Here is a 72,089-nt window from a genome sequence, read left to right as displayed (position 1 = left end):
GCTTGGTACCAGCCCTGTTTTCTAAATACCCGGTTCCTCAGTGTAAATGATAATGCTGAGGCACCTCCTGGTGCAGCTTGGCTCCCGGGAGGCTCCAGCGACAACGCTTTTCTTGGCCTGTCGCCCCGGGTCCGGCTTTCTCCCTCCAGATGGCAGGCATCAGAATCCTTCAAGACATGGGATATGGATGCTGACACTCGCGTCAGAGACGGGGCGGGCCCTTGAACCCTTGTGGGGCCACCGCTGTCAGCTTGCAGTCCCACCTGTGGCCTCGGGGCACAACATAGGAGAGGGGGTGCAGGCAGGACCTCGAAGTGACATCACAGCAGGCCTGGGCCTTGACCCCAACTCTTCCACAGCTGTGTTCTGGAAGCTTGTTTCTCCTATAGGAAAGGCGTGCGCTCTGGGGGAGGGGTCCACGGAGCATCCCTCTCAAAGGCAGTAAGGGCAGGGTGGGGGGAGGCAGGGGCAGGGGCTTTCCTCTCCCACCCACAGGAAGAAGCCTCTGCTTGGGCATCTTCAGACTTGCAGGCAGCCTCCCAGCGTGGAAAGAAGGTGAGCTTGGCATCCCTATGCCCTTGGCTTTGAATTCTGCCTTCGATCCGTACCAATGACTTCACTTTGCTGAACCTCTGTCCAAAGCCCACTTTTCTTTATCTGCAAAATGGGAATGATGTTCCGAGAGCAGGGCTTGGGGGAACAGGCAAGAAGGGGACACACTGTCTGCAGGGAATTTAAAAAAATTTTTTAATGTTTATTTATTTTAGAGAGAGAGAGAGAGAGACAGAGCATGAACGGGGGAGGAGCAGAGAGAGAGAGAGGGAGACACAGAATCCCAAGCAGGCTCCAGGTTCTGAACTGTCAGCACAGAGCCCAATGTGGGGCTCACACTCACGAACTTCGAAATCATGACCTGAGCTGAAGTCGGACGCTCAACCGACTGAGCCACCAAGGCGCCCCTGGGAATTTAAACAAACAAACAGAACCGACTCCAACTGGCTTGGCTTTTTATTACCCCAATGCACTGACAATTTCAAACAATGTCAGTTGATAGAATACTCCTCCCTGCAATATTCTTTTGTTGGTTTAAGTTTTTAAACAATTACTGCATTTAATGGAGAGTCTAAGTATCTTTTTCATCTTTAAATTCCCATGTTTTTCTGCTGTATCCTTCAGTATCTCTTGTATTCTGCATCAAGTTTTGCTGTCAACCCCTAACTTGCAATGAGTGGACTCAGAAGCGTCCAATCATTTGGACAGTGAGTTCCCAACAGCATGGAACCGTTCAAGCTAACTTTGAACACCCTCTGGTACTGTATGTTCTCATATTTAAATAGTAGATTTCAAATATAACAACATCGTAGTGATCAGAAAAACAGAGAAACGGAGCTTGAGGTATTTGGTTTAAACGACATCACGCATGGGAAGTACCCAACCAAGGGTAGCACCCGGCGCTTGGCTGTTGCTTAATAAATTTGAGTTACCCTTCATCTGGAAATACGGGCCCTTTGGCTGTAAAAATGGGCACAACAACATGTTACAGGGATTTTGGTTCAAATTCCAGTGTTCCTACCTATTGGCACATCCCATAACACCATGAACTCTAGTTTCCTTTCCTTTCCTTTTCTTTTTTTTAAAAATTTTTTAACGTTTATTTGTTTTTCAAGGAAAGAGAGACAGAGTGTGAGTGGGGGAGGGACAGAGAGAGAGGGAGACATAGAATCCAAAGCAGGCTCCAGGCTCCAAGCTGTCAGCACAGAGCCCGATGCGGGGCTCGAACTCATGAACCACGAGATCGTGACCTGAGCCCAAGTGGGTGGCTTAACCGACTGAGTCACCCGGGAGCCCCTAGTTCCTTTTCTGAAAATTTGAGATTAGAGTATCTACTCCAGCGGTATGCAATGAGCTCACCTCCACAAAGTACCTGGCTGGGCCATGGCTTTCCTCTTCTTGGGGTCTGATCCAATCCCACCCAACCTCTGACCCTGGCTCCACTCCCCCATTTCTAGTCTTTATCCTTTTGGAGTCTCCACCTAGTCTTGGTTCCCCAAGACTGGCTTTTCTGGGGGACATAGAGTTTGGCTCCCTGTAGTAATTTGGGGTCTTGATTGTAAGAAATAGAAGCATACTTGGTTAATCTAAGCAAATGGAGCTTTGGTAGAAGGATATCATGGGGAATATGTGTATTGGGGTATGGAGGAGCTCCTGAAATAGAACAGAACCCCCAGACCAAACCGGGAATGGGTAGAACCAAGAGAACCCAAAGAGACAAGGGGCAGGAAGCACAAAATATAGATACGATCTCACAACTGGAGCAGCCTGGCCAGGAAGACAGCACCACTCCTATTTTGCTGCCTCAGCTGCAACAACCCTGCCCCCCACCCCCTCTTCACATCACTCTGACGTGAGGGTATCAGGCTCAAATCCCTGAAAGCAGCCCTGACTGGCTGACCGTATAGGTCATATTGCCCACTCCCTCATTTACCAGGGGCAGAGAAAGTCAGAATCTAGTCCTCTAGGCTTCCAAAGTGGAGGCTTATTCTGGAATCACAGTCAGAGCTGATTTCCTCCAAAGATCTGAGATGCTTTCAGGGAAGGGGACTAGATACAGGGCAACTGAATATATTGAGAGTCCACTGCACTCACCATTGGTTCTTTTTAGCACCCTGGTAGAGGTCCTAGGCGGGTCCCATCTTGGTACACCCAAGAGATGTTCTCACAGTAACTGATGGATTTGAAAAACTTGACTTCTAGGCTTAGGGCTGAGATGAATAACGTTCTGTCTGAATAACTGGAGGAACTGGAATTTTGTGGCCTCTAGTAAGGGATGGAGGTGAAGAAAGAAAACTTGTATTTAATGAGCTCCTAGTACATGCAAGGGATTGCATGGTATACTTCACAGTCTTTCATCGGTTAAAATTATAGCTAGAGTCCTTGGAGGTATATGCCATCATTCCTGTTTTACATATGGAAGACTGAGGTTCAGGGGACTTAAGTGGAATTACTCATTTCATTTAGGATTCTTGGATGTACCTTCAGAAATTAATCAGGGTTAAGTTAAGCCAAAGGCTTAATTGTAGGAGGATGGAGTAGGGGCTGATTTTGAATTGAAAGGAAGCAGAGGATACAGATTTGGAAAAGACAGGAATCAGCAATTCTCTGGAGATATAGGTAGCAGAAACCAATGGTGACTTTTAGGAAAAATTAGTTCCAGAATTTTCCTAAACCTATGTCATTGTGGTGAAGATATAAATTTGGGGGAGGGAGAGTCTAATGGGTTTAGGTTAGGTGAGTCTCTTGGGTGTGCAACCTGGGCATACAGCCCTGCTCTTAGAAGAGCTCCACAGTTGGTCTAATGCTCTGCTGCTGCCATATTGAAATTCTTCAGATTTTTTTAAAAACACAAATTATATAGCCAGTTCTGCATTAGTCAGGTGAAGTCAAGACTCTCTGATTGGGGCACCTGGGTGGCTCGTTGGCTAAGCGTCTGACTTTGGCTCAGGTCATGATCTTGCCATTCCCAACTTTGAGCCTTGTGTCGAGCTCTGTGCTGACAGCTCAGAGCCTGGAGCCTGCTTCGGATTCTGTGTCTCCTTCTCTCTCTCTCTCTCTGCCCCTCCCCGCTTGTGCTCTGTGTCTCTCTTTCTCTCTCTCTCTCTTTTAATATTAAGTAAATATTTAAAAAAATTGAAACAAGGCTCTCTGACAGTCCTTTCGAGATTGCATACAATGGTGATTAGGTAATTTTCTAAAGCATTATTGGGAAAATGTTAGGCAGGCAGGTGTGCACCCGAAAACAATAGATGTTCACTACTGTCTCTATCTTGTCACCCCAACATCCCCACATACCCTTTTCACCTCACACACAATTCTACCTTGCATCACTTCCACCCAATGTTCAGTGACAGAAAGTACTCATAGGACCCTGACCTAGTTGCAAAGGAGGCTGGAAAATATAGTTCTCAGGATTCAGAAGTGAGATTAAAGCTCATCTAGTCAATCACTGCCATGGCCCATTTGCCCATAATCATAAGCTACCCCGAATTATATACTATGTATTTTATAGCACATATTTTAGAATGATTGTCAATGGATGAGAAAGGAATGCATTATACAATGAAACATATGGAAGAGATGGCAGGTGTGAAAGAAATAGAAATTATGAGATAAACGGAATATACAATGAGAAGCTTCAACACAAATCTAATCTAGTTGGATGCAAATTGTTGAAACAGAGTATGAAAGAGAAGTTAAGGTTCATAGAAGATAGAAATGAAGCTCTAACATAAGTCAAGAGGGAGAGACTGGGGTAAAGGACAGCAAGGTGGTTTTTAAAACAATTAATTGCTCAAAAATTTTTAGAAGTGCAGGAAGACCCATTAAGCACCACACTTAGACAGTTTATAGTGAAACTACAGAATATCAAGGAGAGAGAAAAATCTTAAAGGCTACTAGGGAATAAAACATGGATTACCTTAAACAGAACAACAGTCAGACTGTTATCCAAATTCTCACATACAGCATCATATGCCAGAGTGAAATGGAATACCTTTGAAGTTGAGAGATAATAATTATGAACCTATAATTCTATACCAACCCAAACTATAATTTAAGAGCAAGGATGACAAAGATATTTTTAGAAAAATCGGAGCATAGAATAGAAACTAATACTGCAGATGTTCTCTAACATAATTATTAAATTACTTAAATAAGAAAAAAAAATATTCCAGAAGGAAGGAGTGGGATGCAAGATAAACAATACTAAAATTTAATGGTAAGCACTAGAATGATAGAAGGCATGACTTCTGAGCCAGTAGTGGGAAACAAAAGAAATATAGAAAACTTAATTAATACAACGAAAGAAATGAAAGGAGAAGAAACAAAAAAAGGTGAAAAGGAAGCAAGAATGTAGAAATAAGCCCACATGCATCACTAACTACAATAAATGTAAATAGGTTAAACTCATAATTAAAAGACAGAGATTTCAGATAAGATTAAACATATATAGGTACATGTGATTACAATAGACATACTTAAAAATTTAGAGGATGCTTGAAAATTAAGATGTATAGAGAAGATATACTAGGCATTTACTGACCCAAAGAAAGGTAGTGTAGTGTTCTTACTAACAGACAAAACAGAATTTAGTATGAATAGCATTAGAATATTTAATTTAAAGAGGGTTATTTCATATTGATAATAGAAAACCCACCAATATGACACAACAATAGTTAATTTGTGTGTACCTAACTATACAGCCTCAAAATACAAAAAAGTAACAACTGTCAAAACAAGAGGGTGTAATTGATAAGATTTGTGACAATGATGAAAGGTTTATACCAATCTCTCAGAAATGGATTGATCAGACATACAAGCAATAACTACAGATATACAAAGATAATCTTGATCTGGCAGAAAACATATAGAAGCTTGCTCTTCAGGGAACATACATTATTTTCAAGCACACATTGAATATTTACCAGAAAAAGATAATGTATTAGACCGTTAAGGAAGTCACAACATATTCCAAATAATAGCCATTATTCAAACCACATCCTCTGATCAAAATGAGATAAAATGAAATATCAGCAATAAAAAGAAAATTATTTCCCATGCATTTGGAAATGTTGAATAAAAAATCAAACTTCTACATCGTGTATGAGTTGAACAGAAAAATCATAAGGAAATGATAAAATATGTAGAACTGAATTATAATGAAATCACTACACATAAAATCTTTGGAGATGCAGATAAATTCATATTTAGAGAATAGTCTCATGTGTGTTTATTAGGAAACAAAAAGTCCAAAAATAAGTGAGTTGAGTGTACAGTTTAAGAGACTACAAAAAGAATACACCCCTCTAATAGTCTCCTGTAAGAAGGACCCGATGTAGAAATAGTTGATGCAATTGGGTTCATCATTTGATTAAGCTTAAATCCACTGTGTTCTCCAAATTTATCGGAGTTTGGCATCGACTGAAACTGTAGAATTGAATATGGGTGTGATAAGGATTATTATATCTGTATCTGTCGAATATTCAATGATTGAAATTCTCCAAGGGATATTTTTATTTTGAAATAATTTCAAACTTACAGAAAAGTCACAAGATAGTGCAAAGAGCCATTTGAGAACAAGTTACTGATGCTATGTCCCATTACTGCTGAATATTTTAGTGCATAAAGAAAAAAAAGGATATGATTGTATATTACCACAATACAGCTATCAGAATCAGAAAATTATTACTGATACTGTCCGTCTATAGACCGCATTCAATTTTGGTAATGTCCTGATAATGTCCTACATAGCAAAAGGATGCAGGATCATGTGTTGTATTTGGTTGTCATGTCTCTGTAATGACCTTAAGACTGGAGTAGGTCTGACTCTATCTGATGCTTCCTGGTGATTAGATTTAGGGTATGCATCTTGGTCAGGGATGTCACAGAAGTGCTGGCTCTTTTCATCTGGTTTCACACTGCATCAATCTACTTGGGCTGCCACAACAAAATACCACAGACTGGGTGGCTTAAACAAGAGACATTTATATCTCACAGTTCTGGAATCTGGAAGTCCTAGATAAAAATTCTGGCTAATTTGGTTTCTGGTGAGACCTCTCTTCCTGGCTTGCAGACAGCTGCCTCCTCACTGTGTCTTCACAGGTGGAGAGAGAGAGAGAGAGAATGTGATCTGGTGTCTCTCCTGTTGCTTATAAGGATGCAAATCCTATTAGATTAGGACTTTACCCTTATGACTTCATTTAACTTGTATCACTTTATCATAGGCCCTATCTCCAAATACAATCACATTGGGGGTTAGGGCTCAATTTTGTGTGTTTGTGTGGGGAACACAATTCAATCCATTACATGCAGGTTCAACATTTGTTCCCTAGACTATTGCACTCGCCTCTTACCTGACTTCCCTGACTAAATCTTCCACTTCACAGTCCATGACTCATACTATCAAGTGATATTTAATTTTGATGTGCCCTGTTACTTGTTTTATAAACTTTTATCACTGGTAATTCTGTCAATTTTCTCCACTATAAAGTTCCCCTTCTTCTTTCGTAATTAATACATATTTTGGGGGGCAGTACTTGGAAACTATTTAAATGTCCCACTCTTCATAAAATATTTATTACAGGTTTTATTATCTACTGATGTTTTCTAGTTGACTTAATTATTACAATGACAGGCGCCAAGTGGTGATTTTCTAATTCTATTATTCCTTGTACATTCATTAGTTGACATGCTACTTCAAGAGAGAGCTCTCTTTTATGCTCACTTATTTTTTATTGACAGCAGAATAAACTCTTGGGCTCTATTTTATTCAACGGATATCATCTGTTCATATCATTATCTTATCGGTTCTCAAATGGTTTCTTATTTGGTCTTTCCGCAAAGTAATCAATGGTACTGGACTTGTTCTTTCACCATAAACAATTAGAACATTAGACAAAGCATGTAGAACAACAGTTTCAGATATTTGACAACAAGCAGAGGAGGGCTGTAATCACAAGAAGGAATGGGACAAATAATATGAGGTCTGTCATTACCTTAGTTTTCTTCCTGGAGTAAATTCATGATCCTGATGCAGGAGAGGGGAACTCAAGCCGAGCACAGGAGATTTGGTGATGTAAAGCAACAAAAGTCAGAGTTAATGGAGGACTGAGATGGTCAGAATTTGTGGAGCAGAGTACAAGAGAAAAGATAGCTGCACAAAGAACAATCTCCAGAAATGTTCAGAAGTTTCATAAGTCTTTGATTCAGTGCTGATCTACATATTCACAGGGTGAGACAATGGAGCTGGGCAAAGTTTCCACGGAGACTCTAGTCTCCATGGGAGAAAAAACAATTACTGCAGAGTATTAAGCTAGAACACTACCAGAACTCATACAGAGTTGTGAATCATTCACCTCACAACCAACCAGAGTGGAGGGACTTTGTTCAATACTGGGAGAATTCACTAGCAATTCCAGAATGGCCATGCCTTAAGAATAGAGCTACATGAGCCATAGCACTAAATCAACTCTAGACTGACTCTAACAAGTTTTTCTAACAAGTTTCTAGACGGTAATGCTCATTTGTAAGTGAATTATTTGTCTGCCAGAACAAAACTCAACACTCTTTGATAAAAGAAAGCAAAATCCACCCACACTTCAATGTAACAATCGTGATATGCTGCATCTGGTTTAAAATTACAAGGCAGGTGTAAAAAGCAAGAAAAATGTGGCCCATAACCTGGAGAAAGAAAATTAATAGAGTCAGACTAAAAATTATATAGATAATGGAATTATGAGGCAAGGACTATACAGGAGCTCTTACAAATACGCTCAAGAATTTGAAGGAAGCATCAACATCATGAGAAGAGAAATAGAAATGATAAAAAAAGAAACAAGTGGATATTCTAGAGCTCAAAAGTACAATTTATGTATTAAAAATTACATTAAAAGTATATCAGAAGCTGCAGAAGAAAAGATTGAAGACAGAGTCATATGAACAATCCAAAATGAAGAACAAAAAGTAAAAGGCTGAAACAAATGAACAGTGTCAGTGACCCATGACACAATAGTACACAGTCTAATATCTGTGCAATTGTAGTTCAAGATAGAGAAGAGGGAGGCAATGGGGCAGAAAAAAAATATTTGTAGAAATAAGAATAAAACTTTTCCCAAATTTGGTGAAAAACATGAAACCACATATCAATAAATCTCAGTGAATCCCGAGCAAGATTTAAAAAAAGCATCAAATCATGTTCTAATCAAATTTCTCAAAAAAATCTCAGTGAATCCCAAACAAGATAAAAACAAACAAACAAACAAATCCATCAAGTCATGTTATAATCAAATTTCTTAAAACCAATGACAAGAGAAAAATCCTAAAAGCCTCCATAGATAAAAGACATATAACATATAGGCCAACAGACGTTAACAAAATGGCCTCTAGCTTCTTTCAGAAATAGTATAATCCAGATGATACTATAATTATATGTTTTCTTGTTTTTAAAGTAGGCTCCATGCCCAGTGTGGGGCTTGAACTCACAACCCTGAGGTCAAGAGTTGCATGCTCTACTGACTGAGCCAGCCAGGCACCCCTATAATGACATCTTTAAAGTGTTAAAAGAAAAAACCCCACAAAATCCTGGCCGCCTAGAATTTTATATCCAGCAAAAGTATCCTTCAAAAGTGAAGGTGAAATAAACAGACAAAAGCCAAGAAATATTGTCACCAGGAGATCTGTACTAACTACAATAAATATTAAACCATGCTTTTCAGGCTGAAGCAGGCTCCAGGCTCTGAGCTGTCAGCAGAGAGCCTGACACGGAGCTCAAACTCATGAACTGCGAGATCCTGATCTGAACTGAAGTCGGATACTTAACTGACTGAGCCACCCAGGCATCCTTCTCATTTACATTTTTAAGAAAAGATAATTATTTAAGTAAAAATAACAATATATTGTGGGACTTGTATATAGAAATGAAATGTGTGGCTGCAACAGCAAGAGAGCTGTTGGAGATATATTAGTATCAAACTAGATGTCAAGAAAAGATATATTACCAAAGATAGGAGAGACATTTGTAAATTATAAATGCTGATTTATCAAAAAGATATAACATTTTTGAATGTGAATGGGTCTAGGAGCTCCTGGGTCGCTCAGTTGGTTAAGTGTCAGACTCTTAATTTTGGCTTGGGTTGTGATCTCACGGTTTGTGGGATCAAGCCCTGTCGTTCTCTATGCTGACAGCATGGAGCCTGATTGGGATTCTCTCTCCCTCTTTCTCTGCCCCCTCCCTCAAAATAAATAAACATTAAAAAAAATGTGTGTGGATCTAATGATAGAGCTTCCAAGTACATGAAGGAAAAATGGACAGACTCCAAATGAGAAATAGACATATCTTTAACTTTTGTTGAAGAGTTTCAACACTCTTCTCTCAGTAATTGATAGAATAGAAAATAGATCAGTAAGCAAAAAACAAAGCAAAGCAAAACACAACACAACACACACCCCAAAACCACACACACACAAACAAAAAAAACAAAAAAAGTCAAAAACTTGAACAGCACCATCAACCTACCTGAACTAATTGACACTTACAGACTATTCCACACAACTGGAGAAAAGAAAATATGCTTTTTTTTGTTTGTTTGTTTTAAGTGGATCACTCATCATGATGGCCCATGTGCTGGGCCATAAAATAAGTCTGTATAACTCTAAAGAGTATATTCTCTGGCCACAATGACACTAAATGAGAAAGCAATTATAAAAATAAATCTGGAAAATCTCCAAATATTTGGAAATTAAACAACATACTTTTAAATAATCCATGGGTCAAAGAAGAATCATAAAGGAAATTAGACATGATTTTGCATAGAAATAAAATAAAACCAAACATATTAAAATCTGTGATGTTCATGTTTTTCAGAGGAAAATGTTTATCTTAAATGCATACATTAGAAAATAGGAAAGTTTTTAAATAAGTGATCTAAGGTTCCCTCTTCAATGATTAGGAAAGGAATGGCAATTAAAACCTAAAATAAGTAGAAATGGGGAAATAAAAACATAAGGGCAACAATCAACAAGATAGCAAATGGAAAAACAATGAAGAAATTGATGAAATACAAAGTTTATTCTTCACGGAATTTGATAGTTTGATAAATCTCTGGATTGATTGATCAAGTAAGATTCTATGAATGTTTACTAGTATCAGGAATAAAATAGGGAGTATCATTACAGATTCTTCAGACATTAAAAGTGTACTAAGGAACTCACGAAAATTATTATGTCAGTAATTTCATTAACTTAGATCAAATGGACACAACTTATCAAAATAGACACAAGAGAAAATAGAAAATGTTAATAATCCTATGTCTATTAAAATTGAATTAATAATTAAGACCTTCCCACAGTAGAACTTCATGCCCAGATGGTTTGACTGGTAAATTCTCCCAAACATCTGATGAAGAAATAATAATACCAATATTATATTAAGTTTTTCAGAAAATAGAGGAAAAGTTGACATTTCTTAACTGATGTTGTGATGCCATGATACAAAGACAATATGAAAAAAACACAGACTAGTTTACCTTACCAGTATTGAGGGGGAAAAATCCTTAACAATATATTATCGAGTCAAATCCAGAAATAATCACCAGGTACAGTTAATGTGCAAGTTTGGTTTGGCAATCAAAACACAATCAATGTAAATCACAGTCTTAGCTGTAAAAAGGAGGAAGCTCATATGATTATCTCAATAGATGCACAAAAATAATTTGACAATATTTCCAAGTATAGATTATAAAAACTATCAGAAAACTCAGAACAGAAGGAAACATTCTTATGATAAAAAGCATCTATGAAAAACATTCAGCTTACATCATTTAAAAATTTTTTTTCAACGTTTATTTTTTTATTTTTGGGACAGAGAGAGACAGAGCATGAACGGGGGAGGGGCAGAGAGAGAGGGAGACACAGAATCGGAAACAGGCTCCAGGCTCTGAGCCGTCGGCCCAGAGCCTGATGCGGGGCTTGAACTCACGGACCGCGAGATCGTGACCTGGCTGAAGTCGGACGCTTAACCGACTGCGCCACCCAGGCGCCCCTACATCATTTAATGGTAAAAGACTAAATGCTTTTCCTCTAAGATCGGGAAGAAGCACAGATGCCCATTCTCACAATTTCTTTTCACTGGCTAGAGATACTAGCTAGTGCAATAAAGTAAGAAAGCAAGATAAAAGGCATAAAAATGTCAGAGAAAAAAAATAAACCATCTTTACTTGCAGGTGATATAATTATGGGTGTAGGAAATCCTAACGCATCTGCCAAAAAAAAATGCTACAAGGTGAACAGTTTTGCAAGGTTGCTTGATATAAGGTCAGTATGCAAAAATCTATTGTTTTCTTGTATACTAATAAGAATAATTGTCAACATGAAACAGGAATAATTAACAAAAGTGGTACTGACTGAAAGCTGCAAAACACTACTGAAGGAGACCTAAATATATGGAGAAGTATATTAGATAATGGAGAGATACACTCTAAAACTCAGTGTTGTGGAGATACCTGAAAGGTTTTCTCCCCAACACTTCTGACACTAAATGTGTGGTGGTTCCCCACAGCAGTTCTCCAATTCTCTGACACCAGCCAGGTGTTCAAAGATTCAATTCAGTGATGACACCCAACCCTGGAGTTAGTGCAGACCCCACAGGTTAAAGGTGCTGTCTCATGCTCCCCAGTGAGATGCCAGCCACAAATGGGGTTCCCAGGCTACTTACATTTCTGCTTGGCTGAGTTCCCTTGACTTCTTCCCAGTTGTGATAATTTGCTAGAATGGCCCACAAAACTCTGGGGAGCACTTTACTCATGTTTACTGGTTTATTTTAAAGGATACAACTCAGCAACAGTCAAATGGGAAAGATGCATAGGGTAAAGTATGGGGGAGGAGCTTCCATGCCCTCTCCAGGTGCACTGCCTTCCTAGTGCATTGATATTTTCACCAACCAGAAAACTCCCCAAATCTTATTTAATAGTTTTTAAGGGAACTCAGTCTCCATCCTCTGCCCACCTCCAGAGGTCAGTGGGTGGGGCTGAAAGTTCCAGCCCTGTTATCACTTGGTTTTTCTGATGACCAGTTCCATCCTGAGGCTAGCAAGGGAGCCCACCCCAAGTTCCTCATTGGCATAAACTCAGGTGTGATCAAAAGCAGTTTGTTATAAATACTAAAAGACACTCCCATCACTCAGGAAATTCCAGGGGTTTAGGAGCTCTGTGCCAAATCAGGAACAGAGATCCAATGTACCTCCTATTATACTACAATATCATTTTTACCTCAGTGAATTTATAGATTTAATGTAATTCTAGTAAGTTTATCAGGTTTCCGAAAGAAATTGACAAACTGATTATAAAGTTTATATGGAAATACAAAAGACCTAGTGTAGCCAAAATAACTTTTAAAAAGTAGAGCAAATTTGGACAGCCTAAACTACTTAATTTCAACATTTAATGTTTAGTTATTATTGAGAGACAGAGAAACAGAGAGACAGAGCATGAGCGGGGGGAGAAGCAGAGAGAGAGAGGGAGACACAGAATCTGAAGCGGGCTCCAGGCTCTGAGCTGCCAGCACAGAGCCTGATGTGGGGCTTGAACTCACCAACTATGAGATCATGACCTGAGCCAAAGTCAGACCCTTAACCAACTTAGCCACCCAGGTGCCCCCCTAATTTCAACATTTGTATTATAAAAATATAATATTCAAGTCAGTGTAAGATGAGAAATATAGATTAGAGGAACACAATCATAGATACATGATTAATTGATTTTTAATCAGGGGGCAAAGGTAATTTCATGGGAAGATAATCTGTTCAGCAAACGATCCTAGAACAACAGACTATCCACATGGAAAAAATAAAGCTTGACTCCATCTCACAACATTCACAAGAATGAACCTCAAATAGATCGTGTGCCTTAGCACAAAGTCTGAAATTATAGAACTTCTGAAAAAAACAGGACAATTTATTTCTGACCTTGGAGTTGGCAGTGGGTGCTCAGAACACAAACAGCACAAACGGTAAAATAAAATTTGACAAAATGAACTCCAAGAAAATGAAAACATTCTGATTTTCAAAAGACACCATTAAGAAAATGGAAAGCATGTTGGGGTGCCTGGGTGGCTTAGTCGGTTAAGTGACCAACTTCTGCTCAGGTCATGATCTCACAGCTTGTGAGTTCAAGCCCTGCGTTGGTCTCTTTGCTGATGGCTCAGAGCCTAGAGCCTGCCTCAGATTCTGTGTCTCCCTCTCTCTGCCCCTCCCCCACTCACACTGTATCTCTCTGTCTTAAAAACAAAGAAACATTAAAAATTAAAAAAAAAAAGAAAATGGAAAGCATGCTACTTATGGCAGTCTTTGCAACATGTGTGTTTGGCAAATAACTTGTATCCGGAATGATTCTTACAACTCAGTAAGACAAAGAGTCCAGTACATATATGTAAAACTTTGAACAGGCACTATATAAAAAAGTTCTATGTATGGCTAAAAAGTTCATGAAAAGATGTTCAAAACCATTAGCCAATAGGAAATTAAAATTAAGATCACCATGGGGTTTCTCTATATGCTTACTAGAATGGCTAAATGAAAAAGTCAAACATAACAAATAGTGGAGAAGATGTGGAACAGCTGAGACTCTCATACTTTGCTGGTGGGAATGTGAAATGGTACAATCATTTTGGGAAAACTGCAAAAATGTATTATAAAGTTAAAAAGTACATTATCATATAGCCCAGGAATTTCATTCCTATATATTACCTCAGAGAAATAAATACATATAGCCACACAAAGACTTGCACATGAATATTCAAACGAGCTTTATTCATAATATCTAGAAACTGGAAACAACATAAATGTTCATAAACAGGTAAGTGGATAAACCAGTTATATTTTTCATAAATTAGAAATTACTCATCACTAGAAATGAACAAATTCCTGATATGCACAGCAATATGGATGAATCCCAAACACTTTATGTTAGTCTTATGTTAGAAGGCAGACACCAAAGAACACATACTGTTTGATTCCACTTATAAGAGGTTCTAGAAAAGGCAAAATTAATCTATGGTGACACAAATCAGATCAGTCATTTCCTCTGTGGCGGGATGAATTAAGAAAGGGCTTGACAGAATTTTTGGGGTGGGAATGGTCTGTATCTTGATTAAAATACATGCATATATTTGTCAGAACTCATTGAGCTATAATTAAAATAGGTGCATTTTGTTGGATATAAGTTAAATCAGAATAAAGATGATTTTCAAATTCCTCAAAGTTGGTCAGTGTGTGTTTCTTGCATATTCCCATCTCTGGTTGGTCTCTGTTCTTGCATGTTCCCATCATGCCTTGAACACTTGGTCACTTTCTGGCAGAAGATGTTACACCTACATCTTGTCCTTTCACTGTCCCACCCGTGGAGTCATACACATCTCTAAGGACCTCTTGTTCTTTTGAGTGGAGAATGGTATTTAGAAACCAAGATCTGACACTAAGTGTGCTCATTGCTACTGGGTATCACTGTTTGCCGGTCCACTCAGTGGACAGACTCAAACACATGTTCATGTCTATAGTTACACCTCTCTATAGATACTGGAAACTATGCGTTCAGACCAACACTTCTGGTTCTATCCAATCTGTTTCATGGTAGACCTTCACTCTGGTGGCTTCTCTTTGACAGTCTTGAAGCTGATTACTATAATCAGCTGTTTCACCTCTGTGTGCCGTTGGTTACCAGGTTCCCACTCTGAATATAAATCTGAGTCCTCTTGACTGGATAGTTACTTCAATATACCCTATGTGTGCCTGACAGGTTCCTGGAGATTCACTCTCTGTTATTGATTTTTATGTTGGTTATTGTTCTTTGTTTTCAAGTCATATATCAGATTCTGACTAACTTGAGCAAAAAGAACATTTATTGGAAGACCAAGAGGCTCACAGCATCTAAAGGAGTGCTGAAGAACCAGAATGGGAAACAAGAAGGAAATGGAGAGATTCTAGAGATAGAAGGGGCAGAACCACATAGCCTTCTCATCAGAGCACCACCATAGGGGCGTGCCAGCTGCCACTGTTCTCTACCTTATATTCCTCCACTTGGTAGGTGGCAGGTGAGCTCTGAGTGAGGCTCTGACAGTCTCTCTTGGGTCATGTACCCTTTCTTTGGCTGGATGAGGTCAGGCACCCTGGCTGATCACCTCCCCGACCAAGAGTATGCCATGGAAGTAGGGCATGGCTGATGGTAGGGAGAACTGGGTGTTTGGTGGGCAAAATAACAGATGTCCATGACACAAACCCTTTTATTTCCTGTACCCAGCACCTGGGATGCCCTTCGAATTTCTGGCTTGGCCTGAAGTTTCAGCTCATCTTAAATCCCTCAATTACCCTATGTATCATTGGTCTTCTTCAAGTTTCCTCTTTGTGAACACTCTGTTTACTTCCTATTAGCATTTCCACCTGTCTTGTTGCTTTACCTTTCTTTGCAGAACTCCTGTCCCTGCAAGAGTGCAAATATCAGTGTGTCTGGTGCTCCTGTGTATTCTTAAAACTGAGAGCCATGATTGGCATGTAGTAGATGATCAACAGATAATCTGTTGAATAAACGAACCTTGAATAAGTGAATGGGTGGTTGTCTAGGGTCGCATTGCCTGTGACAGCAAAACTGGGCTTCTTACCCTGGTAGGTCTGACCCCAACATTCATGCTTTTCCAGCTGGATGCTGACTCCCATCTACTGAAGGGACAGACGAAAAAACAAGACAAAACAAAACAAAGCAAAAAAATAAGCCATACGAACAGGACAGACCAAACTCTCCCTCTCAAGAAAATATGCATTTATAACTTAACAGCCATGACTTGGCTGACTCTAGCTGGAAGAGTTAAATAAAAACGGGTAGAGGGGAAGCCAGTTAAACTTGTTTTCCCTTTTTTTTTTTTTTTTGCAAGAGGCCTAAGTTTTGTAGTCTGCAGAGCTATCTGTTGGGCTGGTGAGCCGGGACGACCGTGAAAAGAAACCAGAGAAGCTTGCTCACAAAAGACTGAAATCCTGGTATCTCTTTTGTTTTCACCCAAGTCTGCGGCCACTGACATTCCTCTTTTACACCACGGGTGGATAATAAGCCCCCTTCTCAGGAATCGAAATGCTCTTATACATTTTAATGTGACCTTAGCGAGCGCTTTTCAGAAATCACAGGCCCATCTGACTACACTTGAGGTTGAATTGAGCTAATGGTATTCACCTCATCTTTAGATGCAAAATTGGAAGGATAAAAAGACCTTGCTGTGAAGGGGGGGGTATGAAGGGAGGAGGGGGCGGATGGGTTGGGGGGGTGGGAGGGGGAAGCAGATTAGAGACACCGCTTAAAAATCTCATGATTGCGTGTTGATAACGAAATGTCTCCTCTTTCTAAAATCCCCCATGGGCTCGAGAGATGTCCTTACGCTTTCATTTTTAATGACAGCATCTTTTTATGCTTGGGCTTGGGGAAATTTGAATGTTGCTGCTTATGTGGCCAGGAGATACATTGACCTTTAGTAAATCTTATTTTTAAAAAAATCAGATGGAATAGTTACTGCAATATTCCAGCCCTGTAAGGTGAGAGAGGGAGAGAGAGAGAGAAGAGAAAGAGAGGAGATATAGAGAGAGCACTTTCTTCCCTTGTAATCAGATGTGGATTACATTTATTAAAGATTCTGTGTCTCCTTTTAAATGACTTGCAACTGTCTTTCTGAATTACAAGAAGCTAGTTGGAGACATGGCCCCCTTCTGACTTCATCTTCAGATCACAGAGAAATCTGCTAAAATGGGAGGAAACCTGGTTCTTTTCTCTTGCCCTTTGGCTAAAACGTGGTTCTCGATCACGCGCCCGGCCCTGAGGAGGTAGGAACCGGGGTGAGGCAGCCGAGGGGGTGGGGGAGCAGGGTGTGGTCAGGAAAGAAACTGACCTGCACTCGAATAAAACACACGTCCCCCCAAGACAGGCTCATTTCCAGTTTTGACGTGCCTGCCGTCTGTCAAAGACCCGGTGGGTGCTTCCCGCCACCCGGATTCATCTGCCTCCAGGACGGAGGGGCCCGTTGGGCAATCCATCACGGAGCACACCTGGTCTGCCCAAAGGAGACAGCAGGTAGGGAGGGGCTGGCTGAGCGGTGGGGGGAGCGGATGAGTTGGGAGCGTGGGGCCCCGGGTCGCCTGGTGAGGATCCCGCTGTCAGACAGGACCTCAAGCCTCCGGGCGTATCCGTCCAAGGGGGTGTGCAGAATTTGTCAGCGTGGAAAGGGTGACAGATTGGGACGGTCTGGCCTTTTGGCTTTGCAGCTTCTGTCTGTATTTATAGAATTGGATGCTTGGGCCTTCAGGCCCACAGCATTCTGACTTTAAAAGTGGGTGTGCTGACTCAGATACAGGTGGTGAATGGGATTATTATGATGATTTAAACACTTTTTTAAGACACGAGGATCTGGTTTCTTTCCACTCATTGCAACCATCAAGTTACTTTGGGGAAACGCTCTTTTGGGGGGAGCGATGGCCCTCTGCGTGCCCGCATCACCGCTATCCCCGTAAAAGGGAAATCCTGATGCTGGTTCCCAGTTCAAGTGGAATTTCTTACGCGAGTCTCTGTTTGGGGAGAGAAGGTGGCAATCCAGGGCCGCTGCGTCAAGAGGCAGAATCGTAGCGGAAGGTTGGGTATAACGGGATCTCTTAAAGCCAGAGTTTATGAGCTCGGAATTCACCCACCTCAGCGCAGCACCGTGTCATTTGCTGAGATATATGTAGGAAGAATCATAGTTGCGATTTCCCCTTAGCTTGGGATTCACTCATTCATAAGGAAATTCCGGGTTGAGAGATGCTTTTGCCTAAAACGCTTGGGCATTTAATATGTCTGTTGAATGAATGGGTAAATGAATAAATGCACGAGTGAATAACTGAGTGGGGTCTAGGGGGAGTGACAGTCATGCTGGGCTTGGGCATTTCATTGGACGCTGGAAATCGAGAGAATGAGCAACTTGCTAAGTGAGTGAAGGGGTGAGCAGGTGAATTTTAGGCTGCGGGGAAAGTGAGCCTGGCAGAGTGGCTGGTTCGGAAATCAAGTATGAAATGCCTGAGTTAAGTGCTCCGACCCAGCGTCTGGTGGCATGTCCCCAGCCCATGGCAAGGCTACGAGGACAGAATGTCGAATCAGTGCATGGTCTCCTTTCCCCAGAACAAGCCCAGGGGTGGGTGGGAGGTGGGTGATCGTCACTGACCCCTTCCTCCCAAGGAAGGGGCTGGGTCTCAGGGGTCAAGTGGCTAACAGAGTTGCCGTGCGGTAGAGGCAAACTTAAAGCGAGGTCTTGCTGACTCCAAATTGCGTGATTGTACTTCTGTTCTGGGATTTTCTCCTGTCCCCTTTGGAGCCTTTGTCCTCAGGGCTTGGCCCTGGTAGAAGGACGGGCTGGCTTCCTGCCTGAACAGCACACCTGTAGAGCTCACCGCCTGGCTTGGTGCTGGGAATCTTCTCCATACACGAGAGGTCCCACCCCGCCCTCCAGGGCCTGAGAGCTTTCTTTCCATTGCGTGCCGAAAGCCCAAGGCAACCTGGCACCACTTCCCCAGCCTTGTCCTGACCAGTCCTCAAAAATGCAATCTTGAATGAGTACAGGCTGGGGTGGGGCCCTTGGTCAATTCCTTGGACCAAGGCCACCTTGCCTGAAGAATCCTTTGGGGTTGGATGCTCCTGCCAGGGGCCTCTGAGGCCGGCCTGGCTCCGCCTGACCTGGCCTGGCCACCTTGATGAGGTGGGGTGGGTGGGGAGCAGGGTGGGGCCGTGCTTAGCTGTGTCATGCGCGGGGGCTGACTTCCCCCACCACAGGAATGTGCTGACAGTCCTGATTTTAGCGTCCCCCAAACCTTCATTGGCAGTTCACAACTTAAACATGCTCCAAGACTAGACGAACGATCGATCCTTTGTGCACCGTGGTTACTTTTAAGTCAGACTTACTGTGGTTGCATTTGGGGAGAAGGAGACAGTAGGGCCATAGCAAATGAGCTTAGGCTTCCAAATCAGCCAACCTGTGTTGAGCTGTGTGACCTTGGGCAATCGACTGTCCTTCTCTGAGCCTTAATTTTCTCTCTCTAATGAGGGTGTTAAGGATACCTAAGCTGCAGGGTCCTCTGAGGAACAGAGATCCTTATGTGGATGACTGGGGATGTAGTATACTGTGCAGGTATTTTGATTTGCAGAATTCTGTGTTTAATAATGGAAAAAAAAATAAGAAGGGGAGGAGGAGCAGGAGAAAGAGGGTAGAGGAGAAAATCATCCTAGTTAATACTTCTTGAGTTCTTACCGTGTGCTATCCTAAGCTCTCAGCCCTTTACAAAATAATCTTGTAAAATCCTAAAGTTACTGTTATTGTCCCCCCTTTCCAGTTAAGGGAACGGCTTTAGCAAGGGGAGATGATGGCGCTGTTAGATTTCCAATGGCCGTCCCCGGCTCTGTGTCTCACCCAATGATGAGTGTCCACCACGGAAAGGACACCTTGCCTAGGACCCTATGGCAGAGTGCCAATGGACCCAGCGGACACAGTCAGAACTTGAGTACACTGGGCGTGGCATCCTTAGAAGCTCCTGGACGTGCTACCCCGTGAATGTTGCTGGGGCTCTTGGCTAACTCTGGGGGGGAGGGGTGGGCGCCAACGTGGGGCACCAGCAGCCACCAGATCTCCATGTGCCCTCGGAGAGATTTGACTATCAAATACATGTGTGCTGGGAAAACGACTTCAAACACAGGCGCCAGTGAAGGAAGGCGCTCTTTTGTATTTTGCCATAAATATTTGGAGCCGAAATCGTCTTTGAAGATAAAGATTGGGCTAGAAGCAAAGCTTGCCCTGGCCGCGTTGCCCACAGTGGGAAACACTGACAGGGTGGGGTTGGGGGGGGCGTTGGTGAATAGCCAGAGAGTGGAGCCTCCAGGTAGGCTGACGACCGACTGGGTCTGGGGGCCTGCAGAAAAGCACCGCCAGCCCTGGCCTCCAGTGGGTGGGGAAGCCAGCTGAGGCTGACAGCCCCGTGACACTGCAGTGACAGTCCCGGGAGAAGCCGGGACTTTGGAGCATGGGCGGGACTGGAAGGACTGTTCACTAGCTCTGACTTTGGTCAAGTCACTTAACCTCTCTGAACCTTCTTTTTCCTCATTTGTAAAGCGGGAGATAAAGTAAACCTCCTCTTGGCGAGGTCAAGTGTAACTAAGCTAACGCATGAAGTATTAGGTTGCTCTGTAAGTTCTTTTTAAACAGCTTTGTTGAGGTCTAATTCACATGCCATGCAATGCGTCCATGTAAAGTTTACAACTTAATGGCTTTTAGTGTATTCACAGGTATGTACAACCATCACCACCATGAATCTTAGAACATTTCATCACTCAATATCACTGGCTCCCATCCACCTCTTGTCCGGCCCAGTAAACCACCCGTCTACTTTCTGTCTTTATAGATTTCCCTATTCTGGACTTTTTCATATAAATGGAATCATACATGTAGTCTTTTTGGTTGGCTTCTTCCACTCCGCACAATGTTTTCAAAGTCTGTCCATGCAGTGGCACGGATCAATACTTAATTCCTTTGTATGGCTGAATAATACTTCACTGAACGGACAGACCGCATTTTATTCATCCGTGAGGCATGGACAGATGGGCATTTGGGTTATTTCCACTTTTTGACTCTTATAAATAATGCGTCCCTTTAACATTTCTTTTTCATTGTTTATTTGTTTTTGAGACAGAGAGAGAGAGAGGGAGAGAGAGAGAGAGAGAGAATGAGCAAGGGAGGGGCAGAGAGAGAAGGAGACACAGAATCTGAAGCAGGCTCCAGGCTCCATGCTGTCAGCACACAGCCCGATGCAGGGCTTGAACTCACGAACTATGAGATCATGACCTGAGCTGAAGCCGGACGCTCAACCAGGTGCCCCGAATCATGCTTCTCTTCACATTCTTGCTCCTGTTTTAGTGGACGTGTGTTTTTACTTCTCCTGGGTCGATACCTGGAAGTAGAATGTCTGGATCGTATGGTCTTTTTTCAATCGTTTGAGGAAACGCCGGACTGTTTTCCAAAGTGGCTGCACCATTTTACATTCCTACCGGCATTGTGTGATGGCTCTCCACACGGCATTCAGATGAGTGTTCTGCACCCCCGGGACATCCAACACCCAGAATCAGAAACCCACGAAGCCTGGTGCCCGCAGTGGCCAGCCCCGTCCCTTGATCCACATGGTGTGGTCCTCCCTCACCTTCTTCACCTCTCCCACCTCCCCACGTGGTCCTGCCCGGTCAACCTTCCTTACTCACGTGTTTTTTTTTTTTTTTTTTTTTTTTTTTTTGTCTCTGAAGGAGCCCCTTTGCTTCTGGGCTTTCCAAACCTGTCTGTCCACCTGCCTGGGTCCTTCCCAGGCTCCCACAGAGACTTCTACGTCTCCGTGAAGCTGTGCCCTCCTTGGAGAAGGACCTTTGATTTCTCCCTGCCAGCTTGGGTGGTGGAGAACTACTGCGCTTGGGTTCAGACGGACCAGGGTTCTGAACCTGGCCCTGGAATGGATGGCTGTGGGCTACCAGGCAGGTTCAGGTCCACCCTCACAAAGAGCACCCCAAACCAAACAGCAGCGACAGCACAAAGGGGGTAATTACACCTTCCTCGGTCTGTCAGGTAGTAAATGTTTGTTGGATGTGTGCAAAAATAAGTAAAAGCAACATGCGGTGAGTTAAAAAAAAAAAAAAAGTGGTGCTTTGTTATTTCCCAGGGAGCTGTAGGCAACCCAGTCCTGCGTGTTCTGAGAGTATTTTCTTCTATTCCAGAAGCAATGGCCTATGTGGATGCTATGCACGATACCCATTTTATGGACGTTAAAACCGAGGCTCCAAGAACTCCAGTGAAGGCTGCTCCTGTCACTGGGAAGCATTTAGACAACTTTGAGCCAGATTTAGCCGTAGTTAGGAAAAAGGAGGGCCACCCTTCCCAAAATACGTCCCTAGAACTTGAATCCCGTAAGTCCCATAAGATGCCACGGGTAAAAATACGCCTAGACTACCTGAGATTGGGGAACACTTTGCAAGGGATAGCCTATCTCAGGACTCTCTCAGTCAAAGGCTCCTCGTGGGTACTGTGCAGAAGGGCAGTGGGTAGCAATGACTGAGAAGGCCCCTGGGTGGGTTTCTTTTTTTAATTTTTTTTTTTCAACGTTTATTTATTTTTGGGACAGAGAGAGACAGAGCATGAACGGGGGAGGGGCAGAGAGAGAGGGAGACACAGAATCGGAAGCAGGCTCCAGGCTCCGAGCCATCAGCCCAGAGCCTGACGCGGGGCTCGAACTCACGGACCGCGAGATCGTGACCTGGCTGAAGTCGGATGCTTAACCGACTGCGCCGCCCAGGCGCCCCTGTTTATTTATTTTTGAGACAGAGAGAGAGAGATAGAGCTTGAGCAGGGGAGGGGCAGAGAGAGGGGGAGACACAGAATCGGAAACAGGCTCCAGGCTCCGAGCCATCAGCCCAGAGCCCGACGCGGGGCTCGAACCCACGGACCGCGAGATCGTGACCCGGCTGAAGTCGGACGCTTCACCGACTGCGCCGCCCAGGCGCCCCTTCCCTGGGTGGGTTTCTAAAACGGCCCCTGTCCTCTCTGTTTAAGCAAGGGAAGTGCTCTTGGCTGAGAAAGAGCTAGCTTGTTTGGGGGGTGGGTAGGAGGGGCGTCTTTCTGCTAATGTGACCCCTGGCTCTCCATACCCTGAACTGGGCGGGACAGACGGCTGTCCTCCTGAGCTTGCGGTTCTTACATGCAGGGAAGAAGGAACTGCGGGAGAAAAGCCAGCCGGCCTGCGGTCGAGCTCTCCTCTCTCTCAGCTGGAGCCCAGGCCTCCAAACTGCTGCAGCCTGACCCGCAGCTTTCTACTGCAGGAAGCCGAACCAACCCTTCACTGCCGGGGGGTGTGGGGCCCCGCTGCGGTGGCTAGCTCTTTTTCTGATTAAAGTTAAAAAAATATATATTTTATTTTATGTTGACTTCTTCCTCTTTTTTTTTTTTTTTTTTTTTTTTTAGCCGTGGTTTGCTCTGGATTTCACATCCCCCCTCTCCTCCTGTCTGCACCCCGTCCTGGATACAGAATCACACAGCTCATTGGATGGAGAGAGCTAGGCTTCCACCCTGCCAGTGACTCCTGCCAGCATTGCCTTCGGTGAGGGTCCCTCTTGGTCCCCAAGAATAAATGGTGGCTCGGTCGGGCACAGGGCTCCTCTTGGGAGCAACAGTGAGAGAGACGAAGCCCTTGTCGAACCCCTACTGTGCTCCAGGCGCGCGCACACACAAACACACACACACACACACACACACACGTTAGCTCCTTCCGCTCAAGGATCTTGGCCACATGCACAACGAGAGGGTGCTGAGGACCAGGGAGACAAAGGGACCCCAGCAAGGTCAGACCACAGAGCTGTTGGGATCGGAATGGAGGGCTTCCCGTTGGGGCGGCTGTGCACGCTCCACTAACCTGCACCACTGTATACAAAGTGCCACCTTCTTCAACCTCCGCTTTGGTCTGTGCCCAGGACCCGGTCCTAAGGAGGGGTCCAAGAGCTGAGGTCCTGCTCCCTGGACACAGATATCAGTCTGCTCCTTGAAAGAAAAAAAACAATTCCGCTGATCTCCACCTTTAAGGCGTGTCCCCAGAGGGTGAAGATGTTCCAGAGACGTCTCTGTCTCACTGCCACCCCGGACCGTCCAAATAGCTTCTTGCTTCCAGTCCCCCTTGGGCCAATGAACCAATAACTTTCCAAAAGCATGGAAGTGTTTCCCCCTCTGTCCCCACTGGCAAAATAATTATCACTGAAGATAAGTGTCTTTCTTCTTCTTTTTTTGTTATCTGTCTTTATGTCTCATCCATTTACAAGACATCGCAGGCCCCAATTGTTATCGTGGTAAAAATATCCATAACATAAGATTTATCATTTTAACCGTTCCCCATAAGTACACAAGTCAGTAACATAATCTGTTCTCACCATCCTGTACGGTCACCGATCACCGATCACCGCTAGCTGTCCCTAAAAGTTCTTCACCATGCCTGATAGAAACTTAAGTACCTGTCAATAATTGCCCCCAACCCTCCTGCCCCCAGCCCCAGGGAGAATTCTTATTTACCGAATGCTTCCCCCGCCCCCCGGCCCCCACCCACTATCCCTTTTCAGGGAGTATTTTTAAGTCAACACGGCAGCACACGTCCAACCTGGCTGAGTACGGAAGCTGCCTCGATTCTGGCCTCCGAAACCTAATTAGGAAAAAGGAAACTACAAACCAAGGATTCCCAAAGAAAGGAACCTGGGCGGCTGGAGTTACCTTCCTCCTGGAGGGTGGGGCCCGCCCCGGGGGGATGGAAAGCTGGATCCAGGTTTGTTTTTGAAATGTCTGGGCTGGGCTTGGCCTCCTGGCTCTCCTGGCCACAGCTGGGCGGCCCGTCTCCCCTTGCCACACAGACCGTGAACTATTTTCCCTCGCTCTCTGTTCCAGCTGCCTCCCAGGCCCAGCAACCGGCTGCCCTCCCCCGTGCTGGGTGTGGGTGTGGGGTGGCAGGAGGCAGCACCCCCCCACCCCCCCAGGGGGGCAGGGGCAGGCCCGCTGCTTGGTTTGTTGTTTTGATCCCAGGCTGCAGTTTGGCCAGGAGCAGAGAAGAAGAGGGAACAAAAGACACAAAACACAGATCTCTGGCCTCCGAAGGCAACCAAGAGGGAAAAGAAACGTACTTGGGCCTTGGGAATTAGCCCTGGACTCGAGCTTAGAACTTGCCAGCCCCGACAGGAGCTTCAAACCTTTGAGACTGAATTTCCAACTTGGTAAGAGAAGATCACTTGAGTGTCTCATCCTAGTTCATCGTTCTGCAGCAGGAACACGAGGCCGTGGGCCTCGGCAGTGTTCGTCTCCCGAATGCGTGATCTTTGTCCGCCTGAAAACTCCCCTTCATCCCGCCGACCCCAGCTTCCGTAGCCCTTTCTCCGTGAGGCCGACCCAGAGGACCCCAGAAGTCAATCACTCCCATCTCTGTTCTATTCCAGCACCTCCTGCGATTTTCTGTATTATTGACAACACCCTTCTGTAATTTATAGTTTGACGCCTCTGTTGGGCTGAGCTCGTCAAGGGCAGGCATGTTGCTGATTCATTCTTGTGTCCACACACGAAACGTGCTGGATAAACCTGAGATCCCCTTTGCATTTTGGTGGCCCTGAGGTCCACTTCCCCTCTGCTGGGGCGCAGGGGAGGGCAGTGGGTGTGTCACTGGGCGTGGATCACGGGGAACTGACAGAGAATCTCCGCTTCCTCCTGTGAGTGACGGCCACCTCCATGTGCTGGAAGTGCCACTCTTTGGGGAACCTTGAAGGGAAAGTCTAGGGTCCTGACTGGTTCCAGGAGCGGGAAGGAGCGCCGCTGGAGGGTGGGGGCTGTCTTCTTCCAGAATATGGGGGAGCTTCTTTGAGCCACCTGAGTGGGGTCAGGCCGCTTGGCCCTGGAGGTCAGCTATTGGCACCTTGTCACTCCTGTTCAGTACCTGGCTGGGCCCAGCCTCTGAGATCTGTTTGTAAAAAATAATTATTTGCTTAAAACACGTGAAGTGGCCCTGTAATTTTAATTGGTTTAATTTAAATTTTAAACGTCGGATCTTCAACCTCTAATCACTTCGAAACTGAAGTGCTTTTCACCAAATGTGAAGTGCTTTGGGGTTGGAGATGATTATGCGTAGCTCAGAGGGAAAGAGAGGGGAGAGAAGGAGACAGACAGGAAGGAGGACGCAGAAAGGAAGGGTCAGAAAAGAAGAGAAAGGGATTATGGCAGAATGGAGCTGGGAAAACTTTCTCGTCGCTGAGCCACTGTGGACGCACAGCTCAGCTCATTCGGAGATCTCAGCTCTGTGCGTGGGAGGAGCCCCCTCACCCCTTGTGACCCACATTTTGCATATTGACACAGACCTTGTAGGGACAGTGGGTGGGATTTAGGTTTTCCGATTGCGAAATTCTGATCAGCCTTCTGAGGTTGAGCTTTGTGTGTGTCCCCAGAGCCCTGGGCACGTGCCCGGTCTGCCCTTGGGGTCGCCCAGCACTGAGCGAGCACAGAGCAGCCCGGACAGGGGGTCAGGAGGACAAGCGGATGGGCGAAGATTCAGGAATTTGAGCTCGGCGTGCAGGGCCCCAGAGCAGACGTCCTGCTGGAGCGTGAGGCTCCAGCACCAGGCATCGGAGTAGGGCGTGTGTGTGTGTGTGTGTGTGTGTGTGTGTGTGTGTGTGTTTGTATCCTGGGGGGTGGGCTGGCTGGAGACACCTGGCCACAGCTGGCATGGACAGGCATTGCTTGGTAACTCGGGAACCCCTGAGTGGCTGCAGGGCACCGTGGGACAGAGGCCCCGAGCTGGGGGTGGGGGTCCAGCAGCTGGGGTGGTGGTGGGGGCTGCCCACAGCTGCCGCCGGGTGTCCTTGCTGCTTTCTTCTTTCTCTCTGTGTAGCGATGCCAAAAAGGCAAGGGAGGCCAGACTTCATTTCCAACGGCCCGACTTCCAGTTGCATTCTTGCTCTTTCCTTCCATGGATAATTCTGGGCTGGCTTCTTCGACTTTCCAAGGTTGTTTTGCTCACTTGTAACTAGGAAATAAGCACTTTCTTTGTGTTGCCTTGGCTTTTGGGGCAGGGTTTCCCCAGCCTCGCCTCTGGGCTTTGAGTTGGCCCTGTGCTTGCTTCTTAGTACTTGGCCTTCGGGAACGCGTAATTCAGGCCTTCCCTGTGATAGCGCGTATCCTGGCCCCATCAGACTGAACTCCAAGGCAGGCCTGGGTCCGACTAATGTCTGTGCTCCTAGCACCTATTTCAGGATCAGAGGCCCAGCACAGCTCAAATTGGAGGATTCTGGAAGGATGCTGTGGGATGGAGGGGAAAGGCCATATGTCAATCAAATATTGGTTCCAGCCTCGGCCATTTCTAGCCTGAAAAGTCCGTTCACCAATCAGAACCTTAATTTCATCTACTGTAAAAATGGAATCAGCCTCACATGACCCCCCAAATAATTTCCAGGTGTGTTATGGCATCCGTGGGGAAAGAGAAACATTAACACGTTTAGAAGAAACTATAATAGAATATCTTCATGACTTTGGGGATACAGAAGAACTTTCAAAACAAACCCACAAGAAAAACCACAGGAAAACACTCATACCTTTGGCCACCTTAAAATTAAAACCTTCTGTTCAATGTAAGCTACCCTAAAAGAAGTTAAAAGTTACGCTACAAACTCACGGGAGGTATTGCAAATACCTCCTGCCATCAACATACAGCAAATAAAGGATTGGCCTCCGTACTACAAGAACATCTACAACTCAGAGTAAGAAAAGACGAGGAGTAGAAAAATGGGAAAAAGGTCTGAATTCCAATTCATAGAAGAGAAACTGCTTGAGGCTCCAAACATAGGAAGAGATTCTCAACCTTCTTAGTAATCGGGTAAATGCAAATTAAAACCATAAGGACTAGGTTAGCAAGAATATCTGGCAGAGAAGGATAAAGGGCAGAAGACAGAAGGTGGCTGGAGCTGACATTTGGGGGCACAGACCACCTGCCCCCTGAAGCCCCGCAAAGCATCCCCAAAGCAGCACCCCTCTACAGACCCCGGAACCTTCTGCAGCCACGCCTTCTGGCACTTTCTTTGGGTTTAGTTTCCCATTTTCCTCTCCTAGCTTTTGAGATGGAAGTTTGGGTCATTGTCTTTCAGCCTTTATTGTTCTCTAATATATACATTTAAGGCTGTACCAATTTCTCTCTAAGCATGGCTTTTGTGCATTTCACAGGTTAGCATCATATGTGATCACATACATCATAAAGATGTTTCATTGTCATTTGATTGAAATATTTTGTAATTTCTGTTGTTTCGTTGTTTGGCCCAGAGGATTTCTCGGAAGTGTATTTTTTAAAAATGTTTATTTATTTATTTTGAGAGAGAGAGAGAGAGAGAGAGAGTGCGAGTGAGCAGGGGAGGGCCAGAGAGAGGGAGAGAGAGAATCTCAAGCAGGCTCTGGACTGTCAGTGCAGAGCCCAATGTGGGGTTTGATCTCACGAAGTGTGAGATCCTGACCTGAGCCAAAATCCAGAGTTGGACACTTAGCCGACTGAGCCACCCAGGCACCCCTTGGAAGTATATTTTCTTAATTTCCCTAAATTCTTAATTTCCCAAAGCATTCTACTTATTTTGCTATTGATGTCTAGCTGAATTCCACTCTGATCAGAGAATACGCTCTGTGGGATTTTAGTCCTCTCTAGTGTGTTGAAACTTGATCTGTGGCTGAGTATATGGTCAATTTTGGTAAATGCTTATAAGGTATACTTTAGAGTTGTTGGGTGCAATGTTCTACAAATGTCAAGTCAAGTTTATTGGTTACTAAATATAGTTATTCAAAACTATATTTTTGCTAATAAGTTTGGTCCACTCGTTTGACCAATTACTGAGAGATGTGTTAAAATCTTTCACTGTGATAAAGATTTTGTCTTTTTATCCTTTTAGCTCTGTCAGTTTTTGCTTTATGTATTTTGAAGCTATGTTACTAGGTACATACATATTTAGAATTATTACATCTTCCTGGCATTTGGAGTTTGTATTTTATAAAATGTCCCTCTTGATAGCCAGTCACATTTTCTTCCTTGGATCTAAATTTTTTGATATGAATGTAGCTTCACCTGCCTTGTCTTGGTTAGTGTTTTTATTAAGATATCATACCATCCTTTTACTTTAAACTTTTCTATATCCTTATGCTTTAAGTTTGCATCTTGTAAACAGCATACAACGAGACCGTGTTTTTTCTAAAATCGTGTCTTACAGCTTTTGTCCACTTGCCTTAATGTGACAGATACAGTCAATTTATTCTCTCTGATCTATGTTATTTTTTTCTTCCTTTTTTGCCTTATGGATTCACTGAGTTTTTTTTTTTTATTTAATCCTCTTTTCCCCCTCCCTTCACAGTATTTATCCATTGTTTTAATGGTTACCTTAGAACAATGATTCTCAAACTATTGGCTCTCAAGTCTCCTTTATACTCTTCAAAATTGCTGAGAACCCCCACATTAATTTGTTTGCATTACACCTATTAATATTTTGTTGTTATAATTGAGAACTGAAAAGAATTAAAACATTTATCAATTCATTTGAAAATAACAGTCCGTAGTAGTAAATAGGAATATCTCATTTTTATGAAAAATAACTATCTTTTCTGAAACAAAAAATTGAGAAGATGGTGTTGTTTTTTATTTTGGCCCATTTCTTCAGTGTATTACTTAATAGAAGACAGCTATGTCTTCATATCTGCCTCTGCATTCAGTTTGTTGTGATTTATTGTTTTGGGTGAAATACATAAAGAAAATCTGGCCTTATTCAGAGATGTGCTTGGAAAAAACAGAGGAGTATTTTATCTTACTTTTTAAAATTGAAGTATAGTTGAGATATAATTTTATATTATTTTCAGGTACACAGCGTAGTGATTCCACAATTCCATACATTACTCAGCACTCTTCAAAATAAATGTAGTCACCATTACAACATAATTACAGAATTATTGACTACATTCCCTATGCTGTACTTAAAAATTTTTTTTTAAATGTTTATTCATTTTTAGAGAGAGAGACAGAGCATTAACAGGGGAGGGGCAGAGACAGAGGGAGACACAGAACCCGAAGCAAGGCTCCAGGCTCTGAGCTGTCAGCACAGGGCCCGACTTGGGGCTCAAACTCATGAGCATGAGATCATGACCTGAGTTGAAGTTGGACGCTTAACTGACTGAGCCACCCAGGCGCCCCCCCCCATGCTGTACTTTTCATCTCTGTGACTTATTAATTTTATAACTGGAAGCTTGTATCTCTTAATCCCTTTCACCTGTTTCACTCATCCCACCATCCACTTTCCCTCTGGCAATCATCAGTTTGTCTTCTGTGTTTAAGAGTCTGTTTGTTTGTTTGTTCAGTTTTTTTTTTAGAGTCCATATATAAGTGAAATTATACAGTATTTGTCTTTCTCCGACTTAGTTCCCTTAGCATAATACCATTTAGGTTCATCCATGTTGTTGCAAATGGCACAGTTTCATTATATTTTAATATTTAAATGATTTAATAGTCCATTGTAGATATGTACCACATCTTCTTTATCCATTTATCTATCAATGGAGACTCTGGTTCTTCTGTATATTGGCCATTATAAATAATGCTTCAATAAACATAGAGGTGTATATATCTTTTCAAATTAGTGTTTTGGTTTTCTTTGGGTAAATACTCAGTAGTAAAATTACTGGGTCATGTGATATTTCTATCTCTAATTTTTTTTAAATTTTTTTTAACGTTTATTTTTATTTTTGAGATAGAGAGAGAGACAGAGCATGAATGGGGGAGGGTCAGAGAGAGGGAGACACAGAATCCGAAACAGGCTCCAGGCTCTGAGCTGTCAGCACAGAGCCCGATGCGGGGCTCGAACTCACAGACCGCGAGATCATGACCTGAGCCGAAGTCGGCTGCCCAACCGACTGAGCCACCCAGGCGCCCCTCTATCTCTAATTTTTTGAGGAAACTCCATACTGTTTTTCACAGTGGTTGCACCCATTTACATTCCCATCAGTGATGTAGGGGGGGCTCCCTTTTCTCTAGATCCTTGCCACTGTTTATTATTTCTTGTCTTTTTTTATTTTTAGAATTTTTTGAATGTTTATTTATCTTTCAGAGAGAGAGAGAGAGAGAGAGAGAGAGAGAGAGAGAGAGAGACAGTGTGAGCAGGGGAGGGGCAGAGAGAGGGAGACACAGATCTGAAGCAGGCTCCAGGCTCTGAGCTATTAGCACAGAGCCCAACACGGGGCTCAAATTTACCAACCATGAGATCATGACCTGAGCCGAAGTCAGAAGCTTAACCAACTGAGCCACCAGGCACCTCTTCTTGTCTTTTTGGTAATAGCCACTCTGACTGGTGTGAGGAGATAGGAGATATGTCACTATGGCTTTTATTTGCATTTTCCTGATGATTAGTGATGTTGAGTATCTTTTCATATGTCTCTTGGCTATGTTTGTCTTCTTTGGAAAAATGTCTATTCAGGTTTTCTGCTCATTTTTTAATCAGATTGTTGTTTTGGTGTTGAGTTATAGGAGTTCTTTATGTATTTTGGATATTAACCCCTGATCATATGTATTGTTTACAAATATCTCCTCCCATTTAGTAAGTTGCTTTTTTTGTTTTGTTTATGGCTCCTTTTGCTGTGCAAAAGCGTTTAATTTTGATGTAGTCTTAATTGTTTTGCTTTTGTTTCCTTTGCCTGAGTAGACATATCCATAAACATGTTGCTAAGGCTGATGCCTAAGAGATTACTGCCTATTTTTTATTTTAAGAGTTTTATGATTGTAGGTCTCACATTTAGGTCTTTAATCCATTTTGAGGTTTTCTTTTTTGTGTATGGTATAAGAAAATGGTCCAATATCATTATTTTGCATGTAATTGTCCAGTTTTTTTCAAAATCGTTTATTGAAAAGACTGTCTTTTCCCCATTGTATATTCTTGCTTCCTTTGTGGTAGATTAAGTGACCATATAAGTGTTGGTTTATTTCTGTGCTCTCTATCCTATTCTGTTGATCTATGTGTGTGTTTGTGTGCCAATACCATACTGTTTTGATTACTATAGCTCTGTAGTATATCTTAAAATCTGAGATTGTGATACCTCCAACTTTATTCTTTCTCCAGATTGCTTTGGAGGTCCTTTGTGGTTCCATACAAATTTTAGGATTATTTGTTCTAGTTCTATAAAAAATGTTATTGGTATTTTGATAGAAATTGCTTTGAATCTGTATATTGCTTTTGGTAGTATAGGCATTTTAACAATATTAACTTTTTTCAGTCCATGGACATGGTATATATTTCCATTTGTTTGTGTCATCTTCAGTTTGTTTAATCAATGTCTTGTAGTCTTCAGAGTATAGATCTTTTGCCTCCTTAGTTAAATTTATTCCTAGGTATTTTATTCTTTTTGAGGTAATTGTAAATGGGAATATTTCATTAATTTCTCTTTCTGATAGTTTGTTATTAGTGTATAGAAACACAACAGATTTCTGTATATTGATTTTTGTATCTCAAAACTTTAATGAATTCATTTATTAGTACTAAAATAGTTTTTGGGTGGAGTCTTTAAGGTTTTCTATCTATAGATCATGCCATCTGTTAATAGTGATAGTTTTAATTCTTTCTTACCAATTTGGATGCCTTTTATACTTTTTCTCTTGTCTGATGGCTACAACTAGGACTTCCAGTACTATATTGAATAAAAGTGGTGAGAGTGGACGTCTTTGTCTTCTTCCTAATCTTAGAGAAAAGGCTTTCAGTTTTTGACCATTGAGTGTGAAGTTAGCTGTGGATTTTTTATATATGGCTTTTATGAGGTTGAGGTATGTTTCCTCTAAACCCACTTTGTTGAGAATTTTTATCATGAGCGAATGTTGTATTTTGTCAAATGCTTTTCTCTGCCTCTATTGAGATGGTCATATTTTATTTTTTCTTTTGTTAATGTGATATATCACATTGATTGATTTGTGAATATTGAACTACCATTGTATCCCTGGAAAAAATCCCACTTGACCATGGCAAATGATCCTTTTAATGCACTGTTGAATTTGGTTTGCCAAAATATTTTGTTGAAGATTTTTGTGTCTCTGTTCATCAGGGACATGGGCCTGTAGTTTTTCTTATTAGGGTAATATCTAGTACTAGGGTAATGCTGGCCTTGTAGAATGAATTTGGAAGTTTTCCTTCCTCTTCTATTTTTTTGAAATAGTTTGAGAAGAATAGGTATTGACTCTTCTTTAAATGTTTGGTAGAATTCACCTGTGAAGCCATCTAGTCCCAGACTTTTGTTTGTTGGGATTTTCTTGATTACTGATTCAATTTTTTTTTTCAACGTTTTTTATTTTTATTTTTGGGACAGAGAGAGACAGAGCATGAACGGGGGAGGGGCAGAGAGAGAGGGAGACACAGAATCGGAAACAGGCTCCAGGCTCCGAGCCATCAGCCCAGAGCCCGACGCGGGGCTTGAACTCACGGACCGCGAGATCGTGACCTGGCTGAAGTCGGACGCTTAACCGACTGCGCCACCCAGGCGCCCCTATTACTGATTCAATTTTGTTACTAATAATCTGTGTGTTCAAATTTTTAAAAATTTTTTCTTGATTCAGTTTTGGAAGATTGTATGTTTCTAAGAATTTATCCATTTCTTTTAGGTTGTCCGATTTGTAGGCATTTAATTTTTCATAGTATTCTCTTATAATTCTTTGTATTTATGTGCTGTTGGTTGTTACTTTCCACTTTTGTTTCTGATTTTGCTTATTTGATTTCTTTCTCTTTTTTCTTGATGAGTCTGGCTAAAGGTTTATTAATTTTGTTTATCTGTTCAAAGGAACAGCTCTTGGTTTCATTGATCTTTTCCATTTCTTTTAAGTCTTTAATTTATTTTCATTCTAATCTTTATTATTTCCTTAAAAGAGGAGTATTTTAATAGCTTTTTCAGAATATTGTGTATCTTCTTCTTTCATCTGACTCCAAAACTCCTCAAGTGGTAGTTTCTTAAAGTATAGTTACAATTTGGAATTTAAAACTGTATCAGTGAACTTTTTATATTTTGTTTCATTAAAATCCATTGGTTTCTCTTGCCATTGGAATAGATCATTACTCATGCATAATTTTGTAACACTTCTTTGATTATTTGGAAAATATTATTTCTTTGAGTTATGCAAGTATTCCAAATGTTGACACATGTGATTATATGGCATAAAAATTGCATTTATTTATATCAGCATTGATCTTACCAGAAAAGTCTTTAAATATTTGGGGAACTACTAAGCTCATGATGGCTAATATAAGTTTTCCAAAATATTAACTTCTAATTTCTAGTTTGAAAACTCAAATTATACCATGGGTAATATACACTGTAAATTGTTTTCCTTTAAGTGACGTGTTAACTTTGTTAATTTTTGAGACGATGACTGCCAGATATCCAAGTTGGTTATGATAAATCCATTTTCATTCATGATTTTATCTATTTGGGTCATCTCTCTTTTCTTTTTGAGGAGCCTGGCTAGAGGTTTATCAATTTTGTTTATTTTTTCAAAAAAACAACTCTTAGTTTCATTGATCTGTTCTACTGTGTTTTTTTTGGATTCTATATTGTTTATTTCTGCTCTGCTCTTTATTATTTCTCTTCTTCTGCTGGGTTTGGGGTGTCTTTGCTGTTCTGCTTCTAGTTCCTTTAGGTGTGCTGTTCGATTAGAATAACCATAGCCTGTCAGCGTTACAAATGGGGTTGATTAAAAAGTGGTTCATTCACCTTGCAACTTAATCACACAAGTTTTCTTCCTTGAGACAACCATTTTATTTCAGGATGCAGTAGCCATGCTCTCTGCCCATGGAATGTTAGAAACGTGTGGTCAAGGGTCATGATTTAATAAAAATGAATGCTTAAAAACACTATTCTATTCAGGAGAGTCAAATGAAGTTGGTCTACCCCACCCCACCTTTTCCCTGAAAGCGTATTGCAGTGTAGACCACAAAGACTGGTATTGTGGTTTCTTGCCACTCGTATGATTTGTGCTAAGGCTCCAGCATTTTTATCCACTGTAGCTTTTGCAGTCTCAGCACACATGTCAACAGGATAAAAAAAAAAGTGCAGATAATGCTTTAGTATTATTATGAAAATCATTTTGACCTTGAAGTCACCTCTGGAACTCCTAGGGCTCTATGAACCGCGTTTTGAGAACTGCTGCTTCAAAGATAACAACAGAAATCTTTGATTTTTCCTTTTTCTGTGTGATATAAAACAGGACTTTCCCCACTTCTTGGCAGGGGTTTTAGAGGACTTGAACTTCATTTACTCCCCCCGACCTTCTCTACTTATACATGATAGTTTACTTGCGTTTTAGTTCTCTATTCCACACTCCACGAGGTATTATTATTTTTCTTACAGTTGACATTCATTTACATCTATCCATACATTCATCTTTCCATCCTTTTTCCATTTCTACCTCCATTTCCAAGCTTTCTTCTAAAGGGTGCCTTTCAGTCTATCTTTTCTTGTGGGTCTGCCGAGTATAGTTCCTCAGCCTGAAGGTCCACTTCTCCCAGGCTGCAAACGTCTTTATTTAACCTTTATTGTTGAAGGATATTTTTGCGAGGGGGAATTCTGTGTGGGAAAATTTTGTTTCTATTGCTTTGTAGATAGTGTTCTGTTGTCTTCCGGCTTTGTTTTTCTGCTGAGAAGTCAGATGTTGGTATTATCCTTGCTCTTTTGAAGGAAATGCTTCTTTTTTTTCTCCTCTCTGTTCTTTAAGATTTCCTCTTTGTCTTTGGTGTTCAGTCCCTTTGGTATAATGCGTCTAGGTGGGGTTCCCTTTCTGTTTCCTTTGCTTGGGGTTCATAGTACCTCTTGGACTTTTGTAAATGTAATTTATCACTTTTTGAAAATTCTCAGCCATTATCTCTTTAGATGTTTCTTTTGCCTCACTCTTTCTTCTTTCTTCTGGGAATCCAGTTTCACATGTTAGACTTCTGTGTGGTATCTCATATGACTCCTTCACCTTTCCCCGTCTTCACGTCTCTCCATGCATCATTTTAGATATTTCTTCTGACATATCTCTCAGTTTACTGATTGTTGTCAGCTGTATCTTGTTATTGAACCTATTCATTGATTTTTAAATTTCAGTTATTCATTTTTTCAGTCCTAGGATTGAACTTTGATCCATTTTTATAGTTTCTGATTCTCTGATTTATTCCTCAGTCTTTTCTTTTCTTTCCTTGGATATAATAAGCTAGTTATTTTAAAACTCTTGGTCTGATACCTCCATTTTCTGGAGGTCCTGTGGGAAATTTCCATGTTATGTAGTGTCTCTTTGCTTTCAGCCATATAATTTTGGTTCCTTGTATGCCTGGTACCGGGAAAAATGTAGAGATAAATTGAGTGCTGGGTTTAGTGCTTAATTCTGGCACAGACTACTAGCAAAGCCAGATGTGTTTAATACAATTGGGGTGGAGATGTTTTAGACTGGGCTTCATTCTTTTTTTTTTTTTTTTTTTTAATTTTTTTTTTCAACGTTTATTTATTTTTGGGACAGAGAGAGACAGAGCATGAACAGGGGAGGGGCAGAGAGAGAGGGAGACACAGAATCGGAAACAGGCTCCAGGCTCCGAGCCATCAGCCCAGAGCCCGACGCGGGGCTCGAACTCATGGACCGGGAGATCGTGACCTGGCTGAAGTCGGACACTTAACCGACTGCGCCACCCAGGCGCCCCATGGGCTTCATTCTTTTTGAAGGACAGCACATTATAGGGTGTATCCCTCTAAAGTCAGTTAAAAAACAAAACCCAATCAATTCTTCCATAAAGGCAAGGAAAAAGAAAAGAAGAAAAGGAAATCATAAAAAAAAAAATGGATACCACTTTTAGTGTCGTTGGTTTACTAAGTCCCCCTTAGTAATGGTCCTTGAACTTTAATTTTTGTCCCTCTACTTCTATGAATTTGTCAAAATTTTAGCCTCTTGGCCTCTTTTTCCAGAATCGGTGGGCACCTTTAGGGGAAAAGCTGTCCAAATTCTGAGCTTGTCTCATTGAGTTTCCTTCTTCTCCTGGATCTTGGCTGTAATTCTTCACTATCTTGATAACTCTCCAATGCCTTCAGGCATTTAATTTTTAATTTAAAAGCTAATCCATATTTTCTAGGTTTTACAGTGGTGAAGTTGGTCCTAATTACCTAGTCTGCCATTGCCAGAAATGTGGCAATGTGGTACAACTACTTTCAATTTGTCAATATCTAGGAAAATTGAAGGTATTTACAATCCATGACTCAGAAATTCTACACCTAAGAATATTTACCTTAGAGAGAAACTTCTGCAAATGTAAACAGTTTTTATGATAGCAATGCCAATCAACAGGAGAATGGATAAATCAATTGTGGCATAGTCTTATAAAAATCATACAGCAGTCAGTGAAAATTAATGAACTAAAGTTACAAGTATCAAAATGGGCAAACCTCAGGAACACAATATCGAGTGAAAATGTGATGTGTAGAAAAAAATGTGTATGTGCGTGTGTGTTTTTGCGTGTGTGTGTAATTATACTTACATTTTTAGTAAAATATATGGGACTTGATGGTAATAATAGGTACTAAATTGAATAATCATTTTATTTCTGGGGGGGTGGGTTTGTGATCAGGGAGGAGGATGTTGATTTTGCTGATAACGTTTTACTTCTTAAACGAGGTGGTGGGTACACCTGGGTGTTTATTGAGTTAAAAAAAATCTTTAGGACAATCTTGAATTGGTTAGTTTAGTTCATTTATATTTATCTAGATTACTGATTTATTTTTTTATTGTTTCTATTGTCTTGCTTTGTGATTTCTTTTTCCACTTTTTCTCTGATTCCCTTTTCTTATTTCTTGCCTTTTGAGTTAAAAAAAAAGTTATCCATTTGCTTTTTTTATTATTCCATTTCCCCCTTCCTCTACTGTTTTGAAATTTATTCTTTTTTTTCTATCGTTTTTCTGATAGTCTTGGACACCGAAATATGCATATTTAACTTAACGGCATACTAAATACAGCATTATCGTAGCATCTTTTAAATTTTTTTTTTCAACGTTTATTTATTTTTGGGACAGAGAGAGACAGAGCATGAACGGGGGAGGGGCAGAGAGAGAGGGAGACACAGAATCGGAAACAGGCTCCAGGCTCTGAGCCGTCAGCCCAGAGCCCGATGCGGGGCTCGAACTCACCGACCGCGAGATCGTGACCTGGCTGAAGTCGGACACTTAACCGACTGCGCCACCCAGGCGCCCCTATCGTAGCATCTTTTAAATAATGAAAGGAATATCCAGAATCAAATATCACCTTCTTGACCTACTTGTTATTGTTGTCCAATATTTTAACTCTGTTATTTTCCTTTAACTTCATAAATTAGACTGTTATTGTCTTAGGCACACGGTATCATTATTTTTACATACGTGTCTATCCGTTTTTTTTGCACACCACCCCTCTTGCACATCACACTGCTCTTTTTGTGATGATTTGCTTTCCTCCCTCAGGGAAGATCTGCTGGTTTACCACCAACCACGTGTGTCTGAATGTATCCTCATTTCATTTTTGTTCTTGCTGGGTTCATAGTTTTGTGGAATTCACAATTCTGGATTGACACTAAATGCATCTCTTTACATGTCTTCTGTCCACACTGCTGGAGCTGAAAAGTTTTCTCTTAGTCTTATTGTCATTCTCTTGAAGAGTATCCCTTCTTTTTGTCTGGCTGCTTAAAAAATATTTTTGTCTTTGGTATTTTAAAGATTTGCCACAGGACGTGGGAGGGGATTTAAAATATTTAATCTCACTTTGTGAGATTGTGATTCCTGATACATTGTGATTCCTGAATCTTGGATTTGTATTTCCCATCTGTTCTAGAAAGCTCTTAGCTATTCTCTCTTCGAATCTGACCTGTCGCTGCACTCTTCTGGGACTCTGATTAGATATCTCTAGTTTCATATCTCCTACATTTCCCTTTAAGTTTTCTATTTCCTTGTTTCTTCGTATTGCATCGTGGTAATTTAATCGGACTCTTATTCTTGGACTCATACATTTTATTTTTTGGTTGTATATAGTCAACCATCCATTGAGGCTTTTCAAAATCAATTAAAGTGTCCACATTTAGAAGTTCTATTTGGTTCTTTTTCAAACCTGTTTGGTCATTCCTGAAAATCTTTTGTGGATTCTTCATCTTTGTGATTCCTACTTTTCTTTCCTTGCCCATTCCGTTCCTGCATGTTATAGATTATGGACCAGACTATTCGCGTTCTGTCATCTTTGGATGTTTACACATCGTGTTTGTTGCCACTGCCACTCACGGACACCTGCCTCCTTCTCTTTCTGTGACTTTTCATGGTGGAGCTCATGGCTTATCTTTAACCCGTGGGATGCCTAAGTTGGGGATGCTTTCCTCCAGAGATCTCTAAGTGGTTCTGTTGTGATTCAGGGCCATCAAAGACCTGGAGACACTTCTGTTACCTTTGAGCATCCCAGATCTGCAAGGAACCACCAGGCTCAGCTCCTCTGCTTTGCCTTTGGGTCAGGATCCAAATTGCAGTATGCTTATTGGTACTCACCCTCAAGGCAAGCAAACCCCTGCCGCCTGTGCATCGCCAGCTCATCCCGGCTTCAGGTCTAGCTCACGCTTGGGGAACGAATGGGTGGGGGATTTGGAGACCCCGCGTACCTTGGCAGCCCAGCCATGTGTCAGAACTGCATGTTATTCAAGACAGTCTTCTTTCAACGTGACAGGGTGCCTTGGAGGACTTGGTCTGCCACACTCCCAGACTGGAAGTTGTTGTATTATTCTGTACTAACCTTTTTGCTTCTTGAGAGCTCATAAATATTACATAATAAAGGTAATCGCACTGTCTACCTTGAAAGATTATTAGGAGGATCAGGAAGCCCAGAAAAGCCTCTAGCATCTAGCAGATGTTAAATAAATGAGAGCTAATAACAATGATGATGGTGATTAAATATTTTCAGGACTTAATTGAACATATATGGATTATTGTAGATGCATAGACCCTGTGCATATGTTACCTCACTTAATCTTGTAACGCTGTTACTTGGGTAATATTATTCTTATTTTATAGCCTAGGAAACTGGGGCTTAGGGAGTATAATGAGCGACATCCTTTATTAAGTGATATCAAATATATGATGGTGCCTAATTCGTTCATTCTTTGAACAGATACATGCTGAGTGCCTTTGTGCCAGGCTGATATCTGATAGGTGTTTGTGTTAGGAGGGACCCGGATGAAGTCTCCTTGGAGGCGAGGCTTGGGTCTCTGGTAATAATCTTTCTTCTATTAACTAGGCGGGCCCTGAGTTATAAGCACTTTAACTTTGTTTTAGGGCAGTTGTTTAAGATGCAGCTGTGCAAGTCACAATGTGTCAGTGGTACTTAGTAATTAGTAATGTCATTAGGAGGGAAGGGTGGACACGAGCAGCACATTGCATAGATATGTGGTGCTACCCGCGGGAGCAGGGCTGTGACCATTGGGTCCTCTGGTTCTCTCCAAAAGCTGCCGAGGGCGACAGGAGGTGCATTGCATTCTGGCTACTCCTGGTCACCTTCTGGAATCTTCTATTATCCCTCACCACATCCAGCTCTTCCGGGGGCCTCCAGGGTGCTGTGATACCTCCCCCACTCACTCCACCATCCTGGGTCCTGCAGTCTGCTGGGATGGCCGATCCTTGCCTCTTGCCCCTGTTCTTCAGCTCTCCCAGTCTGGGGAAGACAGGTCACAGGGCTTGGTTTTGTTCTGCTTATGGGTGATGGTGAGCCTGTGTTTTGGTGAGGGTCCATCGAGTAGGAGGACCCGCCTTGGCCTCACCTTGAGAACTGTGAACTCAGTCTTCAAGCAGGACTCAGCCTTTTATGTGCACTTACACACGGGGATGTGGGGCATGTGTCTGGAACAGGATGAGCGAGAGAATGAGGGCAAGACTTTTATTTGACTTGGTCGTCCAGCAAGTACTCATTTATTCAGCATTGAGTTTGGGCAACTACCAAGAGTCGGAGAGGGGCTTCAGACCCATTTCCATCTGGATTCCCTAGCCCACCCTCTGCCGCCAGGCCTAATACTCACCTCCCACGGTGATTATGGAGCTCGGAGATGTCACGTGCATGGCTAGCATGGTGCCTGGCATGTAAGAACTCAGTATATGCCCTTCTCTTTCTTTCTCTGAGCAAAAGGAAATCTTAAAAGGAAGTGAAAATCTGTTGCCTTGGAGAAGTTCGAGAAGAAACCAGAGTGTGTGGGAAGGATGTCAGCCTTAGCCTGGGCTGTTGCACTCGTTCTGGTGGGCTCCAGGCTCTGGTGGGGGCTCCCAGGGTCCCCCCCCAGATGACGGGGGGCATTTAACCACCTCCTGCAGGTTTTATGTCCCCCCCAGGCCGTCCCCCACCCCCATGTGGGCAGATGGGCTGGCGGGTTTGCACCTTTCCATGATGGAATATGCTACTCGGAGGTTTAGCTTTTATTTATCATTATGATGTTTACGACGAAGGGCTGCAAATCTGACAGATTGAGTCACATCTCAGAGGCTGTGCTGTTCATATTGGTTGCAGTTTGGGTTGACCTGGGACAGAGAAAAAAGGGAGGGAGACTCTTTGTGGGGAGACCATGATTTTTATCTGAGTGGTCATTCCAGAACGCGATTGTGTTGTCTTCATCTAACCGTGCAAGAATCATGCTGGAAAATATCCTTCCTTTACTTCCCCAAGTGAAAGAAGCCCCTGTGGTTTCATACACTGAAGGAGCACAAACAGTGGAGTGAAGGAAGGGGCAAAGCAGTGGCCTCCACCCCCTTGCACCTGCTCCCAGGAAGGAGTCAGACGCGCCGTGTGGTTTGACCTTCCTCTTTGGACGTGTCAGGTCACGACTCTGAGCCCCTTCCTCGTTCATAAGGCCAGTGTTCTGGTTGTCTGTCGCTGTACCACACCATCCCACACTTGGCGGACTACAGAAGCACTCTCTTATCATCATTGTCTCCTGATCGTGGGGATGGCTGGGCTCAGCTGGGCGGTTGGCACTCAGGATGTGTCGGGGGCTGTGGATGGGTGCTGGGGGGCTGAGTCATTTGAAGTCTTCCTCGCTCACAACTGGGGTGCTGTGGGCTGCTGGCTGGGATCTCAGAGGGGCGTCGGCCGGGACATTTACACATGGCTTCTCCATGTACCTCGGGTCCCTCAGGGCGTGGTGGCTGGATTCTCGGGGTGAGTGCCCCGCGAGACCTTCTATATGATGGAGCTTCAGCGATCACACAGCTCCACGCGTGCTGCCCTCTGTCACCAGGCACTCACTAGGGCCCAACAGGGGCGAGGGGAGGGGAGACAGACGACAGCCCTTCATGAAGAGAAGACAAGGCCCTGATGAGATGGACTGTGACTGTTCCAGAAAATACCCCAGGAGCTGGCGTGCGGGTCACAGTGATAGATGAGACTGCAGCAGGGGAAACGGCTTGGGCGTGGGTGTCAGGAGGGGTTGGGCTCTGACTGATTTCACCACTTCCCGGCCACATGCCGATGCACTCGCTCACCCAGAGCCCGATTGGCGAGGGTGTGGGGGGGAGAGTGGGGGCCTTTCTACCTACTCGAGATCCTTCTCCTATCCCCCAGTCCTGGTATCCCCCAACCCTGGCGGGTTGCTGCTGACTTGTACAGTGTCTGAAGGTAAACTTTCCGGAGCAGTCTTACCTCTCCTTTAGGATCGCTGTGATTCCAATGAAATATTGGGTTTGTTAGGTTGGCAGTCACACCGGAGGCTGTCCCCATCACAGTCCTTTGATTTGGGGAGCTTGCTGCTTCATAATTCAGCTTTCCCTGGGTCGCGGCAAAGACGAAATGAAATCATCTGCATGAGTCCGGGAGTGTAGAGAGCTGTGGTGGGGATGAGGTTACGTGTAGGCTGTGCCATTGGGTGCCCTTGGGTTTCATCCTGCCTCGGTGGTTCAGCTGGGAACCTCAGATAAGGCAGGACCCGTCTCTGAGCCTCCGTTTCCCTGCCTCTAAGGCGGGATGATGCCCAGAATGGCCATGGCACACAGTTATAAGGAGCACTTCCCACAGCGTAGACCGTGTGAACAGTGCCCCCTGGAGGTGTGCGGACAGAGTCTGGGTGGCCTCGATGACCTCTGCCATGCACGGCTGTTGTGAGGGCAAGAGGAGGGGTGGAAGGGAGGGGAAGGGGCTGTGTGTGTGAGCCTGGGCAGAGGGGATTTTCTCAGCAAAGGTCTGCCCCCCACCTCCCAAACCCTCATGCGGACCAGCGAGGTTTCCATCTCTTCTGGCAACTTTACAGAGAGGGCCCTTCTCCTCCCCATGCTATGTGTGCACCTCTGAGCTCGCCCCTGGAGACCCCAGAGCCTCCCGGTTCTTCATATCCTCCGGGAAGGAGGCTCCCGATGCAGGTCGTAAAGTGCGAAGCCAAAGGTTCATTCTCGAAAGTTTATGGTTTATGATCGAAAGATCAGGAGAGGGTTGCACTGGTCTTCTGATTAGCCCAGGACGTTCTCAGACACCCCGCTCGTTGGTTATGTACTGTCCCCTCTAGGCTGCGGGTGAAGTGGTGAGCTTTGTGCATGGCATCCGGAAAAACCTGGATTTGAATTCTTGGTGCCTGCGCCTAGTGCACCTGCCGGCTGTGGGGCCTCAGCCGATTGCTCAATTTCTCCGAGCCTCGTTTTTGTTGTCTACAAAGCTGGTACAACGACACCCACCTGTCAGGCTGGACATGCGGATTAAATCAGATAAAGCCTGTGTGACTGATTAATTAATTAACCAGTATTGATCAACTATTTATTGAGTGTTCAGGCAGTATTCAGGTTGCCAAGGATGTGAGCAAAGTCTGGGTTTGAGAAGTCGACACACTGGCCACCGGAGGGAGGTGGGTCCCTGCAGGTGGGGCAGGCGGGGAGTTGATCTAGGCGCGCCCGGCTTGGGGGGGGTGGGCTTTGAGCGGAGCCTGGAGGGAAGAGGGAGTGAACATGCAGCTCTTTGTGGGAAAAGCATCAGGCAGAGGGAACAGCAGGGCAAAGACCTTGCCTGGGGTGGGGGTGGGGGTCTAAGTCCTGGGAGAGTAGCTAGGAGTTTCGGGGGCGGGGGTGGGAACAGCACAGGTGAGTGGGGGAGGGGAAGGGCCAGCTGCCCAGGACCCTGCCGGTCACGGTAAATAGTCAGCCTTAGATCCCAGTGGGATGAGAAGCCAGTGAGGATTCAGGACGCGCCCCGTCCCTCTCTCCTTTCTCTTGGTGTTTTACCACTTTTAAATATACCTTGAAAGACAGTACATTGTTTGTAGATAGTCATTTCCCCCCACCTTCTTTGCAGGTTTCCCCCTTCCTCTAAGCATAAAGAAACTCTACCCTGGAGTGCAAAATAAATCCAAACCCTTGCATCCGCCCGGCGTGTCTGGAAGCAGTTGCTACACCGAGTTCCCCACTCTGTACATCAGCTTCAGCCACCCCATGAGGCAGTGTTAGTATGCCCATTGAGCAGGTGTGGAGGCTGAGACCCAGAGAGGTGAAGGAGATGGTCGAGGCCACGAGGGCTTGCAAAAGGCAGACAGAACTTGGACCCGGGTTTTCCCGACTCTATGTTGTTCCGCAACCTTGGCTGAGACCATCAGGTCCTGGAGCCTCTGACATCTCACAGTACCAGCCTCTCCTCCTCGGTCCCTTCCCGTATCCAGTTTCAGTGGCTGATGCGGGTGTACGACCTGGGCTTGCCCATCATCTGCCAGGCTTGACACAGCTAAGTGGGTTTCTTTTAATGATGACGGACGTAATTAATTTGGTAGAGGAGACGTCTCGTGGCCATTGCTGTCGACAAGAAAAAGGTGGCACACCAGCTCTGAACAGAACAACGTGATCAGTGGGAACAGGAGGGAGAGAATCTTTTGGGCGGAGTGGGCTAAGGGTGTGGGCTGGCCCTTAGACGTGTTTTGAATGCATATTGTCATAAACAGCAAGCGAAACACCAGCACTGTGACAACAGATGCGGAGCGCGGGGCCTTGGGAAATGGGTGCTTGCAACCAGGCAGGGGCAGTATTTCCTGGAATAACTCATCAGGTGGCATGTCATTGAGAGATTCCCAAACTTGACCGTCTATACAAATCATTCAGGAGGCGTGTTTTAAAAAAAAAAAAAAAATCCAGAGATTCTGAGTTAGTCCAGCTGGGGCGGACCCTGGAATCTTTAGGTTTTTATTTTTAAGTTTTTAATGTTTATTTATTCTTGAGAGACACAGAGAGACGGAGTATGAGTGGGGGAGGGGCAGAGAGCGAGGGAGGGAGACACAGACTCCGAAGCAGGCTCCAGGCTCCAAGCTGTCAGTGCAGAGCCCGACGTGGGGCTCGAACTCACAAACGGTGAAATCATGACCTGAGAGCTGAAGTCGGACGCTTAACCGACTGAGCCACCCAGGCGCCCCTGGACTCTGTTTTTAACAGGCATTCCGAAAAGTCCTCATTCCCAATGAGATTGTGTCTGGAGTTAGGGCATGTGAGGAGATGATGAAGGTTAAAGAAGGTCATAAGGGTGAGGCCCTAATTCAATAGGGCTGGTGCCCCTCTAAGAGGAGGAAGAGACACAGGAGGGCTCTCTCTTCTGCCGCACGAGGACACGTGGGAAGGCGGCCGTCTACAGGAAGAGAGACCTTGGCGGGAACTGAATCAGCTGCCACCTTGATCTCGAACTTCCCAGCCTCCAGAATAAACAGAAACGTGCCTGTCAGTTAGAACACCCCGTCTGCATTGTTAGAGCCGCCGGGAGCTAAGTCACTGGGCCTGTGCGAAGGCAGATTGGATGGAGGGGAGGGAGTGGATTCCCAAATTTTAGGAGCTCACCTCCACTGTTCCAAATGACCCTTCTCCAGGCATCTTCCCTGGGGACAGTTGCCACTTTGTGGAGTCTGTCCCTGGACGCGGGGGCTCCTGGAAGCCTGTGGTGCCCCCGTCAGCTTGCATGCACTGCAAAACCCTGCTAATTGTGTGTTGGCTAATTGCATAATGCGGTTAGTTATGTGCTAGTGAATTGAGGCCCAAATGTTGCTCTTTGCAGGGTAATTATGCTGGATAAGTGAATGGCTGGAATATTTACAAGATTTTGTCCCTCGGTCGATTTCTTTTCTCAGAAGACAGCCGCTGTGTGGGGTAAAACATAAGAAAGAAAATATCTCTGGGGCTTACGCAACATGGCGACAGGACGGTTTGTGGTGTTTGAGGGAGGAACATGCAAAATATGAAGTTTGGGTAAAAAAGAGCATACAACTGTTCGGTTCCTTGAGATGCGTATGTTCCGCCGGATGATTGGCAGGGCTTGGGGCGGCTCTTGCCTGTTTCCACTCGAGGAGCGCGTCTTGTTTCGGGCCTTGGTGGGTGCACGGTGAAGTGCTGTGAGCCGCCTGCGGATCCCGGGGGGTGCGGCTGGGTGCTGGGGTTCAGCTGCGCTGGGTTTGGATCCTGGCGTGTCCACGGTTGATTTCCGCAATCTAAGCCTCGGTTTCCTCATGTCTAAAATGGAAGGACCGGGGGCGCCTGGGTGGCGCAGTCGGTTAAGCGTCCGACTTCAGCCAGGTCACGGTCTCGCGGTCCATGAGTTCGAGCCCCGCGTCGGGCTCTGGGCTGATGGCTCGGAGCCTGGAGCCTGTTTCGGATTCTGTGTCTCCCTCTCTCTCTGCCCCTCCCCCGTTCATGCTCTCTCTCTGTCCCAAAAATAAATAAACGTTGAAAAAAAAAATTAAAAAAAAAAAAAAGAAAAAGAAAAAAAAATAAAATGGAAGGACCGTGTCTTTGGAGACCCGCTGTCTCTGAGGCTGGGAAAGGGATCCATGCACGGTCTGCAGTGGATTTCTGCACTTTCTTCCCTCACCTCGTGGAGGCCAAGGGGCAAGCCTGGAGCCCGGCACAAGGGACTCCCAGTCCGGGAGACCCAGGGAGCCCTGATGCAAGGTACCCTTTCCGGCATCCTCCCCACAGACTCCGTGCAGCCAGATCAGCTGGGGGGTTTGGTCCCCTGCAGATGGGGGGTGGGGAAGAAGGAAAAGAACTAGTTGAAGTCTCTCCCTTCTTCCCAGACAAAAGAGATGTTACGTCTCCTGCTAACTGCCAAGCACTGTGGGAGAAAGCGCTTTCCAATTACACAGAAGCCCTGAACGTATTTCCACCTCCGTTCTTTGCAGGAGGCATTTGAGGGTCAGAGAGATTCCATGAGGTTCTCCGGGTCACACAGCCCACAGGTGGCAGGAACTGGGTTCGGACCAGTCTCCCAACCTGCTGTCCCCTCAGCTCGGCGGGGGTACAGGAGCCTCCCTCTGCCCTTTGACAGGCGTGTGGGGGCGGCGTGTCTGTCTCATCCGCAAACAGTTGTGGCGTTTAGCTGGCAGGGAGCTCCGATGAAAGCTGTGTCCCTTGCCCCCTTCCAGCAGGTGCTGGTCTCTGCATCTGAGTGACTTTTCTCCAAAGCGGATCCGACTTCCCCACAAAGCCCCGTGACCTCCGATCACCTTCATCTGCTCTGCCTGACGTGGGAACCCCTGCCCCGTGTGCTCCCGGCCCCGGGGAAGCCCAGCTCCCCCATGAGGTGCTTCCGCAGCCACGGGCCTGTGTGAGGGGGGCTCCAAGAAGACTCCCACATGGCAAAGCTGTCTGGCTCCCAACGGCCCCCAGCGCACGGGGAGCACGCAGAGGGGGTCAGAGTCCTGGGGGTGGGGGCCTGGCCTGGCCTCCTGCCGGCTGCATGGCAGCCAGCAAGTTCTTCCTCCTCTCTGTGCCTCAGTGCCCTCATCCGTCAAATGGGCCTAACAACATTTCCCTCAGGGGTGGTCGGCGAGGACAGGGCCTGGCTCCCCGGGAGTGCACCGTCCTGGGCTCGCTGTCGTCACGGCAATCGCTGCCACCGTCAGGCTCGTGAGTGCTGAAGCCTGGAGAGGCAGGAAGAGTCGGACGGGAGCCAGACAGACCTGCCGGAGTGAAAACTGCGAGTGCCTCACAGCAGTGGGCGAGGTCTCGCCATCTCATGCACGGCGGGCTACAGGCATCTCCTCCAACTTGGGGCCCTAGGGGAAGGGGCTGGGTGCTGTCCTGGGTGTGCAGGGGCCCGGAGCTGGGGCGGGGAGGCAGAGCCCCGAGAGCTCAGGGTGAGCCGGGCCCCCCCCTGGTTGCCCTGCTGCGACACTGGCTGTAAATAGTTCGGGCCCGGAAACACCCGCCTCGAGCTCGCCTGGTGCCGGGGTTGGGTCAGGGACGCAGGCAGAGTCCGCAAAGAGCTCACGGTTTCAGTGGACAGACAGACAGCACACATGAGAGCTGCAGTTTCGTGGGGCTTTGGAAATGCGGGGACGCAGCCCCTCTGATCTCCCCGGGTTGGGATCTCCCGCCCTCCCATCCCCCAGCTTTGGACCCTTCCTGGTCACTTCCCGACCGATGCGCTCCTACCAGGTTTGATTGTGCTGTGTGGGCAGTAAGGATACCTAAAGCTCATCGCCCTGCTTGGCCTGACCACCTGCCACCCTCCTGCCCAGCAGCTGGGGTCGCGCTGGCCCCACGGGCAGGGCCCAGGCAGTTATAGGACAGGAACCTTCTCAAGCAGCTGCCCTGACCTCAGTGTGCGTGCAGGCCCCGCACGCTGTGGGTCTGGGAGGTCTTTGTAGAGAAACGACCTCTCCTCTGAGTAGCCTCCCCTGCTCCCGTGTGCCCGGCACGTGGTAGGACTGACTGATGCTTCTTGAATGGGTGATGGATGTGTAAACTCCTACTTATCCCCTTGAAACAAACAAAATATTTTTTGTTGTTTTTTTCACGGCAGTTTGGAAACTCCTGAGGTTGTCAGGTTAAAAATAGAGAGGGTCGTGATGTACTTTGTGGAATGTCGTGAACATTGTTGGCATTTTTAAGCCTACAATGATTAAATACACTAAATATAGTTTGAAGCTGTGATAGGTGATATACTAGCACGGGAAGTCAAAAGTTTAAGAGAAATTTCGGAGAGGAAGGGCTCGACACTGAGAAAATTCTACCCATCAGTGTGTGTGTGTGTGTGTGTGTGTGTGTGTGTGTGTGCTTCTGTGCACGCGCATGTGTGCGTGTGCACGTGTGGCTTGGAAAAAGTCTTCTATTACAGTGGAGCTCTTTGGTTTTGCTCCAAAGCGTTAGGCATGCAAGGCAGCTTAGCCTAGGTATACAGCAGGCACTCAATAAATGCTCTTGGCTGAATGAAGCCCCCTGCTTCATGCCCTATCTCTCTTTGCCACGGTGTTTTATTTGAAAATTGCTGGCCAGCAGAGGAAAAAAGCCTCAGTTATCAGTTAATTGGGTGGAAAAACCTATTACTTTGACCCCAAAATGTTGTACTCACCTGTCCCCATTTACTCACACGAGCACCCACTCTTCAGACTCGGGTACCGAGGTGGGTGTGGGGCACAAACATGGGAGACAAGTTCTGGCCCTGGGTGGGTTAGTTTTGGGGGGCTGCCATGACCAAGCACCATCACCCGGGTGAGTAAGCCAACTGAGATGGGTTGTCTCATGGTTCTGAAGCCAGAAGTCCAAGGTCAAAGTGCCCCCAGGGTCAGTTCCTTCTGTGGGCCGAAGAAGAACTTTGTTTTGGCCTTGTTCCTTGGGTTAGTGATGCTGTTTCCATGTCCACATGGTGATCCCCCCATGTGTCACTCTGTGTCTAAATTTCCCGTTCTTATAAGGACACCAGTCATATTAGGTTAGAGCCCACCCCGGTGACTTCCTTTCAACTCAAAGACTTTATTTTAACCCTGAAAAAGCTCTCTCTCCAGTGATGATCACATCCTGAGAAACTGGGTGTTGGGACTCCAACATAGGAATTTGGGGTGGACGCAATGCAACCCCAGACATTAGGACCCTGAGGACCAGTGGGAAGGTGGGAAGTCCATGGACAACCACTTAGGGGATACTGTTCCTCCTGGAAGCAGAGGAGTAGCTGCCGACTGTGCTTGGGAGGGTCTAGAAGCCATCACAGGAGGCTGCACGTAGGTGGGAGTGAGTGACCAACCAGGTTTTGCAAATTGCCGAGGCAGATACAACGGAGGTGTCCTCTCGGCCACCTGTCCCCAGCTCAGGAAGCATGGCGGCCTGGAAAGGTGCCTGTAGCACCCTCGGGGCCTCAAATGCTGGGTGAGCAGTGGGAGAAAATGCTGCAGCTGGGCGGGGCAGCCACGGGAGCTCTGAACGCCGGGTGAGGAGCTTGGGCTCAGTGTGGAGGTCATGGTGGCCTAGAAGGGCTTTACGCAAGGCAGGAACAAGATCAAATTTGGACTTTAAAAAATTCATAGTTCAAGAAACTCATACCAAGAAACTCATAGGTCACTCATTCTCTCACCTGACAGATACTTATTGCTTGGTTCTTTCCTTGAGCTCTGGGGTCTCTAACATTGACTCTATCAAGGTCACGTAGCTGAGTGATGTTGGCTGCGTCACTTAACCTCTCTGAGCCTCGGTTTCTCAGCTTGTCAGTCTGGCCCCGCCTACCTCCTGGGCACTGGGAGGATGAGGTGTCGTGATGCGCTGAGCACTCGCCTGGGGTGCTCAATACACATGAGCTATCACAACGGAGACAAAGGAGGGGTTGCAGGGAGAGGCAGGGGTCTGGCAGGGGTGGCTGCAGGGGTGATAGCAGGTAGAATGGCAGGTGGGGCCGAGGGACTGGTTGCCGCGTGTCCTTATAGCGGTGGCTGGAGCGACACCTTGAGTGTTCACAGCTTTCTCTCCCGGCGCCTTCTCCCTACCTGTGGCCAGGAGACAGCGTCTCAGAGGAAGGGCGAGGCTGTTTCCCGGGCCCAGCGTCTACGTTTCTGGTGTGCGCGCATGGGGAAAGTTCCTGCAGGTAATCAATGGCTGGGAGACGGACCTGTCCCCTTGTCCGCCTCAGTCGGATGGACCAGGGTTCGGCTGCTCTCCGGAGCACAGTGTCCTCTGGGTTCTGGCCCTGCTCTGCCTCTGACAGTTTCGGAGCTGTGATCCTTCACGTGGCAGGCTGCGTAGACGTGCTTGGCACCTGCCGATGGTCCCTGTGATGTTAATTGCCCGGTGTCATTCCCCGGGAGGACTCCAGAGTGTGTTGAGAAGCGGGGTCTGGCTCTGCATTTCCTCGTTTGTGAAATGGACCTCCTGGGCCCACGGCCGGGATTTCCTCTGTTGTCTCAAACCTCCCGTCCGTTCCAGCTGGACGGTGTCGGTGCCTTTCGGTCGTTACGAGTTATCTTGAGGTTGTCGGAGGAAATGAAGTGATCGGTGGTGTGGCTTGCTGTTAATGTGTAACAACCAGCTTTTCTGGCGGGGGTGGGGGGAAGGGAGAGAGTTCCTGATTTGTAGCAATTTGCCAATTTCCATGGTGTAAATATTTCCACCACAATTTCAAGCTACTGTAGGGAGCCACTGGATGCCAAGATGGGTCGAGATGAGCACAGCCAGCTTCTGGGAGCGGCTGCAAGGTACCTCCCCAGGCCATCGATGCCCCTGGAAGGGGGACACAGCACACACTCCGGGGTGATTATTATCGTTTTCTTTGAGGGCTGGCCCTATTCTATTGACCGGCCAGATGAAAAATGGGAGTTTTGATGGTAGGATTGGCTGGCGCCCGTGCCCACTGGGTCCCACACCAAGAATATCAATGTGTGTGACCTCAGTTCATCCTCACAACCTTCCATAGCAGAGACCTTTATTCCCATTTTAAAGATGAAGAAACTGAGACCTAGAGACTAAGTTCCCCAGCCAATAAGTAGCAGAATTGGGTCTTGAAACATGAGGATGATGCCTGCTAGGGATATGAATAGGAAACGTTCACTGGATATTTGTCATATGCCAAGACCATTCTTTTTGGTTTAAAGTTTTTTTTTTAACGTGTATTCATCTTTGAGAGACAGAGCATGAGTGGGGGAGGGGTACAGGGAGCGGGAGACACAGAATCCGAAGCAGGCTCCAGGCTCTGAGCTGTCAGCACAGAGCCTGACACCGGGCTCGAACTCACAAACCGTGAGATCATGACCTGAGCTGAAGTCGGACGCTCAACTGACCAAGCCACCCAGGCGCCCCTTGCCGAGACCATTCTTATAACCCTCACAACAGATCTACCAGAAGGACACCATACTCTGCCCCAAACACAGATGATGGGGCAGCGGCTCAGGGAGGTTAAGGAAACCCCTCCCAGGTCACACAGCGGGGGCGGGGTGGCGCTCTACCTTGAACCCAGGTCTTTCTGCTTCTAACACTTGGGCGGCCACCACACCCCTAGATTGCAGCTCTCATATCATGCCTTCCGTCGCCTTCTGTTGGGGAAGAATCTCTATTTTTAGTCCCCAGACTTTTATAAAATATGAATCCTGTTTTGGATGCCCTGCCAAGTGCAGGGGCACCGTCTGCCCAGCGGGGACTGCTCGGACAGAGGTGAAGGGTGGTGGGTGTTTAGGGAAGGTGTGTGTGTGTGGGGGGGGTCCAAGAGCACAGGCCTTGGAGGTAGAGACATCCGGGTCCCGGTGATGGTGGACAAGTCCCTTTACTGCTCAGAGCCTAGTTTGCTCCTCTGTATCTGGGGTATGATGATGCCCACCTCACAGATGCAAGACAAGAAAAGGCCAATAAAGTGCATGACACAGGGCCTGGTATACAGTAAGTGCTCAGTGGATGGAGATTTCCTCCCTCTTCCTTGTGGCCCACATCATGTCCCTCTTTCCAAATGGCCAGGGAAAGAAGACCCCTTTTGAAAGTCCTTGTGCACCTCCGGCCCCAGAAAGAAGCGTTGGCAGGTGAGGTCCCGGGACCAGCGTACCCCCTCCCTGGAAGTCCTTGTGTTTCAAGACTCGGGACCGAGCCTCCCGGAGCTGGAAGGTGGCACTGTGCATGCGGGCCACCGCCTTCACCCTCCCAGGGCTCGGCAGACGCTGGCTCACTGGGGCCAGGACAAAGCCCTATTATGAAGGGCACTCACACACATGTCTGAAGCGTGTGAACCTGCCGCCCCAGCCCGCCCCGGCCCACGGAGGGCTGGCCTCGCTCTGCCCAGCCATTGTTCCCACAGCGCCAGGGAGGTCACCCAGGGTGATGCCGCCCAGGGGCGTCTTTTGTGGGTGTGGACCATGAACACGCTTTTGCTGAGACGAGACTAGCCCTTCTGCCTCTCCGCTTGGTCCTGGTCACAGGCTGTGGCTCCAGCGGGAGGGAGGCGTCTGGAAGGAAGGGCACCCGAGCTCTGTTCAGCATCCGGGTGGAAAGCCAAGTCCCAGGGTTCTTTTGAAAGGGAGGAGGTGTTTAACCGGAGGATGCTACCCTTGTCAGCAGCAAAGGGGTGGACTACATTTGTTCTCCCAGTCAATAAATATTTATCGAGAGCCCACGATGGGCCAGGCTCTGTGGATGCGGCAAAACCAGATACAAATCTCTATTCTCGTGGAGCTTATATTCCAGGCTAGGCTTCTTCTAGAAGACCGCCTCTGGCCTTTGCTGGCTTTCCAACTCCATGAAATGACTCACGTACATATCCAGCCAACATTCATTCAACAGACATCTGTTGAGGGGCACTTACTGTGTGCCCCGGCCTTCCTCGTGGCCCGCAGAGGAGTTCTGGAATACAAGTTGTGCCTCAGAGCTGGTGGGACTTGAGGCCCGGGAGCTGGGCCAGGCGCTGGCCAAGGGCCTGCCGAGGGGTTTGGAACCTTCTGGGCACTTAGACTTTCTGGAGGCAATTAGGGCAGCTCAGGTACCCCAGACCTGCCCTCTCAGGGGTGTTGCAGGTACAGGCTGCTAGAGGCAACAGGGATCCAGAAATGGAAGGGGGATCCTGGGTGCCTGGGCCCGTAAAAGAGGTGCGAGCATCCGAGCGACACCCAGTGAGGGACGGGCAAGTCGACAGACGGTGGCGTTATGAAGTGAGAGTCCCCAGCATGGCTCCCGCTGATGCATGGGAAGGATCTGTGGCAAAGCCGTGAACGGGGACCGGGTGGATCTGGGTCAGGCACTCCTGATAGGCCCTTCCCCATCGAGCCCAGGGAAGAGAAGACAGGGAGGGCTTCTTGGAGGAGGTAACACTTCTGGGTGTACAAGGGCTAGCCTACATGTGCACACACACAAGCAGAAACTAACTCAAGGCAGAGTTTGAATTTGAGGCTGGGTCTACTGATTCTATGCTTGTGTTTGTTTACTTTTTCTCCCTAAAGTTTATCCATCCAAGTTCATGGCTTCAAGAATCAGAGCTCATTAGGGGTTGGAAGGAATTTTAGTGGCCTGCCTTCCTTCTTCCTTCCTTCCTTCCTTCCTTCCTTCCTTCCTTCCTTCCTTCCTTCCTTCCTCCTTCCTTCCTTCCTTCCTCTCTCCTTCCTTCCTTCCTTCCTTCCTTCCTTCCTTCCTTCCTTCCTTCCTTCCTTCTTTCCTTCCTTCCTTCCTCCTTCCTTCCCTCCTTCTTCCTTCCTTTCTTCCTCCCTTCCTTTCTTTCCCTCCCTTCCTCCTTCCCTCTCTCTCTCTTTCTTTCTTTTCCTTCCTTCCTTCCTTCCTTCCTTCCTTCCTTCCTTCCTCCCCTCCCTCCCTCTACCCCTTCCTTCCTTCCTTCCTTCCTTCTTCCTTCCTTCCTCCCTTCCTTTCTTCCTTCCTTCCTTCCTTCCTTCCTTCCTTCCTTCTTTCCTTCCTTCCTTCCTTCTTTCCTTCCTTCCTTCCTCCTTCCTTCCCTCCTTCTTCCTTCCTTTCTTCCTCCCTTCCTTTCTTTCCTTCCCTTCCTCCTTCCTCTCTCTCTCTTTCTTTCTTTCTTTCTTTCCCTTCCTTCCTTCCTTCCTTCCTTCCTTCCTTCCTTCCTTCCTCCCTCCCTCCCTTCCTTTCCTTCCTTCCCTTCCTCCCTCCCTTTCCTTCCTTCCTTCCTTCTTTTTTTTTAAAGCTTCTGATGCTTTTTTTTCTTAGTGTTTATCTATTTTTGAGAGAGAGAGAGAGAATGAGCGAGTTGGGGAGGGACAGAGAGAGGGGACAGAGGATCTGAAGCAGGTTCTGTGCTGACAGCAGACAACCCTATGTGGGGCTTGAACTCACAAACCGTGAGATCATGACCCGAGCTGAAGTCGGATGCTTTGCTTTTCAGATGAGGAGCTGAGGCCCAGAGAGGGGCAGTGGCTTGCCGGCTGTCACACAGCACGCTGGCACCGGAGCAGGGTTGATCGCCCTGGCCTCAGAGCCCCAGCCTGGACTTGCCAAGGCTCAGCTCCTGCCGACGTTGCATCATGGAACGCGGGTTCTGTGAGTCTGCAGGGCTGACGGGACAGGTTGCATCCTTCTGGGGAAGGGCCTTTGTGGTCACTCAGAAGACAAGACTGCAGTGACGGCTAGCAGGGGATGAGACAGCGGCTGGTCTGTCTCCTTCAGGAGAGCAGCGGGGGATTCGCCCAGGCGAGGACAGGTAATCTTGGTCGGGGCGAAATTGCAAAACACGTCTTGTCAGTTTTGACTAGTAAATTGGTTTAACACCTGCGGTTGGGGGCGCTTGTCCATTGTACCTGGAGACTGGAGTTCAAGGTGAGAATAAGCCTCTGTCCCTCCGCCCTTAGGGGTGGGGGGTAACCATCACTTGAAAGAAACTTCAGCTAGAAAAGGAGTTTGTGCTTCTCAGGTTTGCCTGGGGTGCATTTCTTATCTGTGAGTAATAGGGCTTTCACAATCCACCTTTTATGTTCTTTTCAATAATGCACCTCCCTAAGCCAAGGTTCTCTTAAAGGAGAAGGCCCCGCTTCTCTCCTGCTCGTCCTCCAAACTACTCTCCCATCAGAGAAAAATTAAACCAAGGATACTGGTTTCGGCTAGACTAGAAAGCCAAACAGAGTGAAAAACCCCAAGCTCCGAGGAGTTCAAAGCAACCCAGCTTCAGGGGCTTTTGAAAGTAGAAGATAAAGCCCCAGACAGCAAAATACACTCTACGTCATGCATGTCTTTGGTCACAGCTGCTGACCAGCGACCCCGGACGGGCGGTCGCCGTGCCTGCCAACCAGGCTGGCTGTCAGGAACCTTCCTCCTGCCCCAAGAGATAGGAATCCCGATCTGTCTCGCGCGCTCTTCACCCGTGTGCTTTCTCGCCTGTGTTACGTCCCTCTTCAGATGGGTGGGAGGTGTCCTGATTCTCTGTGAGTGTCTAAGTGTCCCTTAAGCAAGGGGGAATTTACGTCTATAAAGCAGGCTGCAGGAACTTTATATGCTTGTCGTAATTCATTAATGAAGGGTGGTTATTATTAGTATTTTTTCACTTCTCCATTTCTGAGTTCATAGGAAACAAGGGCTCAGAGAGGCGTCGCCACTGGCTCAGGGTCACACAGCCGGTCTGCGATGGAACCAGAACCTGAACTTGCTTCTAAAGCCCTTCTGTTTTCCACACCAGGGCCAGTCATCACGACCAAGACGGTTCCAGAGCAAGTCTGCGCAGAGAGAGCAAATGTCCATCACCTCCCTTCCTCCTGTCCCTCGTCCTTCCACAATAGTTTGGGCTGCACTTTACTTGAATCGCTGGCCTTTAATTTTTTTTTTTTTTTTTTTGCTTTTTGCAAGTATCTGTAGCTGTGGGTCAGCAGCCGTTAGCCGAGTGAGGGTGCACAGGGGGTGTCCGAGCGTTACCTCGCGGGGCCTCCCCTGGGCGGGGTGCATGTAAACAGGGGCCCGGGACTCACGCGGAACATTTTTTAGCGTCTTGCACTTTTGGTAAGTGACAATTTTGCAAATTGCGGGTAAAGAACTTAAATGTCTAATTAAATCCTGAAGATGCACAGGAGTTTGAAACCCGTGATTGACGTTCACGGAGGTACGGGTGCCTGATGGAGGCTGCCTGACAGGGACTGCAAAGCCCGCTCGGCAACTGATGTCTTGTTGTGATCCGTGTTGTCATTTTTTCATTACTGATTAAAATTAAAAATCTGCTTGGCAAATCCATTGTAAAAATTCCCTTCATGAGCATCGACGGGTACAAATTATTTTGTCAATCGTCTGGCAATCAAAGTGGGGCTGGAGACGGCTTCTAGCCCACACTTCTTTTCTATCCCCCCCCCCCCCCACTCACGCCAATGACTTTTCACAACAAAGTTTTAAAAAGCGTAGGTAGCACTCTTGGCAGGGCTTGAAAAAAATTCAAAGATTCATCTCTCTTTTTTTTTAATGAAATGTTCTGTTTATGTGCGCCCCTCCCCTGCTGAAAGCGGAGGGGAAGGTTCATGGCGGGAGAGCCAGTCTGCGCTCTGTAATTGTCTAATGCCTTGTAATGACAGGTGGATAATGGTAATAAAAGCCTTTATTAGGATAAAAATCTGTTTTGAGACTGGAAGCGTAAATTGTCTAAAACCACCAGGCGGAAGAGGAATCTTGCGAACCTGCAGACCACATGGAAAATATTTACGGGGACCGTTGAGAGAGTTTTTGACTTGGCGTCCAGGCGTCATTGAAAGATGGAGGGAGGGACGGGAGAGCATGCAGGTGGCCTGGAGCAGGGCGCGGAGCTCGGAGTTGGGAGACCTGGGCCCTGGTGCTGTGTGACTCCGGGCAGGGCGAGTCCCCTCTCTGGGCCCTGTTTCCTCTTTTGCAAGATGAAGAGATCAGATCACTCAGCTAGTTCCTGGGTTCTCTCCAATGCACGCTCCGCAGACGTGTTGATTCACTTGAAGTCTGGAAGTCAGCTAGACATCTAAAAAGGCCTCAGATTCATCTCCTGAGGCAGAATGTGGTGCAGGGAAGAGGGCAGCCCGAGGTTTGGGGCTGGAAGTGCTGGGTTGGGTGTTGGTCAGCTACAAACAAGTTCTGGGCCGTGAGAAATTCGCTCATGTCTCAGAGGGTCGGTCCCCTCAGTCTTCAGTGACGAGATGAGCTAACATCTGAGGAGTGTGGGGCTTGCCATGTGGCAGTCACTGAATCGGTATTTTTGTTAAGGTAACATTGGTATAGGACATTGTATTAATTTCAGGTGCACAACATAATAATTGTTTGTATACACTACAAAGTGATCGCCACAGTCTGGTTACCGTTTGTCACCTTACAACTGGCCTCCTTCGCTCATGTCGCCTGCCCCTATACTTTCCTCTCTGATAACCAGCAATCTGCTCTCTGTACCTGTGAGTTCTGTTTTGTTTGTTCATTTGTTTGTTTTTAGATTCCACCTAGAAGTGAAATCCTATGATATTTGCTTTCCTCTGTCGGATTAAATTTTTTAAATGTTTATTTAGTTTTGAGACAGAGAGAGAGAGAGAGAGAGAGAGAGAGAGAGAGAGGACATGAGCGAGCAGGGGAGAGGCAGAGAGAGAGGGAGACACAGAATCCGAAGCAGGCTCCAGGCTCCGGGCTGTCCGCACAGAGCCCGACCCGGGGCTCGAACTCATGAATCATGACAACATGACCTGAGCCGAAGTCCGACGCTTAACTCGCTGAGCCACCCAGGTGGCCCCTCTCTGTTTGCTGTCTTTCACTTAGCATAATACTGTCAAGGTCCATCCGTGTTGTTGCAAGTGGCTTGACTAATATTCCATGGTATATACGCACTACGTCTCCTCTATCCATTTCCCCATTAATGGGCACTTAGGTTGTTTCCCTCTCTTGACTATTGCAAATAATGCTGCCATGAACGGAGGGTTGCAAAAATTTTTTGCGTTAGTGTTTTCATTTTCTTTGGATAAAAACACAGTAGGCCTGGATCATATGTTCTACCATTTTTAGTGTTTATTCATTTATTTTTTAGATGGGGAGGGACAGAGAGAGCATCCCAAGCAGGCTCCGTGCTGTCAGCGCAGAGACTGATGTGGGGCTTGAATTCACGAAACCGTGACCTCTTGACCTGAGGCGAAACCAAGAGTCGGATGCTTAGCCACGGAACCACCCACAGGCCCCAGTTAGTTCTATTTTCTTTTTAAAAAAATTTTTTTTAACATTTATTTATTTTTGAGACAGAGAGAGACAGAGCATGAACGGGGGAGGGGCAGAGAGAGAGGGAGACACAGAATCTGAAACAGGCTCCAGGCTCTGAGCCATCAGCCCAGAGCCCGACGCGGGGCTCGAACTCCCGGACCACAAGATCGTGACCTGGCTGAAGTCGGACGCTTAACCGACTGAGCCACCCAGGTGCCCCCTATTTTGAATTTTTTGAGGCAACTCCCTACTGGTTCCCATAGCGGCTGTACCAATTTACATATCCACCAATAGTACACGAGGGTTCTCTTTTTCCACATCCTCTCTAATACTTGTTATTTTTAAAATCTGTTTGATGGTAGCCATCCTGACAGGTGTGAAGTGATATCTCATTGTGGTTTTGACTTCCTGACGATGAGTGATGTCGAGCAACTTTTCATGTACCTGTTGGCCATCTGTGTGTCTTCTTTAGAAGTATCTGTCTAGATCCTCTGCCCATTTTAATCAGATTTTTTTTTGTTTGCCATTTAGTTGAGTTCTTTATGTATTTTGGGTAGTAACCCCTTATCAGGTACAGGATTTGCAAATATTTTCTCCCATATCTGTAGGTTGCCTTGTTGTTTTGTTGATGGTTTCCTTTGCTGTGCAGAAGATTTTGGGTCTGATATGTTTCTGCTTGTCCAGTTTTGCTTTTGGGGTCAGATCCAAAAATGCAATGTCAAGATCGATGTCAAGGAGCTTACCACTTATGTGTCTTCTGGGAGTGTCATAGTTTCTGGCCTTACATTCAAGTCTTTAATCCATTTTGAGTTAATTTTTGTGTGTGGTGTAACGTAGTGACCTAGTTTCAATCTTATGCACGTGACCTTCCAGTTTTCCCAGCACCATTACTGAAGAGATTGTCCTTTCCCTTTTGTGTATTTTTGCCTCCCTTGTCATAAATTCATGAACCACATTTGTGGGTTTATTTCTGGCCTCTGTATTCTGTTCTATTGATCTCTATGTCTGTTTTTACACCAATATATTCTATTTTGATTACTGTAGCTTTGTAGTGTAGTTTGAAATCAGGGAGCATGATATCTTCAGTTTTGTTCCTTCTCAAGATTGCCTTGACAAGCTGGAGTCTTTTGTGGTTCCACACCAGGTTTAGAATTTGGTCTAGTTCTGTGAAAAATGCCATTGGAATTTTGATAAGGTTTGCATTGAATTTGCAAATAGTTTTGGGCAATATAGACATGTTAACAATATTAATTCTTTGAATCTCTGAGCACAGAATATCTTTCTCTTTTTACAAAAAAAATTTTTTAACATTTATTTGTTATTGAGAGACAGAGAGACACAGAGCGTGAGCAGGGGAGGGGTAGAGAGAGGGGAAGACACAGAATCCAAAGCAGGCTCCAGGCTCCAAGGTGTCAGCACAGAGCCCAATGCGGGGCTCAAACCCATGAGCTGTGAGATCATGACCTGGGTGGAAGTTGCATGCTTAACCAATTAAGCCACCCAGGCACCCCTTAATTTTTTTTGGATGTTTATTTTATTTTACTTTATTTTTTATTTTTTAATGTTTTCAAATTTATTTTTGAGACAGAGAGAGACAGAGTATGAACAGGGAAGGAATGGAGAGAGAAGGAGACACAGAATCTGAAGCAGGCTCCAGGCTCTGAGCTGTCAGCACAGAGCCCGACGCAGGGCTTGAACTTGTCAACTGCGAGATCATGAACTGAGCCAAAGTTGGCTGCTCAACCAACTGAGCCACCCAGGTGCCCCCTTTTGATGTTTATTTTTGAGAGAGAGAGAGAGAGAGAGAGAGAGAGAGCGCAGGGAGGGGTAGAGAGAGGGGAAGACACAGAATCCGAAGCAGGCTCCAGGCTCCCAGGTGTCAGCATAGAGCCAGATGCAGGGCTCGAACTCACGAACTGCGAGATCATGACCTGAGCTGAAGTCGGACGCCCAACCAACTGAGCCACCCAGGCGCCCCTTAATTTTTTTTTGATGTTTATTTTTGAGAGAGAGAGAGAGACAGAACATGAGCATGGGAGGGGCAGAGAGAGAGAGGGAGACAATTTGAAGCAGCCTCCAGGCTCTGAGGTGTCAGCACAGAGCCCAACGCGGGGCTCGAACCCACAAACTGCGAGATCATGACCTGAGCTGAAGTCGGTCACCCAACCGACTGAGCCACCCAGGCTCCCCGGCACAGAATATCTTTCTATTTATTTCTCTCTTCTTTCATTTCTTTCATCAATGTCTTATAATTTTCAGTGTATAGGTCCTTCACCTCCTTGGTTAAATTTATTTCTAGGTATTTTATTCTCTTTGATGCACTTGTAAATGGGATGGTTTTAAAAATCTTTCCTGATAGTTCCATATTGATGTAGAGAAATGCAACAAATTTCTGTATAGTGATCTTATTTACCGCTTTATTGAATTCATTTATTAGTTCTAACAGTTTTTTGAGGGAGTCTTTAGGATTTTCTATATGTGATATTATGTCATCTGAGAATGGTGACAGCTTAACTTCTTCCTTTCCATGTGGGTGGTTCCCCCCTACCCCCAATTGCTATGGCTAGGATTTCCAATACTATGTTGAATAAAAGTGGTGGGAATGGGAATCCCTGTCTTGTTCCTGATTTTAGAGAAAAAACATTCACCAGTGAGCATGATGTTAGCTGTGAGCTTGTCATATATGTTGAAGTATATTACCTCTATATAACTTTGTTGTTGAGAGTTTTTGTCATAAATGGATGTTGAATTCTGTTAAATGGCTTTTTTTCTGCTTCTATTGAGAGGATCATAGTGTTTTTATCTTTATTTTGTTAATGTGTATCACATTTATTGATTTGTTGTTATTGAACTATCCTTGCATTCCTGGAATAAATCCCACTTGATCATGGTGTACGATCTTTTTTTTTTTTTTTTTTTTTTTTTTTTTTTTTTTTGGTGTACGATCTTTTTAATGTGTGGTTGAATTTGGTTTTTGTTGATATTTTGTGGTTGAGGAGTTTTGCATCTATGTTCCTCAGGGATATTGGCCTGTAATTTTTTTCCTGTCTTTTTCTTTTTCTTTTTTCCTTTCTTTTTTTTTTTTTTTGATGGCGTCCTTGTCTGGTTTTGGTATCAGATAATGTTGGTCTCATAAAATAAATTTGGAAGTGTTCCTTCCTCTTTAATTACTTGGAAGAGTTTGAGAAGGATAGGTATTAAGTCTTTGAATGTTTGGTGGAATTCACCAGCGATGCTGTCTGGGTCTGGACTTTTGTTTATGGAGGGTTTTTGATTACTGACTCAATCTCCTTAAAAGTGATCATCTATTTAGATTTTCTGTTTCTGCATGATCTAGTTTTGGAAGATTGTATGTTTCTAGGAATTTATTTCTTCTCTGTTGTGCAATTTGTTAGTATGTAGTTGTTCATAGTAGTCTCTTATGATCCTTTGTATTTCTATGGTATCAGTTGTGACTTCTTCATTTCTGATTTTACTTATTTGAGCCTTCTTTCCTTCTTCTTGGTGAAACTAGCTAAAATTTGTACATTTTGTTTATTTTTTCAAAAGATCAGTTCTTGGTTTCAGTGATTATTTCTATTTGTTTGGTCTCTACTCCATTTATTGTCACTCTAATCTTTAGTTTTTCCTTCCTTCTACTACCTTTGGGCTTCTTTTGTTCTTCTTTTTCTAGTTCTTTTAGGTGTAAAGTTAGATTGCAATTTGAGATTTTTCTCATTTCTTGAGGTGCACCTGTGTCTCTCTGAACTTCCCTCTTAGCTTAGAACTGCTTTTGCTACGTCTTACAGATTTTGAACTGTTGTGTTTCCATTTTCATTTGTCTCAAGGTACTTTTTTGATTTCCCCTTTGATTTCTTAATTGACCCATTGGTAATTAAGTAGCATATTGTTTAATCTTCACGTATTTGTCATTTCCCAATTTTTCTTCTTGTAATTGATCTCTTGTTTCCTGTCATTGTGGTTGGAGATGATGCTTGATATGATTTTAGTCCTCTTAACTTTATCAAGACTTGTTTTGTGGCCCAACATAGGATCCATCCTGGGGAATGTTCCATGTGAACTTGAGAAGAATGTGTATTCTGCTGCTTTTGGGTGGGATATTCTGTATAGATCTATCAAGTTCATCTGGCCTAACATGTCCCCTTAGCCTGAAGGAGGGCTCAGGGATGGTGTCTGCTTGCCTATATTCCTTGAGGGTGCTTCTGTAACCTCGAGACATGTGGCAAACCTGGAGCCTGTCACTCAGGTTGAAGCTCTGGGATAAAAAGATGGACCTTTTCACAGTAGCCTGGGGTGTGTTTTAGGCTGCTGTCTGTGCAGTGTTCTGGGTGTGGTGGGTTGCAAGAGCTGTCTTTCTGATTGTTACAGTCTAATGGAGTCCAGAAATGCAAGCCCCTCTGGCCACTAGGACCAGGTGACCAAGGGGTGTCCCCTGTGATGACTGCACTCACCTGCCAGCCTTAGTGAGACTGTGGGAGAGTGCTGAGGGCAGAGCCCACCGTGACCTTAGCAGGGCCAGGAAAGAGACCTGGGAAGGGCTCACCTGCAGCTTTAGCAAGGCCATGTTTCCCCATGTCTGTGCCAGCAAGGTAGAGGGAAAGCACAAAAATGGCGTTTGCCAGTGTCTCGGCACCCCAAGAAAGTCTCAGTTGGTCCCCGCCCCTCCAGCAGATGCTCTAAGGTTAACAAATGAATCTCTTCACTGTAATCCACCCACTTGCATACTGCTGCCTTTGAGCTGGGCCCAGGATTAGTGAGTTTGTGTGTGAGCCCCCTTGAAAGTAGTATCTCAGATCCCCATGGTCCCCACAGCGTGCCCCCAAGTCCCCTAGCCCCTAGGTCCCCACAGCCCTCATATCCCTTGGATATAAGCTCCATTGGTTTCCAAAGCCAGACATTTTTGAGGTCTTACCTTTCTGATGCAGGTCCCAAGGGGGGTGCCCAATGTGGGGCTCACTCTGCAGGGAGAAGCTCTGGACCCGCGAGACCCCTCCCTAGTGTGGGTTGCTATACTGGGGGTGGGATTTTTGATACGACCACTTCTGTGACTCTCCTACCCATCTTGATGTGGTCTTTTATTCCCTTGTTGAGGAGGGAACTATTCAACTAGTTCTCAGTTCTTTTTCAGTGGAAAGTATTCCATATTGCAGCTATAGATTTCCACGGGAGGTGGTGAGAGTTCAGGGTCTTCCTATGCCACATCTTGAACTGTCTCCATGGATTTTTTAAAAAAATCACAATCAGCTATACAAAGAGGTCTTTGAAGGCCTCTGAGAAAGAAAATGACTTTGTGTGTATGTGTTTCCCAGGCCCCCAGACCTTTAACGTTTTGATCACCATTACAATAATTGAAGTTTCAGGGCACCCGGGTGGCTCAGTCAGTTAAGCATCCGACTTCGGCTCAGGTCATGATCTCACAGTTCGAACCCTGCGTCGGGCTCTGTGCTGACAGCTCAGGGCCTGGAGCCTGCTTCAGATTCTCTCTCTCTCTCTGCCCCTGCCCTGCTCACACTCTGCCTCTCTCTTTCTCAAAAATAAATACAATTTTACAGTAAGTGAGGTTTCCCCACACCTACCAGACATAGAGTCACTAAGTTCTGACACCATCTACCTGGAGAGAGCATCAGACCCACAGGTTCAAGGCTCAGTCCCAACATGACGGTCCCACCCCTCACTTCAGATGCCCATTGCAAGTCTAGTGACTTAACAGGTTACCAATTTATCGTAACAGGATGTAACTCAGGAAGAGCAAGATGGAAGAGGTACCTAGGGCAAGGTATGGAGGAAGGGTCTCGGAGCCTCCCTACCCTCTCTGAGCATGCCACCCTCCCCCCATCTCCATGTGTTTACCAACTTGGAAGCCCTCCAAACTTGTCTTTTGGGATTTTTATGGAGGCTTTGTTACATAGGTGTGATTGATAAAATCGTTGGCCATTCATGATGGATCCAACCTCCAACTCCTCTCTTCCTCCCTGGAGGTCAAGAGTGGGTGACTGAAAGTTCCAAGGCTCTAGTCACATGGTGCGTTCCCCTGGCAACCAGCCCCCATCCTTAGGTGCTTTCCAAAAGTCATCTCATTAACATAAACTTAGGCGTGGTTGGAAGAGGTTTGTTATGAATATTAAGACACTTTTATGGCTCTTATCACTCAGGAAATTCCAAGGGATTTAGAAGCTCTGTGGCAGATATAGGGACAAAGGCCAAACATGTATTTCTTATTATAGATCACAGTATCATCGCCTAGCCCCAACCCAGCTCCCACCAGCCTGCTACCGCGCCTCTTGAATTATACTCAGTGGAGTTGGGGGCATCTGCTCTTGGCAGTCAGCGTCTAGAGGGCAAGAATTGGTCTCATCTGTTTCTGGGTTCCCAGAGCCCAGCCTCATGCCTCACACTGAGCAGGGGCTTCGCTCAAGACTTAGAATAGGGAGTGACTGCTCGATTGAACACACCCAAGGGAAATGGAAATGTGAATTTCCCCAACTGAGATAAAGCTGATCACAAGGAGACCTAAAACCACTGCTTGGCCCTGGGGATCCCAGCAGCATCCAGGTCTTGTCCTAATAAGCATCCCATCCACCAAACACGAGTTCTATATCCCAGGATGAGATATCACCCCCTTTCTGTGGTTCTCAGACATAGGGACAAATGGATCTGTAAGAGGCAACTTGTAGTAACTTCTAGAACTGAAACAGACTTAATTAAAAAAATATTTCATTCTGTTTGGGGTTCTTTGTTATAATTTATGCAACTTCATTTTCCCCTTCCTCCCTCCTGAAAATCTGAATGTTTCCATTCTTCCAGGAAAGGCAAAAGCAGAATATATTTTTAAAGGATTGAGATTGTAGGGTCATCTTTAATAAAAAACAATATGCTTTCTGTCTTTTTATAGACTCGTCTGCTTATTAAATACCTTGAAGAAGTCACAGTGTGGATTAAGAGTTTGTAAACAATTGAAATCAGGAGGTTCAGAATTCCAACTCTCCATCCTTTTCTAACTGAATCTGAATATTTATATTTCTTCACACATAGCTGGCATGTGAACCTCATACAGAAAATAGACATATTATACAATGCAAATAAATCCACGTTTTCTTCTCTATAACACAGCAGGTACAGGGCTGTTGGGAATAAAGGTCATGGATATTTGAATGGTTAAAAAAAAAAAAAGAAACCTTTAATGGTTGGGCAATTTTCTATTTCGGAAAATGGTTCATTTTATTTTATAGGATGATTTCCCCAAACCTATATTTTGTGGATATTTTGCTAATGTGCCAACCCACAGCTGGAAAGATGGGCACACACTTTCCATACCCCTGAAATGGGAGCTCATGTGTAAAGTGGCGGGTGAGAGTCCTGTGTCCAGGAACCCAGGGAGCCAGGCTCTCTCTGTCCTCTTCCTGGTGAGGCTAATGCAGACAGGACATTTGGAGAAGTGTTATCTGAGTCCACTGTCCATTTGCATGTCTACCCACTTACCTTCTGGACCCACCACTGTGGAACGAGGCTTAATTTACTTATTTCCCCCCCACACTCCCAGGACCTTGCGTTATGTGCAGGTGGTGGGAGTGCAGAAATTAACCAGCCTCAGAACTTGCCTTTGAGGAACACCCCACACTAATTGGGGAGACAAACAGAGCAGGAGAGAAGGGCTGGGTGGGGAAAATTTGACAACAGGATGTGGAATGGGTCACTTTTTTAAAAAAAAATTTTTTTTTTCAACGTTTACTTACTTTTGGGACAGAGAGAGACAGAGCATGAACGGGGGAGGGGCAGAGAGAGAGGGAGACACAGAATCAGAAACAGGCTCCAGGCTCTGAGCCATCAGTCCAGAGCCTGACGCGGGGCTCAAACTCCCGGACCGCAAGATCATGACCTGGCTGAAGTCGGAGGCTTAACCGACTGCGCCACCCAGGCGTCCCTAGTCACTTTTGAATCCCATCCTGCTTGCAGAATCTATCAACAAACAATAATGCTAATCGATGTGAGTAGTATGATCTAATGCCAATGTCAGCTGATAGCCCTCTACCAGGCTCCCATCTATATCAGAGGCAGACATCGCTAAGTGACTGTGGCGTGCTTTCTACCTGAGCCAGGGGCGACTGTCGCCCGTCCATTGGAGTTGGTACAGGAGGGTAAATTTAGGTGTTAGTTGGGGTCTGGTGGTTGGGACTGTCCCTGTGTTAGGAGACAGAAGACACGTTTGATGCTAATTCTCTGGATAACATAAACAAGACTACCAATTAGGGGACAATGGAAGATCTTTTTTTTTCTTTAAATTTTTTAATGTTTATTTATTTCGGAGGCAGAGAGAGGCAGAGCATGAGTGGGGGAGGGGCAGAGAGAGACGGAGACACAGAATCCGAAGCAGGCTCCAGGCTCCGAGCTGTCAGCATAGAGCCCGACGTGGGGCTCGAACTCACAAACCATGAGATTGTGACCTGAGCCGAAGTCGATCGCTCAACTAACTGAGCCGCCCAGGTGCCCCAACAATCGAAGATCTTTTAAAGATCAGCTCTGACATGTTAGCCACAAGTTGATTATTGAAGACATATTTAAGCCAGTATACCTTGGTTGAGGACCTACTGTGTGTCGAGTGTTGTGTTAGCTCTGGGGATGTGAGGAGTATAAGACGTGGCCTTTCGGAGGAAACGAGCACGTGCACAATGAATCCTGATATTGCTAGAGTGTGAACGAAAAGGTATGGTGGTTTGGGGAAGGGCTCTGGGAGATAGGGGAGGAAGAGATCAATTGTGGGGAAGACTGGGAGGTGTTCATGGAAGAGGTGGCATGTAATCTAAGTCTCGATGGATGAAAAGGAATCGGGGAAGCAGAGGGGGTTTGATCTGCCATTCCGTTGAAGATGTTCCATCGCTTCGTCTGCAAAGTGGGAACGTGACAACCACCTGTCATCGAGCTCGAACAAGACAATGGCTGGAAATGTGCCGTAGAATGTGCCCTGTAATGCTTTATACAAATGTCCGTTATTGTTCTCCCATGCATTAGTTCATTCAAGAAATATTTATTGAGCACCTACTATGTGCCAGGAGTACTCGAACCCTGGGGATAAAGAGGCAGATGGGGAGGTGGCATCTCTCTCTCTGAGAAGTCTGCATTCTGGTCAGCATTTCCAATTTTGTTGGATATCCCCGCGTGTGAGTGTGTCGGCATAAGACGCTTCGAATTGTCAATGGCAGTTGGTGAGGTTACATGCGATGAGTTTCACAAACAAGCGAGATGCAACATCCGAGGGTCTGGGATTTAGAACCCGTATTACTTCAAGGAAATAGTTTGTGCTGGGAGGTAACTGTGCTCTCCTGGAGATCTTCAGAAAGATCATCATCAAAGAAGCATCATCTTTGGCAGAGATTAGTTGGCCACATAGTTGTGCGTCCATTTCTGGGTTCTCTATTTTGTTTCGTTGACCTCTGTGTCTGTTTTTGCACCAGGAGCATACTGTCCTGATGATTACAGCTTCGTGATACAGCTTGAAGTCCGGGACTGTGATGCCTCCAGATTTGGTTTTCTTTATCAACATACCTTTGGCTATTCGGGGTCTTTTCTGGTTCCTTAAAAATTTTAGGATTGTTTTTTTCTAGCTCAGTGAAGAATGCTGGTGCTATGTTGATAGGGATTGCTTTGGATGTGTAGCTTGCTTTGGGAAGTAGAGACATTTTAACAATATTTGTTCTTCCGATCCAGGAGCGTGGCATCTTTTTCCGTTTTTTTTTTTGTGCCTTCTTCAATTTCTTTGTAAGCTTTCTGAAGTTTTCAGCGTACAGATCTTTTACATCTTTGGTTAGGTTTATTCCCAGGTATTTTATGGTTCTTGGTGCAAATGTGGATGGGATCGGTTTCTTGGTTTGTCCTTCTGTTGCTTCATTATTGGTGTACAGAAACGTAACAGATTTCTGCACGTTGATTTTCTATCCTGCGACTTTGCTGAACTCACGGATCAGTTCTAGCAGTGTTTTGGTGGAGCCTTCTGGGTTTTCTACGTAGAGTATCATGTCATCTGCGGAGTGAAAGTTTGACTTCTTCTCTGGCAATGTAGATGGAAGTGATGCATCACTGGGCTCTCCTCCTGAAACCTAAACTGCACTGCATGTTAACTAACTGGAATTTAAATAAATAAATTTAGAAGAAAAGCAAGGACCACAAGATAACGTGAATGGAGAGCTCCCCGTAGCTCCTGGCCCGGGATGTGAGCCCCTGCAGACACGGGGCTGAGGTCTGAGGTTGCCTGCAGGCTGCTGGGCGTTGTCACCGCCGCGGCTCAACTTGAGGCTCCCAAGAGCTCGTGGGCCCCCCTAGGAATGTGGGGACTGAGGACTGCCGGGGTGAATGTCTGCCGCAGAGGCACACGGCGTGCGTGTGGCCAGTGGCTGTAGCTCCATGGAACCCAGCGTTTGCGTCTGTCCCAACCCCACCAGCTGGCGTCAGCCCTTTCCACCCGCGAGTTCCCTGCTTAGGCTTCATGGAGGGAGTTGAAGGGGGTCGCCGTAAGGAGCTGAGCCTGGAGCCCATGACCTGGGCCGAGTCCTGGCTTCATTGCTTATTTACTGGGTGTCCCTGATCACCTCAGCGCTGCGAGCCTCAGCTTCCACATCTGTAGCATGGGGATGTGAAGCCGCTGACTCAGGCAGGGCGGTGGGCATGGGCAGCGAGGAGGGAGGGAGAAGACATTCAGAGGAAGCGTGTGGCAAGGGCTGGCTGCGAGATCCGCCTCGACGTCCAGCCGGTGCCTCTCAGTCCCTTCGGCGTCAGGCACCAGCCTCCACGAGAGAGAGAGGCCTCTGGGGCTGCTTTGTCATCCGCCCCCGGAGCCGCCACGGCCAGGCCGGGCGCACACGGTGTCCTAAAACGCTCTCTGCCTCTCTGGAGCTGCTACATACTTGTCGTGGGCGATGTTCCCACTATCAGACATTTGGTAGAAGCATAAAAATCCATTCCCTCCCTGCTTAATACGTTCGCATGTTTCTTCCTCTTGACAGGCCTGGGCGCGTTGGATTTGGGGTCCCACCGTCCCGAGGCCCACGCTTCTGGTGTGCTTGGGAAGGGAACGCGCGTGGGAACCGCCCGGGCCGCGGAAACAAGAGAAGAGAAGGCAGGCTCCAGGGCAAGAGTGCGGGTGGAGCCTGCCCCTGGGGTGTGCCCTTTGGCCTCTTTCCGTAGCCTCCCAAGTCAGTAAGAGGCTCACCCGCATTCAAGGCTTAAGACCTGTTTCCAACTCCATGCTCACAGTTAATCTCTCTCAGCCTCAGTGTTTATGAAACAGGAATAATAAAAATGCCCACCCGTACAGTTAAGTGATTAAGGGGAGTGATGCGTGAAGACAGCTGTGCCCCATGCCCAGCTCATGGTAAGAGCTCAGTGCATGCTCTGTCGGGAAGGCATTAACATTACAAGTCTGCAAACATTGTGATCCTATGGTAGGAGCTTTAGCCGTGAATCTCACTTAAAAACTCACGAGAACCCTGCCGGGGGAGGCCGTTGTTACAGCTTTATTTGGTACACCAGGAGACCAAGGCTGAGGGAGGGGCGTGGCACAGCCAAGTGAAACCCAGGAGTTTGCCAGAGCCACCCGTGTGATCCCCCGGCTGTACCCACCTGCGCCCAGGTTTGCGACCTGCCGGCTGGCTGCCCTTGGCTAGCACACGGAAGCAGGCTCTGGCTGGGGCGTGGGACTGTAGGAGGTCAGCTGAGTAAGCCAGAGCGCCGTGTCAACCAAGGCTCTTACGGATGCTTCTGGAGGGCCCTCCCTCTGGCAATGTGAACGCGTCGGTTCCCAAGGTCTGGAAGCCTCAAGCATGTGCGGCCCTCAGACCTCACAAAGGGTTTGGCTGCTGTGGCTTTTCTGGCAACAAATGCTGTCGATTTATTTTCCAAGCCAAGTGGCTAGTCGAGCGCACCGGCTACAACCCGCTATTAGAAGCTCGTCACTGTGGTCTATGTGGAGGGAGCAGAACCCCCAAGAAGGGTGGGATCCCTGGAGTGCTCTCCTCTTTCCTGTGATTGGCATGTGGATGTGGCAGGGAAAATACACCGTGAATCTCTGTCCACGGCAGGGCTCTGCAGACCCCGTCGGAGCTCCTCTGAGGTTTGTGGGTCCGACCACGTTTGCTATTGGCTTGGACGCTGGTCTCCTCCTCCGGGAGGGGTGCCCAGGACTCCTCACGGCCAGGCTAGCACCCTTTCCAGTCCTGAAGTGCTTCCAAACCCTGCTGTGGAAGCAGCTTCTGGAGAACTTCCTACAGATACTGCTGCAAATGCAGAAGAAGGGTGGCCCCAAAGCACTTGTGGTGATTCCGAGGTCTGCCTCCTTGGATAGCTTTGTCTACCTTGGTCCACTCCTCACCAGACTGGATGCTTCACAGGGCAGGTTTCCAGCCGTCTTTGTTCTCCAGTATACCCTCAGTGCCTAGTACAGGCGTTCCGGAACAGCATATGGCAAGCGCTCAAGATATTGAATGAACGGGTGGATGGATGGTTGTTATCAATGGACACTGGGTGGATTTAGCCTTGACACGGGCATATTTTAGGGGAGCCGTTACCAATCCATGGCTCTGCCCCAGCAACTGGTATAAAGTCTTGTGCTCAACATCTGCTTCATCAGGGAGCTGGACCCGATTATCCACTAAGTGATGGGCATGTCCCCTTTCTATGCCTAGGGTTTGGCATAGGCCTGGAACAGTAAGCACATGTTAATGTTTGTGGAGATGAGTAGCTGGTGTGGAATCAAAACCATCAAGTGAGGGATCCGTTTGTGCCAACTCCTGATCCCTCTCCCAGTATCCTCTGTTCTTAGAGAACCTCTGTGTGTGAAGAAATATAATTACACCGTAGATGCTCGGCACATATAAAAGTGCCCACTGTACTAAGAATCTCAGTTAGGGTCAGAGTGCTAACCTCTAAACATGTGCATTTTCATTGATATTATAGGCTAGGAACATAGCTGGAGGTTTGGGGTTTGTGGGCAGCTGTAGACATTTGTACCGGTCAGGATAGGTTAGGTTATGCTGTATAACAAATAGCCCCAATGTCACAATGGTCGACTACAAGACAGGTTTATTGCTTGCTCCCACTGC

General features: G+C 45.8%; 1 long non-coding RNA gene across 1 annotated transcript; it reads left to right on the top strand.

Moving 5' to 3' along the window:
• The first annotated feature begins 17,464 nt into the window (after positions 1-17,464).
• LOC109501025 lies at positions 17,465-26,146 on the top strand. Its single transcript, XR_002743261.2, has 2 exons — positions 17,465-17,651; positions 23,590-26,146. It is a non-coding gene; the product is annotated as an uncharacterized LOC109501025 (long non-coding RNA).
• The last annotated feature ends 45,943 nt before the right edge of the window (positions 26,147-72,089 follow it).

This window comes from Felis catus, chromosome B3 (assembly GCF_018350175.1).
Source record: "Felis catus isolate Fca126 chromosome B3, F.catus_Fca126_mat1.0, whole genome shotgun sequence".
NCBI lineage: Eukaryota > Metazoa > Chordata > Mammalia > Carnivora > Felidae > Felis > Felis catus.
This window is presented reverse-complemented; position numbering and strand designations above follow the sequence as displayed.